The sequence below is a fragment of the Oenanthe melanoleuca genome, chromosome 2, assembly GCF_029582105.1.
Source record: "Oenanthe melanoleuca isolate GR-GAL-2019-014 chromosome 2, OMel1.0, whole genome shotgun sequence".
Taxonomy (NCBI): Eukaryota; Metazoa; Chordata; class Aves; order Passeriformes; family Muscicapidae; genus Oenanthe; species Oenanthe melanoleuca.
This window is the reverse complement of record NC_079335.1, coordinates 15658764-15730852: the sequence shown is the minus strand read 5'-3', so window position 1 is coordinate 15730852 and position 72089 is coordinate 15658764.

Below are 72089 nucleotides of genomic sequence, written 5' to 3'. Positions count from 1 at the left end.
ATGGTTGGCCTCTTTGAGGAGAACACACACAAAGAAGTTGTCTTAAGTGGTGTCATCCTGTGAAGGATAAAAGCTACAGAAGGTGAGGCTCCTGTAAGTTGAGGGTTTATAGATGTACTTTTGAGACTTTAACCAAAGTAACTTATCAATCCTTGTTATGAAAATGATCTTTACTATATGAATAGTTTTAGCACTGACACAACATAAATAAATATAGTACAAAAATATTTATGACCATTTTAAATTTTAAGCCAAAGCAAAATCTTTGCTAACAGGCAGAGTGGATACTATCTGTAAATGCATTCAGAATATTTTTCTGGAATCAGCACTGAATGAGCATTACACAGAAAACTATGTTCATAAATCTCTTTTTTACCCTTTGATTCTGAAAGACTTGCTTCTGCATTTAAAAAAAAGTATAGCTTATGTTTATACAGCACCCTTTGAAGATGAAGTCTTCTCTTGCAGCCATGTAGTTGGAAGTGAACATGATGCAGTGAAAGCTGCAAAGTATTTTCACTATAATGAGCTATTTCTCTTGTTCTTTGTTTACCTCTGCTAAAATTTGGAATTCTAAGCTGTTTTTAATGCTAATTTCCTTATAAAATCTCCTAATTTATACCACATCAATTCTTGTTTTGCCTTCCCAGTCCAGGGGAAATAGAGGGAAAGTATATAGAACTAGAAACTCTGTGAACTCATGAAGCACTAGGACATTAATGCCATTTAGTTGTTTACTTCACTGGCAAATCTGTGACCTCAAATAAATGCATTTAATAAACACATTATAAAATCCCTTTTTCAGAGTGTAGTCCTTTGCATGCAAAGGAAAGCTTCCATTAGGAATTAACATCTTTTTTGAAATGTGCTCTTTGAACACAAGAAGGAAAAGAGCAGATGATAGTGACTATAGCACCAGCATTCAGTTGCACCAATTAGTTATGTGCAACATTTAATTTTTTAAAATAATTTATAAATAATTAAAATCATAAGCAAAACTCAGCTGGTTTTATTATTAAAAGTTGATAGCTTTTATATGAGTATTGCAGTGGAAGGAGCACAGGTAATGATGTGAGAGTTCTTGGCACAGGCAAACTTAGTTCTGGCAAGTCAATCCATGTATCTTGGTTGTGAGACACTGAAATGGTGAATTGCTTAAACGTTGGTAAATTCATGGACTTTTGCCCACTATAGCAAACTGCAAAGAAGCAGCTGTTCATCTGTGACCACTGAAGTCCACCCCTCCTCAAACAAGCCTGTGACAGGAACTTGAGATAAAGCAGGTACTATTGTCCAGTCATCCCAGGTCTGGGGAGGAGAATGTATCCACAGGGGATCCTGGAAGAGAGCTTGGAATGCTGATGGCCTAAATATTCAGGGGACAAGCTGCTGATGTGTAAAGAAACTGCTCAGGTGCAGAGGGTGAGCACAGCCCCACCCCAGGCCACAGCTGGTGCTGACTGAGATACGGAAGGAGGCAAATCCTGTGAGGCTGGTACTGCCTTTTTGTCCTTACACAGGTGAATTCATCTGTGGTAACTCTCCTGCTGGGACACACTGGGATATTCACAGGTAGCTGACAATATTCATCTCTGCTGACAGATCACAGTGGGCCATAATAGACTCAACTGCACTGACCTAATAGGCAGCTGAAAGAACTTAGACCATCAGGGACTCCTAAAAGTATCCTGTGCCTCACAGCATTACATCATCCAGAGTAAAACTCCCTGCCTCCGGGGGGATACTGGGTGTTTCCCCTGAACCTGAGTGCACATAATTCATGAAATTGTTGAATTTTCTACTACTGATGGATCAAGATTGTCACTTTGGCCAATGAAAACTGAAACTGCTACAACCAAGACTTGCCACTGGATGCTAGGGGTGGTGACTGTAAATATCTTTGAATGTTTATCTTCTCTCTGTCTTTCACTCATGTGTTTTCCTAACTGTTATTCATATATTCTCTATTTCTAGATTACTTTAGAAAATAAACCTCAAAATGGCTATGTATCTATTTTCCTTGGCAACCAATTCTAATATAAACCCCATATATATATATATATTTATATACACACACATACATATATATATACATACAGATATATATACATACATATACATATACATACATATTTATATTTATATTTATATTTATATTTATATTTATATTTATATTTATATTTATATTTATATTTATATTTATATTTATATTTATATTTATTTATATTTTTTTTTAACATTTGATCATTCGGTTTTGCTTCACTTTAAGCCACCCCAAGGGATCCATTAAGATGATGTTAAGTTATCCTCACCTTCTGGGAGTGGTTATAATAAGGGTCTGCTTAGTGGAAAAAAAATGCAAACCATCAGAAATGGGTGATAACAAAGAATATTGACTGGAATGCAATTTCTGGCTAAAGCTTGAGCTTATGAATTATTGACTTTCCTGCTGTAACTTAACAAAGGGTTAACACACAAAGTCTCCTGCCTACCTCTACCATTCCAGGTGGGGATGCCATCCCCAAATCATTTCAGCTTTAATCATCTTTCCAAGTAGCAGCACATTCTGTTCAGGCCCCACAAGTTGGCGCGAAGATTTTCCTTTATTTCAGAGGTTGACTTCAGGACTATGCTAGGATGCTTCCTCACCAAACCACATTCTCCAGAGTTTCCTCAGTCCTTGGTAGCTTTCCAAGGCAAGGACATGTCTTCCCCCACTTTTCATGCACCTCTTCAAGAAGTATGAACACATATAAATACCTCAAAGTATAAATACATTTGAGTATAAATACTCAAAGCCTTATCATGGTAATAAGCCAGAGACAAAATATTTCTGCAACAGTTCAGATTGAATTTAATTTTTAATATACTTGTGGTGTTACTGCTGCAGGACTTAATCCTGAGTGTGCAGGTTTATGAAGAGAAAATCTGGCTACTTAGACATATTTGTGTCACAGATCTATAGACTTTTACTTTATGCCTATCATATAAATTTTCCATTATTTCCCTCAGTGTTCATTGGTTTGCATTTCCATTTTGGTTGCTTTGACCGAATAGTGAACTTAAGATAAATCCATCATGGGAAAAAAAAACAATATGAAATTTGCACTGTGAAAGTTCTGGTTCTAAAAATAGGAGTGATGATAGTAACATAAGAAAGATTGTAACTATCATGTAAGTATTACAAGGTTGTTCTGAATCAGAAAACAAATCCTTTAGTATTGTGATAATTTCTCACTTGCTTGGCTTTTTATATATATAATGATCACAGTTTTTTCTCCTTACTTTTAAAAGTGATGTTAAATATTGACAATGGACTATATCCAAAGGCAGTAAAGAGCAGCATCTGATAAATGCAACCTTCAGGTGAGATCCACAGAGACTAATTCAACATTCTCATTGAGTAATGCTCCAAGAAAGGCAGGGTTAGACCTCTGTGCTCCCCACACAATCATTTAGAAGCATCTGTCGCCTCCGAAGTGCAGTCCAAAAAGATGAATATACTGTGAAAGGGCTGACCTAGCATTAATCAATAGGAAAGGCCAAGTGCAGGGCTATCTATATCAATAATGCTGAATGCAATTTTGGAACTTAAAGGCTGGCTTCTTTGAAAGTTTATGCCACTTTCAGGATGAATATGCTCATCCCCTTGGAACATACTGCTGAAGTAATTCTCTGTAAGTGCATACATTGAGTAGGATTTTAAGGTTTCCAGGAGGTATCACTTCTGTTGTACTCAAATGTCATTTAATGAAGACTAGTTATAGGCCTGTCTCCTTTTAAAAGGAACCAAACCATTTTTCTAGAGGGTTCCCTAAATAATAGGTTATCAAGTAACCCTTGAGAGTTCATTTATCATGGAAACAGAAGAGAAATATCCAGGCTGAGGCTGAAAACTGTTTAAAAAAAAACAAGAAAGGACAAACCTAAGTTCTGTTCCCAAGTTTCTTTCTTGATTCTTAGTTTTTTATTTGGTCAGGGTTCTTTTGGAAAAAAAGAGACTGTAAGAAGAAGGAGAAATGCTGGTATAAATCACTTTGGGTTGAAAAGGTCAAGAGACAAGACCTCCCCATTTTCTGGGTGATGACTGTAATTCCCAGACTAATACCAGAGTCAGCTCTTCTTTGTCAGGCTTGTTCTTGCCCCCCATTATGTTGTTGGACGCACCTGAAGGTCTGCTTAATGGTAGGCTCAGTAGTGCTGGTTTAAATTAGGGAGAACTCAGAGTTTCTGCACACAGACAGGGACACTGAATAAGGTGAAAACAATGCAAGTTTTACCACTGTAATGTGGATTATTGCCTTGGATTCAGTGTCCAAAAAATTTACTATCTTCCAAGCTAGGCAAATAGCAATGGCCCAGAGATGTCTCCCTTAAATTCCAGAGATCTAAAACGTGAGATAAGTTGTTTGAATGGTGACATCAGAGAGTTGTGCTGCTATTCACATAAGCCTAGATAGACTTGAAATGGACCAAGAGGAATTCCATGAAATTCAACAAAAGGAAAAAAAAAATCTTGCACCTGTGAAGCAACATCCTTATCACCAATAGACACATTACATTATCCATAAAGCAGATTTATAGAGATAAGACTTGGGGTCCTGGTGGACAACAAGGTGACCTTCAGCCAGAAATGCCCCATGAGGAAAAGAAGGCTGAGGGTTTCCCAGGCTGCTGCCAGCAATCAAGGATAGTCATCCTCCTCCTCTACTCAGCCCTGATGAAACACATCCAGAGTGCTGTGCCATTTCTGGACTTCCCAGCACCAGAAAGATAGACACTTCTATGGATATCACCCGTGGAGTGCCACAGACATGATTTAGGCACTGCAGTGAGCAGGTTGAGAGAGGTGGGGCCCTGAATGGTTATCATCATCAGGGGTATAACCACCTGAGAGGAGGACTGAACATGTGATAGGAAGGCTCCTCTCAGTAATAGACAGTGATAGGAGAGACAATGGCCACAAATTAAAAAACAGACAGATTCAATCTTCATCTATGAAAGCTTTTTTTTTTTTTTTTTTTTTTTTTTTTTTAACTGTGATATTGGTGAAATACTGGCACAGGTTGACTAGAAATGAGGAGACTCCATTATGGATACATTCAAAGGCTTTTGAAACACGCTCTGAGGCAACCTATAATACCTGACCCCTCCTGAGCAGGCTGGCTGTTTGGGTTCTCTCACTTTTAACAAAAATTACACTATAATTTCAATATTATTTTGTAATTCTATTACCTTTTCCATTAACTGAATATTTTACAGCTATCAGTACTTTAGTAAATCAGCACTTATTTCTGCAGATGTAAAAGCTGAGGCATATTAAATAGCTTTCTGAAGAATGTGCACCCACATATATCACAATACAGATTAAATTCAGATGCTGATTCACAGTACAGTTGCATTACCTAGTCTTAGCTGCAGAATGTCCAGTAGGCACAGGTTTACAAAATCTTAATGCATTATCTTAATAAAAATCAGAATAAAAAGCTTTGCATGTGCTTTCTGAACATTACAGTTACCTTTATTTGTCTAGATAAACATTTTCTTATATTTCTCTTGAAATCCCAAAGGAGCAATTCCTTCTGATTTAAAAAGACATTCATTAAATAGGAAGCAGTTCACATTATGGGAATGTTTTATAAAGTTTACATAGGGAAAATGATTACTAAAATTCTTCAAAAATTAAGTTTATTACTGGGATTCCAGTAATATTATTTGGTATTCCAAGAATTGGTGTTAAAAAATCCAATATGTAGTTCTTTAACAAATTCAATGAAAAAAATTATGATCTATGCACAACTGTTTTTATGCTCTCTGATTAATTTCTTATAAGGCTTACTCCTAATAAAATCTTGAAAAAAAATTTTTGGTGGTGTAAGAGACTGAAATGTTATGGTTAATCACCTAAATATTGTTATGAAGGGCAGTTTGCTGTTTAAAGAAGCTACAACCACCAAAGCCCACCCCTCCCTGAATATGCCACCTCACCAGAACTCTGGATGTGAGTTAAACTGCCCGAGGGAACTTGTGGTAAAGTGACTTGAAAAGTGACACTACTGTCCAATTATCTCAGGTCTAGGGAGAGGTAAGCCAGACTGAGGGAGAAAAATATCCACAAGGAAACCAAATCCAGCAGCTGTCCTGAAAATCATCCCCAGCGGGCTTTAGGGTGGGGAGGAAAGAGCCCATGGACTCATCTGCTGAGGCCAGGCTTGCACACACTGTCCTGCAACCGAGGGCGAAGGAGAAGAGTCCTGGGGAGTGTGGCACCACCTCTGGGCAGAGACACTGAACCCCACCCTGCCTCACACCCATCCCAGCCCCGGAGGGCGGACACAGCAGGCGCTCCTGGGGGAAGCAGCTGAGAGGTGCCACAATCCATCCAATCCCCCAAAGCGCTCTCCAGACTGACTCCCGGGGCCTTGCACCAGCACTGCAGAGATGCAGAGATGCACCAGATGCAGAGATGCACCAGATGCAGAGATGCAGAGATGCAGAGGCTGCTGTGAGAGACAGTGTCCAGCTTCCCTCCTGCCAGGGAGGCACCTGGGCATTCCCCCTGGCCCAGGCACATTAATCCTTTGAACTCCGTGTTCTGTGGGACCCTCACCACCAAGATGACCAGAAAAAGAAGATAACAGGATGCTGTTGGGGATCCATGGAGTGATGATATTTTCTACTCAATCTGTCTTTGCTACTGTCTTTCTATCCCCCCTCAGCTCTTTTCTTACATTTTTTTTTTTTTTTTTTCCTGTTGCTGTCTACCTCCCATTTACTGTTAAATAAATTCCATGCCATTGACTTTGGCATGTGGTTTTGTTTATATCTTAATTCAGGCAGAGGCATCACTCTAGTAACTTTAATAACTGGATCATAACAGTATTTCTTGTTATTTAATTCAGTGATTCTTTTAAATTAGTAATTTCTGGTCCCTGCTCTTATTTCTCAGTGTTTTGTCATACATGACTAAGAAACATGTTTTTTTACAAGACCTATTTAGTATTCCTTCAGTTGGTTTTCCATCTCTGTTGAAAACTTAAATAATTGCTGTGGTAGTGTTTCCAATGTACCTGATAATGAAAGAAGCTGGACATGCTGGCATGGTTTCAGGACAGCAACTAACACCTGGGTAAATTTAAATGTGTGAATATTCCCAGCAGAAAGTGATTATATTATCTGTTTAAAAACATCCGCATTTTTTCTACTGATTTCTTTAAAACAAAATGTAAGTTATTTGTTGGCAACTGCAAGCCATGATATAGCACCTGTGTTATGAAAAGTATTTGCTGTGTGCTGCTTTTCCACTCTGTCAGATTAATCTGTAAGGTACCCTGCTGCTAAATGTTTTCAGACTGTTGCACATGCCCTGCTTTACCTGTATGCATGGCTGCCTGCAGAACTGAGAAATAGCTTTGCAGTTTATATGTTAAATGTCTTGAATTTTGACTGGAAGGAATATTTATTCTTTTATTTCGTTGTAAAGCAGAAAACAAAATAGCCTTCCTCAATTATACCCTTCAATTTGTAAACAATATATAAAGTTGTATTCATAATTTTTTCTTACATAAGTAAGTGTGCAGAATGTAGAAAGACGGGAATGGAAACTTGGGGAGAAAAAAATCTCTAAATCTGCATTCTTCCAAACACTTTAGAGAGAGTAAATTACAGACATTGCTAGTTTATATTTGGGAATGGGTACTTTTTTTCTTACTTTTTTTAACTTTATTGGAAACCTGCTGAACATGTATTTATAAATTTATATGATTTTTAGAAATTGAATGATCTAATCAGAGATCACAATAAGCCAAAAGATGTATCTAGGGTGACTGATGTAATGAATGGTGCCTTTCAATCTCTGAGCAGCACCAAAGTACTAGAATAGAAGTTGCTAGATACTGCTGTTCCAGGCTAATAAATAGAGCAGTGACTGCTGGCAGTTTTCTTTAAACAACATCTCTAGGCTGGCTTAACCATATAATATCTTAGGGGATGTTTTTGCACAGTAGGGGATATACAGTGCAGCAAAACAATCTCCATTTTTACAGCTGTGTTTGGAATTCTAGTCCATATCAGTTCCATTAATAAACCTGTTGTCAAGTAAAATAATTGCTGAATTAATTTACTGGGTGCTTTTACCAGTTGAAATTTAGAAACACTCTGACATGAATTATTACTCTTATGAAAATTTTTCTATTGTATTTTTGATAGGAAAAGACTCAGGTAAGGTATGCTGGAAAATGTATAGGATGAGGCAATTTCCCAAAATATATTTGTACTCTGTGTTTGTATTCTCAAACATAGAGAGGATTTAGCAAATAAATTCCACTGAAAACTGGATTTCCAATAGCCAGAATATTCAACCAGACCTATGAACATTTGAAGCTGAACAATTTGCAGAACACTTGTGGAAATTTAGTTTTTAGAATTGAGAATTCACCAGATTGTCCAACTGCCTGATAAGCAAGCTCAATTGGTACTTTGAATATTTATCTTGCTGGATGCACTTGTAGAGAAAATAACTGCAAAGAGATAATACTTTGTTTTGCTTTTTGAAATGTATACATTTACACAATTTTTAGATATTCCTGGAAATGTATGAAGTGGTATTGACACAGGAACCTATTACTTTAGGTATATAAAAAAAAAAAATAGGTCTGCAGAGCATGAATTTGCTATATTTCAAATGTTCAGGGATTCCTGCTTTTCAGGATTTCTGGGAGAAATGTGACTGGGTAGAAATGGGCGTGTGTAGGAGACACTGGCCAAGCAGCTCATCTTGAATATAAAGGAAGCCCTGAGCATGGGAGAAACACTGAAATAGAACAGTTATCCTAGTGCTCCACTTCTGATCTAGGCTATATTAAAACAGGATGCAGCTGAATGTTTACAAGTGCCTTTGAAGAGATCACACAATGAAAACAATAGCTTCTAGAGGGACATAGACTTTGGCTGAATTTTTTGCTTATTATTATGACAGAAACAAAAGAAATGTGTAATGCACAGAATAAATTTTATTTCTGCCATATTGCTGAATAAAAGGTAGTTTGTTCTTTTAGAAGATGTCCCCCCTCTGGCCTCACTCACAATAACAGCAAAGCATTGATTCATAACATTTGATTAAAAATATAACTTGTAAAAAACAGGCCTAGAAATGAGAATATTCATATGAATACCACCCAATAAAAAAATCATGGCTAATCTTCTTTGCATTATTTTCATTTCACTGCTGAATTATTAAGCAGCAAATTTTCTACTGCTTTGAACTCTGAAATGGCATTTTCTGCAATACTTATGCTCTCTGGTACACTGCATCAATCAAACTTGGCTGCTACAGATTTCAAATAGCTTTTTGGGAAAATGTGGTTATTTAGCATGTTGCCTGTACTGAATGCCTTGGCAAAACTGCAAAATAGTAAGAACATTTTCATTTAAAATAATTGTCCACTATTAGCTTCGTAATGGAATTTTGGTTAATTAACAGTTATTTACATGTGAAATATTAAAGCAGTTCAATCAGTCCTTAACCCTCCCCCATTTTTCATTTACTGTAAAGCCAAATGCAAACCTGTAAACGAAGCTGTTACTGAATCACGGATTTTAGCACTTCCTCTGGTCGATAATAAGAGTTTCTTGTAGCAGTGATCAGTACACTAGCATCAGATTGCATACAGAATGCTTCAAGGTACCATCAAGCAAACTCAGATTTATCATGAGGGATTCCCCATCCTTCAGCCAGGATAATACATGTCCTTCTGCATCATATGACACAGCTGAAGGCAAGTGGTTGTGTCTGTGTGTCCCTAATCAATCTCCTCTTTCACAGGAATGGAAAACTTGCAGCTCCAGGTAGGTTACTTGGGATTTTTTTTTTTTCACTGGGAATAATTTTTTCTTCTTAATTCTCTATCATCAGGGAGAAATGATGGAAAACAGTTTAAATGTAATTCCCTTTGAAAAAATTATTTCTCCTGCTATTAAATATGAAGTAGCTTGGATTGGATTAAAAATCCCAATTAAAATAAGAACAAAGAAATCATGGTTAGACATCTAGAAATCAGAAGTCAAGTAAATGCAAAAGCTCTGTGTTCAGAAGCATTACAATCCAAATGGAAAATAACAGACTGGCAAATTGCTAATGACAACCCACTAGGAACTGAAGCTGTTGTATGGCTGATTTCAAAGAATGGAACTTGTGACTGATGTGAACCTGACAACAGGGCTGAGCACCTTGTGCATGCAGTGCTATTTCAGCAGGCACACTCTGGATCAGGTGAACTGGAAGCTGTGGGCAAAACACAGGGCTGGTAAGACAAAAGGGGTGACAGGGCTGCTGCGAGGCTGGCTGGCTGGTACATAACCTGCTGCCTGGGAGCAGAAACTTGGACAATTCACACTCTGCGGCTGCGTGGGGTTGCAGGAGGGGACTGGGGATGGTGGCAAAGGAGGTCAGATGGCTGCAGGCTGAGCAGGTGCCACCGAGGCCCTTGGCAAGCAGGGGCTGCATTGGCTGTTTTGTCAGCAGGACGTGTTACCTCGGCTGGGCAGAGGGATGCATGGCAGAGCTGCCAGATGAATGAGGCTTGGCAAGCCTGAAGGTGGGGATGGAAATCTGGACCCTCCAGCCAAAAGCAGGGAATTTGTCAAGTCCAGTCTGGATACAGAACACTGCAAACAGAATTGCAGTTCGCCCAATTTTCCTAATGAATCTTGTCTTTGCAGCCATTTCATATGTATGCATTGTTGTTTTCTTTTATGTGCTTTAAAATTTTTAGTTAGATAAAACAATAATTTTTGCATAGCTGTTAGGATTAAGTTCATGATTTAAATGTGTAGAAGAAAACGTAACTGTAAAATTCCAAAATATTCTTATTTTGCAAAAGAATCAAACTTTCAATTTCTTTATAAGAAAAGTATGCATTTTTCCTTTATTAACACCCAAACAAAGGAACAAAAGAGAGAGACTCAAATTTTAAAAACAGTACACATTAAATTAAGTTTCTAATTGCCTACTGTGAATGGAGTCAAACAGAAGCTGAAAACATATATCTAACTAAAACCTTAGGCAGCCAGCTTTGGAAATCTTGGCTTTAAGAAGAGCACAACAGAAGCATTCATCCACCATTAGTGATTCTGGCTTACTGAATTGGCTGGACACTGTGACAGGTTCCTGCCTTGTCAGCACTTGGATCTGGAGGATGCATTGCCAGAGATGTGGTTATCCACAGTCAGGAAACAAGAGACACTTAAACAGAACTTCATATCCTGTTTGTACTGTTCCATTCAAAACAGATTTTCATACTTTTAGTTGTTAAATGTTAATCAATCTGCTGGACTGTTTTATTTGACTACTTTGTGCTGATAACCATATAAATCAAGTATTGCAGAATATTAGAGAATTTTGGATTAGATTCCTAAAGTTTGAATTTCATGTCCAGTATTTTCATGAATGTGAGAGCTCTTATGTTCACAATATAGGACATTAGCTACATCATACATATTATGAACTCTCTTCAGCTCATACATTTATATGGAGAGACTTTCAAAAATATATATTAAAAATATCATCATTATGTAGTGTAAATTAAGAGATAGATCAGTTCATAGAATATATTCTGTCCACATTTTGTCATATGGACATAATTCAGCCCAGCAACCTGATTAGAAGTGTTGTAAGAAAAAGTTCTGAAAAGAAATCTTGAATCTGTACAAGTTTCAGGAGCTGATTTCTTATTACACATCAATTTCTGTAGCCAAACATACAGTCCATCTGTCTGCAAGCAGCATAAACAATAGCATATGTTCACAGAGCAGCAAAACAAGTTGGAATTATATTTAAATAGAGGTCAAAACCCAGAAATCCTGCACTGCAGGTAGCCTAATAGGTTTACTTATAAAATTTCATTGTGTCATCTTCCTTTATCTTTCAGGGAAAAGTTTTAGAGGAAGTTTGCATATTGATGTGATCTAGTCATTATTTTACTGGTTTAGAAACTTAATTTTGCAAAAATTATGATTGCCTACCTGGCATGAGGAAAAGTACAGAGAGAAAAGTAATTTATTAAAGGCATAAAGAAGAAGAAAGAATGGCAAGTATCACTTTATTTCTTTCTTGTTTCCACCAATTACACATTTGGGAGATGACTGGTATATAATTTTCTCTCAAATGGGAAACTACCTCAACTTGATTTTGCTAACATAATATATTCTTTTGAATACTCCTCTGAAAACTCCCTCTTTCTTTCTCTGATTGGAAAGTTTAGTATCCCCCCAGTCCATTTTTTATATGAGAAAGGATGAAAAAATCACAGATTTTGTTTTAATTTTGCTCTCAGATGGGTGATAAGTACAGCCAGGAAGTTATTATTTGTTCATCAATAGTTATTAGTGTATCCAGCAGGACTAAGGTAGTGATCACTCCCCTGTACTCAGCACTGCTGAGGCTACAACTTGAATTTTATGCTCAGTTTTGGGCCCCTCACTACAAGGGGCTGGAGGGGTTGGAGTGTCCAGAGAAGGGCAACAGAACTGGAGGAGGGTCTGGAGCACAAGTCTGATGAGGAGCAGCTCTGATGAGGGAGCTGGGGCTGTTTATCCTGGAGAAAAGGAAGCTCAGGGGAGACCCTGTCACTCTACAGCTCCCTGGAAGGAGGCTGCAGCCAGGTGGGGTTGGGCTCTTCTGCCGTGCACGTAGTGACAGGATGAGAGGAAACAGTCCCAGATTGTGCCAGGGGAGGCTTAAATTGTATATTAGGAAAAAAAATCCCCCTTGAAAGGGTTGTCAAGCATTGTAACAGGCAGTCCAGGGAAGTCTTGGAGTTGGAATCTCTGGAGGAATTTAAAAGTTGTGTAGATGTGTCAGTTATGGGCATGGTTTAGTAGTGGACTTGGCAGTGCTGGGTCAACAGTTAGACTCAACGATCTTAAAGGTCTTTTCCAACCTAAGTTAGTGATTCTATGATTTTTTCCCACAAATAGAAGAAAAAAAATACTTGAAGATTCCTGCAGCTCTTGTGCATATATGATCCTTGTTGAGATCCAACTTCATGACATTTATCTCTGGCCATGGGAGGAGGGATTGATATTAGGTGATCTTTAAGGTCCTTCCAAACCATGATTCTATGGTGCTATAGTGCAATCTTTTCAAGTAGTCTTCACATTGCTGTGAGCAGCAATCCTTATGGAGTTTACCTTGATGTCAGTTCCTTCAAAAGCACACCTGTTTTTTTTGCCTTCATCACTGTAGCTCCTGATCAAGAACCATATCAGGAAATGAAGATATGAAAAAGAAATGCCATTCATATCCACCTGCTTAAAATAGGAAGGTTCATTTTCTAGTGACTTTAAAGAGATTCTGAAACAATTCTGAAATGTTCAAATCTCTTTTCTCTGATGTCTGTTGGGTTAAATCTGCTCCTGCTTTGAGACCCAGGCTTAAGATCTCTCACATTTTGTCTCCAGATTCTTTCTCTGCTGCTGTCTTCTTCCCTTCCTTTAGGAAAATGCTTCATGTTTTAAAGTTTCCACAGGTTCAAATCAGTCCTGTGTAGATGGAACTTAATATCTGTGATCATGGCTAACTGATTAGTTAAAGTAACTGCCTAACCATAAATTAGGTGTAAACAGGCTTGCTAGATGTTATACCACACATCTCAAATCCACACATTAGACAATAGCCTGTATCATGTTGCTACCTATTTCCTTTTTCTCTTCTGTAACTTATGTAAAAGTCCTACTCCTTTATTTTTCATTCCTCTTTCCATCTCTCCTTCTTGCTTTTTTTTTCCCTTCTCACCTTCCTTTTGTTTCTTCCTCCTCCCTTTCTCTTCCCCTTTTTCTCACCACCTCTTTTTCCTTACATTTTTTTTCCTGGTGCACAAATAGGTACAGGTCTTACCTTGGTAGGCTGTTCTTTCAAGAGGCCTTCAGTAAGGAATCCTCCCAGGCTTTGTGTGGTGCAGCTTGTGGCAGACCCTGTTCAGCTGATTGGTTTACTACAGCTCTTTGGAGGGGTTTAAGTCACTTGATCAGAATGTGGTCACTGGAATTCCACTGGAGCCTTGCTGGAAATTCTGCAGTGATAAATTCACCAAGTAAGGATCAAGGATACATAAGAGGAAAAGAAGCACTATGAACTCATGAACTTGTCAGTGGTAGCTGCACCAAGTTGCTTGTCTTCTTTTTCTTCTGCCTTCACTCAGGATACAATTCTCAAGAGACGAATTTTCTCATTCAGGCTTGGTTGTTTATTAAATCTTATCAAAAGTACAGAGAGTTCTTCAGCACTTTTAGCTATCAAGCCAAAAGTGAGAAAGTGGAGGTGAATCTAGCTAGTTACAAGGTCTTTTAAAACCTAACTATCCAATTTAGAGCTAACATCTATACTATTTATACTTTTGACCCAAAAACCAAACACCTGTGACAGCAGTGCAGCACTAACTGTCCAACCAGAAACTACTACCTGAAATCATGAAGAAGAAGAAGGAAGAAAGAGACAAGTCCCAAGAACCTCCATCTTGTCCCATACCTATTACTACATTCTACAACCCCAAATTCAAAACCCTTCACCGTGTGAAATTACACACTTCTATTCAAACTACACACCAGTGATTCTAACTCTATCACTCAAGTTTGGAAGCCTTCTCCAAGGTCTCAAGTCAAAAAAGCAATGTTCTTCTGAGGGTCAGTGTCAGAAAGCACAGAAAGTTTAACTCTCAGAATTCAGGGTTCCAACATGAACTGTGATTGGAGTTGGAAATGAAACAACCACAGAAGTGACAAAGACTGTTAGGGAATGTATGAAGTCAGTGTTAATCTGGGGAACTGAAGAATATAGCAGCAACAGCAGGAGGTCTAGTCACAACTGTTTGTTCAGTTTCTCACACAGGCTTTGCCAGCCCATAGCTTGGTTACATTGTTCTTGGTAATCAAATTCTAGTTTAAGGACACGATAGGTGTGTTGACAAAAGACAACACATTCGGGTAACATCTTTCTGGTATAGTCCTTGAAATGGAATGACTGGACTTTTATTTCACACATGGTAGCATAGAATATGTGCAAGTGTTATCTGTCTTGACTTTCTGAGCTCTTCTGTTTTGTAATGGTAGTATCTTTTACAGTTTCTATATTAAACGATTATGAGATAAATTTCTCCTCTAACAGTAAAAATATGTTTTTTATTAATATTTTCTAATTTTTATTTTTGCAGTTATTTAAATCAGAGCTGAAAGCTGTTATTTTAAAATTGCTGTTGTTAAAAATTATTTATAATACACTAAATCACTTTTCTTCACTTTCTCCGACCCCCCCTTTTAAAATTGAAGAGTACCCTAGGACTCACACGTACAACAACATCTTCCCTGTTCTAAAAGTTATATCTGTATTCATGTATTTATCTCCCTTCTCACTATCTCTTCTAGTGGGAACTCTGCATTGCCCACTGGATGGAAATAAAAGATAAGAAAATTACAAAATCTCTTGCTCTGGAAATAAAAACAGTTATTTAGGGCTCAATATTTCAAAGGAATTGCTTGTGGCTCCACAGGAGCTTGTGTTTGACAAGTTTGAATTTTGCATTACAAAACATTTGCCAAAGAAATAATGTTTTTCTGCTCTGTACAAGAGGATAGAGAAATGCAAAGGACCTTTCAAACTCTGTCATAGCTCATTCTCACACTCATACAGACACACCACAAATTTAATCTCACTCACACTCCTGGTGCTTCAACTGCAGGAATCCAGGCTTTTTCAAATGTCTTTTGTGAGCCAGTCTGTGAATTTGGCTGACTGAATCTCATATCTGTGTAGTTGTAATGACAGTTACATAAGAGATCTAAGACACTTGCTGAGGCATCAATAAATTTAAACCCAGAGTGTAAAGAATTAAGAACAGGTATGTGATTGCAGTAGGAAAGGTACTGATGGATATTTCTGGAGCAGGCTCTGGGCATAATTTCCCTCCACTCTCCCTATATGGATTCCCTAATTCAATGTCCTCTTGTTTGCCTCAATAAGAATGCACCAATACATCTAAGGCAAATTAACAGATGTGTTGTTAGTGAGCAAAGATAAATGGGAGCTTTGATACAGTATGTAGAGGTATGTGGGCAAAGAGAGATGAGTTATTTTCAATAGAACTAGAATACATGGGAGCCCAATGTACAGATGGGTGACAAATTTAGGAAATGTGTTGAGGAGGCAATTAATGTTTTTTGCTTCCTCCATGTGTGCAGGAGGCTACTGCTGGTTGTGGTACATGTGGATATCAAGGATTATGCCCTTTCTCATACTTGAAGGTGTATTGTAGGACAACCATGCCTGACTGATCCTCAGGAAGATGTGATAGTTAAAATATGCTCGTGGGACATCCAATTTTTGTATGACAGGAATGGATTTACCTGGATTGTCAGGAGGTCTCTCAGTTAGCAACAGCTTCCAGTGCTTCCACTTGCTTGGATCAATGATATTGTCCTTGTATAGTCTCTATGTGGTTACTCTAACTGCATCTGGCCTTGCCTTGATTATGTGTGTGACAAGACTCATGAATCAAACCACAGTCTCTCAGTTGGTTTATATCTATAATTATGTTCCGTGTGTTTGTTTTAATTTACATGGCTGTCAGCTGGGAAGAAGAACACTTTATAGAATTATTGTAGTTGTGTATTATCAGTTGTGGCAAATGATCTAATCTCTAATGCGTGTCACTATCTGTGAAATTGATTCTCTACATTTCTTATTTTCTGTTTTTTTAAAAAATTCAATCTAACTAAAGAGTGCATCTCTATATTCTTAGAAATGAAATAAAAATTTCATGATAACTCAAAATGTGGGGTCCTACCTGCTTAATCATAAAAAAATAAGCCTTACATTACTTTGTAAACAAATCACGATACTGATGAATCTTAAAAATGCATCACTATGTTGAAACTGATTTATATGCCAGTCATTACATCATTTTACCATGAAAACATAGTAAGATATAGTAAATCCAAAAATGAAAGATGAAATTTTCATAACCAGCTTTTTTCATCAGCATTTGCAGTTTTAAAAATTTGTTTACCTTTTTTTGCATTATTTTGATTTATATTTCTACAGCAAACCTTATTAAGCTTCTCCAAAGAAAATGATGAGGTTACTTATGTGCAAAATAACTTCTATCCTGTGTTATGTTTATTGATACATCTAAATGGGTGAAGAGTTTTAAGATTTCTTATAAATGCCTTCTCTTAGAGTCTAAAATCAAATACAACCTTACATGATCAGAGTTAAACACACATAATAAATAACTGTGCCATGAACTTCAGCTTCAGTGAACTGAAATAGGACACAGTATGTGACAAACTTTTGAGGCAAAATTTTAATACACAGTTTACAAGAGTAAATAATTTACTTGTGGTCATTCTCTGTTCTGAAGATGCCTTTTTGCAGCTAAATGGGACTTAGGATTTTACCAAAATGCCTGTGAATCTGTAAGGCACTGTTTCCAAATTATGTCATCTCTCTAAGAAACCTCCCTTTAAAAACTAAAATCAGTTTCTAGTAATTATGATTCAAAAACATGATGCAATATACAAAAAAAACAGAAACAGAAAAATCACAACTCAGGAAATAGTATATAATGACATGTAAACATTTGGTGGGTTCTAGAGACTTGATTTATAATTTTTGAAGTCTTGTATTTGGTGTTACAATAATTATAAGTTCCCTCCAAACCTTCTGCTACTGAATGTCTAGTGATGCCAGAATTGACTGACAAATCAATGTCATTCTGAAGCAAGTTTTTAGGCTTTGAAATATACTGATTTTTTTTTCACAGTAGAATAATGAGAAAAGTTTCCTTAAAACAGTACTCTCAGAAAAATGAAATTTTGTGAAAAATATTGATTGAACCATAAGCTGTTGGATTTGAATGGGTGGCCTGGTGTTTAGCTTCAGGCCAGGTGACACTCTTTCTGGTCCAGAATTGTAAACTGTATACTCCTATTTCAGCATCTTTCCTGACTTATTTAGGGCAAACCTTCTCATCCCAGATCAGTCTGAATAGGGCAAATAAAAGTCTTTGACACAGTGATTTGCCATAGTGGCATTCCATCTACAGGGACAGCTAATTTTTATGTGCTCTCTAAAAACCCTTCCTAAGAAAGCATTTTTATACCTTTTGTATTTTATAGAAGGTGTTAAACTTATAAGAAGAAAAAAAAAAAAAAAAAAAGAGGAAACTTTAGCAGCTACATCTACATGGAAGTGCTGATTGTGGGTCTGCTGTCAAATTAAACTCTTCTCATTAATATTCACGTGAATATATCTCTTTGTGTCTTGGGGTGAATCATGACAAAACAACAAGGTTAGAAGTATTTACAGTATCAGCTGAAAGTAAGCTTCAGACCATAAATAAGCCCAGCAACAAACATCTTGGTAAAATAGTGCCATAACTAGCAACTATACAATAATTATGAATGTTCTGCAACTACTACAGGAATGTGAAGGAGTTGCATTTTATTATAGGCTTTGTTTCCTGTAACTTATGTCCACTGCTCATTCCATCTACATATAAGAAACACCTTCTTAGACTGTTACAGTCAATGAGACAATTAAATGCTAGGACAAAGAAAAATGAGAATCATTGTTCTAGGCATAAAATTCTTCACTGGATAATAGAAAAAAATGTTTTCAGAGTTTGAAGGCTATGAGATAGTATTTTTATTTCTTGTGGCTATTAATACAAAGATATCAAAGAACATTTTTGAGATAAGAGAGAAAAATATATCTGTAAACACAATTCTACTCACTGCTTATCCTTTTTTTTTCATTAGTCCACAGTGAAGAATATGCCAGTATGAGAGATGTCCAAAGTAGAAAGTTACTTGCAGAATGTGCCTAACCTCCTAAGTCAATTATATGATACGAGTACTTCTTCAGGTCTCATTTATTTGGCAAGAACGTAGAAAAATTAAGAAGAAATTACTAAGAAAAATATGGAAAATAATAAATAACTAAATTAACTTTCAAATTAAGTCAAACTCCCCAAACTAGTGTAGAAAGATCACTATAACTTGAAAAAGGAGAAAGTGGGAAAAAGGAGAGATGGCAATGAAATCTGTCAATATAAGTACCGACATCCCTATGGCAAAGGACACTTTTCTCATAGCAGAACTCAATGCTTTATGTTTGAAACTCTTCTGTTTAGTTTATTTTGTATGTCCCACTTCAATATAGAATTCTTATGGATTTCCATCAGCTGCAGAGCAAAAAAAAACAACTCAACTTCAGGACCCTATCCTTAGTGTTATTCTTTATAAGTTTACCAAAAGTATGCAGGAATAAAGAGGCAGACAGACAAAATCAGAATGTACTTTAAAAAAAACCAAAACCAAAAAAAAAAAAAAAAAAAAAAAAAAAAAAAAAAAAAAAAAAAAAAAAAAAAAGTTTATCTGTCTGGGAAACAAAGCATGAGCATATAATTTACACTTAAGACCTTACACTAGTCTGTAGATATAGAATCGCAGAATCATAGAATACTATCAAGGTTTGAAGAGACCTTTAAAATCATCCACTCCAACTGCCAGCCCTGCACTACCACTGTAAACCCTAAACTACTAAACCAGATCATCCAGCACTAGACTCAGGCACCTCATTAACACCTCCAGGGATAGTGACACCAGCACCTCCCTGGGCAATCTATACCAGTGCCTTTTCTCTTTCCCCTAGTATCTAATCTGAATCTTCCCTGTCTCAGCCTAAAACAAGTTCCTCTGGTCTGTCACTGCAGACATGGCAGAAGAGACTGGCCCTCACTTGACTACAACCTCCTTTCAGATACTGTAGAAAACAATGAGGTCCTTCCTGAGCCTCCTCTTCTTGACACTAATCAATCCCAGCTCCCTCAGCCGTTTCTCATGTTTTCTAATCCATTTGTGAGCCACTCTTCTCTGGAATGCTCTAGTACCTCAATGTCCCTTTTAAGTTGAGGGGCCCAGAACTGAAGGCAGCACTCCAGGTGTGTCCTCACCAGTGGTGAGTACAGGGGCAATCACTTCCCTGGTCCTGCAGGCTGCACTACTCCTGATGGAGGCCAAGATGCCATTGGCCTTCTCGACCATCTGAGCACAGTGCTGGCTCTTTCTAAGCCAGCTGTCAAACAGCACCACCAAATCCCTTTCTGCCCAGCAGGTCTCAAACCACTCCTCCCCAGCCGGTAGTGCTTCATGGGATTGTTGTAACCCAAGTGCAGGACCCAGCACTTTGCCTTACTGAACCTCCTGCAGTTGTCCTCAGCTCACTTATCAAGTCTTTCCAGGTCTCTGTAGATCCTTCCTCCCCTCAAGCAGATCAACACTCCCACCCAGCTTGGTGTCATCTGCAAATTTACTGAGGGTGGTCCCCACATCCAGATAATCAGTAAAGATTTTATACTGGCCCCAAAACCAGCCCTGAGGAACACTTCTAGTGACCTGACACCAACTGGATTTGGCTCCATTAACAACAACTCTCTGGACCTGAGCAGCCAGACGGTTTTTCACCCAGCAAAGAGTCCATCCACCCAAGTTGTAAGCAACCAATTTTTCTAGGAAGATGCTGTAGGAGATGACGTCAAATGCTTTACTGGAGTCTACATGGGCCACATCCACAGCCTTTCCCTTACCCACTAAACAGGTCACTTCGTCATAGAAGACCAGATTGGTCAAGTAGAACCTGCCTTTCATAAAGCCATGTTGTCTGGGTTTGATTCCCTGGTTGTTCTGCACATGCTGTTTAATCACACTCAATATGATCTTTTTCATAACCTTGCCCAGAACTGAGGTCAGGCCTGTATTTCCCTGGATCACCCTTCCAATCCTTCTTGTAGATGGATGTTACTATTGCTAATCTCCAGTCGCCTAGAACTTCTCCAGTGTCTTGGTTTGATTTGGGTTTGCCAATTTTAATATATTCAATTTCTCTTTGAGATGGGACTTAGGAGAAAAGACAGGGCAGGCCTAAAACTTAAAAGGGAATAAAGAAAATATATTTATTTATAACACAAAGAAAATAAGGAATTTGGAATAAGATTTTTCAGATCACTCCCTCCTTCCCCACCACCACCTTCCACATTTCTTAACAACAACATACAGAGAACAGTCAGTTTTCCATTTAAATAATCATTTCAGTTCACTCTAGAGATAAAAGTTCTTTTTTGATTTAGCCATAGGGTGTGTCTTCACTTTCACATTTGCATCCGCCCAGGGAAATCTTCAAATCGTGGAACTTCTCCCATCTTCACAGTCTTTACAGAGCTGTGTTATGGGCTATGTCAAAACTTCTGGGGTATTACTTTTAAGGACAAGCTGTTTAAAGACAAAAATTCCCTCTATCTCTTGTTCATCTTTCCAGTCTCCAGAACAGAGAGCTCCAATTCCCTCGGGGCAAAGGATCTTTTTTCTCAAGCACTTCAACCCCCCAAGTAGTTCTCCACAATTTAAAGGAATTTCAAGGTAGTCCAGTCCCCCACAGCTGACAAAAACGGTTCTTTTCAGCCAATCTTTTCATGCCATCTCCTCAATCTCTTCCCATCTGGAAACTTAGCTCCCACTTCACTAACTTCAGTATACTTCCTCTTTTATTTCCTCTCATTCAAGGGAGGTCAGGAGATCTGCAGTCTTATCCGAGCATTAGAAGGGTTAAAAATGCACACAGAAGGTGAAGGGAGCTGGGCCAAGGGTTTTCAAGCTGCGCTGGGAAGGCTCACCTGCCACAGCTGCTTTGAGCCGGTGGCAGAGGTTTCTCTGTCTCTCTGTCTGTCTCTCTGTCTCTGTCTCTGTCTAACACTCTGTCTCTGTCTCTGTCTCTGACTCTGTCTCTGTCTCTGTCTCTGTCTCTGTCTGTCTCTGTCTCTGTCTCTGTCTCTGTCTCTGTCTCTGTCTCTGTCTCTGTCTCTCTCTCCCCCCGGCCATCAGGGCCCCTGGCTGAAAACAGGGGAGGCCTTGGTGGTTCCCACACCCCTGTCCAGCCAGGCCGCATGGGGAGGGGGGCCAGGCCAGGCTAGGCCGGCTGGCTTTACCTCCAGCAAGCCAAAGCCAAAAGAGCGAGATTAACTTTACCAAAGTGAATCATGAAAGCGAAATAACTTTTTAATTGGTTATCCAGGTTGTCAATTATTAAATCAGCTTTCCGATTGGTCCCTGCAGCTCACAGAGGAAGTTCTCATAGAGAAAACAGGCCCTGTGTGTTTCTGTGCTTTGTGCTCCTCCTCTCAGGTGATTTTTCATGCAAAACCAGCACATCCAGTTAACCAGGACTGCTGGTAGTTGATTGAGAGTGGTTTGGCAAGTTCTTTTGGCGCTTCCCTCATTACTCTGGGGTGGCTTCTGTGAGGACCTGTGGGGGTTTTATCTGGTGGACGGTCGTCAGGACAGACTCAGGAGCTCTCTATATTCTGGTTTTAAAGTTTGTAGATTATTATAAGGGCATGGGTGTAAGAGAGGGTGTAAGAGAGAGAGTAGAGCATGGAGAGTAAAGAGGATAAGAGAGAATAGAGGATAAGAGGCGTAAGAGAGAATATAAGAAGGGTAAGAGAGTGATTTCCCGTTTAAAATACAATAAGTATTCTTCTATGATGAATATTCTAATTTCCATTAACCAATCTAATACAATATACTAATTTCCTGATATTTGCATGCAACTTATAGAAATCACTAAATTACCATGTTTTATGGCTTTCTTATTTATAACCCTTATCTTCAGACCTTTCCTGCCATGCTTGGAACAGGTTGTCTGTTGTTTCTTTGGTATTTGTGGCATTTGGCATCATCTAAACAAAGGAAGAGGCCCTAAACCTTCACATGGCTATTTTCAGCCTCAAAGTCGAAAACTGCTAACACTTCTATTTCATCTATTGTTTCAGAACTTGCTAGGCACTCATATTCATAAGATTTCTCTATTTCCTTCCCAACAAGGACCTGTAACTTAGGGGTGTCTGGTCGGCATAGCAGGTCACTAACCATCCCCTGTGGGATTACGGGGGCTTCACTAAGCTCCCTGTCCCTAAATTCCAGCTCTGAGGTCTGGATATCCTGGGGACAGTCTTGAAATTGAAGACTGAGGCAAAGGAAATTCCTCAGTCTATGAAATATCGCATAGGCTAATTCATTCTAGTTTAAAGAAATACTTTTACAGGAAGATGTTTCACAAATGGACAAAGTTTTTCAATTATTTGTGCTTTAGTTGCAGTATGAGTTTATCATTTTAGTAGTATAAATGTTAGTCTGGAATCCAGAAAATACGAATTAGTATCCTTATTTGCCTGTGTGTTGCTGCAAAATCCTGTGAAGTTTCTTTCCCTCCTCTGTGCCTCAATTGCTTACAGAAAGCATTTCTGAAGAAAAGTTTTTCTTTAAAACAATAAAGGGTGAGCATTTTATTGTATTAAATGCTGCTCTTTTGCCATATGCAAAACAATTTGTACAAGTATTTTCTGACTAGTGCTTGGAAATAACAAAATATTTAAGATTGCTCTATTTATCTCCGTTATAGAAATTACATTTTTTAAACATTCTACTGTACTTCACAAGACTTTCCTTTACTGACAAAACATGTTAGTAAAGAAAATCAGTAAATATTTCATCATTATTTCTTCAGTAAATATTTGCTGAATTCAATCATTTAGCTAAGCCAATTTATGCCACTCTTTGTTCTTGATATTTTAGCTATTAGATTTCACTTGCCCTGCAGCAGTTTTGATGACTAATGGGCAGAACAAATTATTTTTATGGCATATCTTTCTGGTTCATACTTTTATATTCTACATTATTAAAACTCCTACTTCAAGTGGGAAATGCTGACACAGTGAAGCATATGTACATATACTTTCACATACATGAATATTTTTTATTATTAGAGTACTCAGTCATGCATTAAATATTTTTTAATATTCTTTCAGTGGTTAAGAAATACATTTTACATTTGTCTTTTGCAGTCTTTTCCCTCTGAAGCCTCAAATAAAACATTTATATTAACATTTCTAGTATACCTGGAGAGTAAAATTTCTAAACGTTATATTAGAGATGTAAGATCATTTTTGATGGTTTTAAACATTTTTCTTCAGTATTATATAAGAAACATTTGTGCAGTAGAATGTTTTGCTTAATAATGCGTGTAACAGAACATGTGTTTTGGTTTGATATTAATATTCTCTGCAATTTGATAATATTTTTGTAACACAAAGGACAAGAAATAGCAGAATTTCTTTTGGAGTCTTGTTTCTGTTTTAACTCATATTATTTGACAGCACTCAGAAACATCTGAGTACATATGTCTTAAACACAGAAGGAACTGATTGAGCCTAAATTAACTCTGTGCTGAGGTAATGTCATCTTTAGGATGATTTATGCCAATATGAGAGATGCCCAAAGTAGAATGTTACTTGCAGAATGTGCCTAACCTGTTGTATTAGGGCAATTAGGTGATAAAATGTAATCTTTCTTCAATTACTCCTTTATTTGACAAAGAAGTAGGAAAGTTACCAATACACTGCTAAAAAAAAGATGGAAAATAAGTAGATTACTGACTAAATTAACTGTCAAAGCAATAATCATTGACTCCCCTAAAATCATATTCCTTTAAATAAATATTTGGTTTGGGTTTTTGTTTGGGGTTGTTAATGGACTTGGAGGTTTTGATTTGTTTTTCTTTTGACTTATTTGCTCGTGCTCTTAAGGTATTTATATTTCTAAGGAACCTTCAATCTTGTCTTGATTTTGGTGTGATTTCTACTGATGTGAAAATAGTAAATCATAATTCTGCACTTCTTTTCATCAGTTTTAATATGAGGGATCAATACCTCAAAGTCATAAATACACATGAGAGCACTCACTTTCTCTATGAACTTATTCATGCAAAACTGTCTTTAATCAAATCTAAATAAAGAGAAGAAGAGAAACAATAGATCTGTTTGAAAGGCCAAGAACACAATGTGATTTATCATTTGGAAGGTAATGAGAACTTTAAAATTCAAATGAATAATGTGTGAAGAGAATCATGGTAGCAAATATGTAACACTGCAAAAAGTTTGGTTTAGGACATAAGCAACTTCACTAGTTCAGATATTTGTATAATATTTGTATAAGTCTGAAGAGATATTTGAACCTGTTAGCTGATAAATAATTTGAAACTGAAAATTTAACTATGAAAAATTTCCTTAGCATACTTGCACTTGAATTGGGAGCTTATAATTTACATGAAGCATAATTACATTTTTAATATGCTAAAGGCACATTAATCATTCAAGTGCTAGGGCATTCTTAGAAGAGTCACATTGCTATGTGTCAAAGTAAGAACTATTTATAGGAACATAGATTGTTTTAATTTGTGAGTAAACACATTTTTTTTTCCAATTTAACCAAGTATTTAACAGTTTAGACAATCACATCCTAGTAAAAAGTAATGGTTTTATTTCCCTAAAAAATAGGCTGACCTTTAAAATGAGAAGGAATCTCTCTCATTAATTGCCACTAGATGAGCAGATTTTATCATTTGATTGTGTCTCAAGCATTTTAATTTAATTATTTTCTTGTGTTCTTGCAGAACCCTGCTGTGTTCCTGCTAGTCTACATTTGACAAAGCCAACAAATTCTAAGTCAACTCATACACTTCTTAAAATTAGGTAGATAGCAATCTTAAGGTAATCATTATATGTTTAAAGTTACATATTAGCTTATCATTATTATCACAAGCCTGAATTTAACAGCAAGTGGGACAGTTTCACTAAAGAAAGCTGTGTACATTCTCTTGTACCATCAAGAGGTGCCAAATTGTGTGCATATAGAATCCCCCTTCTGCAATTTCTTCAGAAACTTTGTTTTGATTTGTTGACTGAATGGTGTAAATAACTCATACTTTTGTGTTTCCAGTTTAGGAGTCAGGAAATCTCAAAAACAGAAGCACACTCTAATGATTAACAAAAAAGCTCCTCAAAATTTTCTTTCTGAATAGGATAGATATAGTAAGTGAGTTTTGATTTCTGGTCTATATATGTGTCACACAGTCATGCTCACTATGCAGAGCAAACTCTCATCAGCTGAGGCTTCTGGTCCAGCAGTGGCCAGTACTGTGAATTCAAGGCAGTAAGACACTTGCTGTAGCTGGCAAGGTACCTAAGGGTACATAGAATCAAATAATGGCTTGGATTGGAAAACCTCAAAGATCTTCTAGTTCCAGACTCCCTGCCACGGGCAGGGACATCTTCCACTAGACCAGAATGCTCAGAGTGCTATCCAACGTGGCCTTGAACACATCCAGGGATGGGGCATCCACAGCTTCTCTGTGCAACCTGTGCAGTGCCTCACCACCCTCACAGTGAAAAACTTCTTCCTAATATCTGATCTAAGACATTGTCTTACCACAACATGCTCTTGTAAACACTCTCTCTCCAGCTGTCTTCTAGCTCTCTTCTAGGGACTGAAGGTGCCTCAAGGTCTTTGTGTATAGTGGTTCTGCACTGGACTCAGTTTTTAGCATGGCTTTGAAGGTGTCCCTCTAATGTAGAAGAGAACAAAACAAGCTAATTTTTTCATTCTTTCATTTAGTTTGGTAGTTATAAAACTTGTCAGTGGCCTTGCTGTTCACATTACCCTCAGGCCAACTAGTTGTTACCTGGATTATAATTAGTTTCTGGCTTCCTGCTATAAATGTGTTATACATATGTAAAGTTTTTTAGAGTGCCTCTTTGGTTCCTCCTCAAGAAAGCTAAAGCACTGATAGAAAGGAGATGTACCATTCAGAACTTTTGATAAGACTTTCCCATAATTATTTTCTGTGCTTTATTTTTTCCAGCAAATGCTTAAACATATGAATGAGTTGGGGCTGGAAAGATAAAGCCAAAATGTTGCCAATCAGAGCACTGATTTGGGGTGTTATTTACTCAGTAATGAGTGTTTTAAGCTTGGAACTATTCAAAGCATGACAATGGCCAAGAGGAACTGATTAAAAAATGTTCACGTGTTTTTTAAAGTTGTCTATTGTAACAAAAACTCAAAAATATTTTTCATTTCAAAGCCAAAAATCAACATGCAAAAGTATAATGTCATCAAGCTCACAGAATAGTTAGGGTTGGAAGGGAAGTGCTTTCAGTAACTTAAAAAACAGAACAAAATAATTTCCTGAAAAGGGAAGAAAAAAAGGAAATATGTGTAAGCTGCATACATTGGGACAGATCCTTACTATATATTTTAGAAATAACTTTACTGTAATGGTATCCAGTCTACAGCCTTTGAAAGCCATCTGGTTTCTCTCTTGAAACTGGGAAGACATAAGGTGCTTACTGTTAGAAGTTTAGATATTAGCAGGAAGTAAGTGGTGGAACGAAGATGCAATTTTGCAGTAGAATCCAGAATAGGTATGTTATACTGTATGTTATGGTGTACCCTTCCTTTCTGCCATAGAGACATAAAGGCAGAACCTTCCAGAGCCCCAGCCAGGGTGTGCAGGAGAAAGGGTTTAGGTGCTCTTACTAAATCATATTCAAGGGAAAGGACCTAAAACTGTTTAAATTAAAAACTGAGTTTTTGAGACTTTCTCTGAAAACTCCAAACACAGAGTTAATATATAGAAATAATTTATTGGGTAGTAGGTAATAATTACATCTTTAGTCATTGTTTATGTCAAGCCTCATTACCATGAAAATTGAAATTCATTTAAGATGTGTGAAAGCTGTGGGTTTAAATTGCTTTTATTATGTGAATAAAATTGGAAGTTCTGTGGTATTTTCAGTTGTTGTGGCTTCCATTTATTACTTTAGAAATGTATGTTTGAGAGCATCACTGTTACAAATGCTATGTGATTGATGTGTAGATTACAAAAATTAGATTATCTCAGCTAAATTTAAATTGAAACAGTGGCATTTAAAAAGAAATTAAGAATGGTTACTTTATAAAAATTTAATTTTCCTTTTTTTCATTTAAGCAGTTCAAACCTAGAAGAAATACTGCTGAATAAAATGTCTGATATTTTTACTATCTACGTTCTAGGAATAGTAGTGTAGGTCTTACTTTTAAGATGAGACTTCTGCTTATAGAGCAAGGAGCTACACACATCTGAATATTTTTTCTGATATGAATTTGACAGGCTGCATAATTCTTGGTTTAATATCAGATTGAGATGGATTCAAATTTTTTTTTAAATATGTATTTTTAAACATTTCAATAAAAAAAAACAGAGGACAAAAAATCTTTTAAAGAACAGAAAAATAATTTTCTGGACATACCTCATTACCACTCTCTATAGTTTCCTGGAATTATGTCTGGTCATGCCCATATTTGGTTTATGCCTGACTGCTGTTCTTCATTTGCAGGGATAATCACAAAATTTCTTTATTTCTCTGTGCAGCAAGTTCAAGCTGATGTGTCCAGCCCACACCTCCAGATAGGCCATGTATTCTTCTTAGTCACCTCTGCCCTTAGAAATATTAAGTACATAACCCTTCTAGCTAACAACCTCAGAACTGTAGAGACTTGGATTTGAAGGATGGGTTTTGTACTCAAGGGATAAGCAATTGGCTAGATGGACATAGCCAGAGACCTGTGATCAATGGTTCTATGTCCAGGTGGAAGCTGGTGGTGAGTGATGTCCCCCAGGGCTCTGTCTGGGGATGGGTACTGGTCAATACCTTCATCAGTGACAAAGAGAGTGAGATAGAGTGCTCTCTCTGCAAGTCTGCTGATGACACAAAGCTGAGCAGTTCAGCTGACAGAAGAAAGGGATGATATGCACCAGCATGCATATCAACATGAATCAACAGAGTGAGCTTGCAGCTCAGAAAACCAACCACATTCTGGCCTGCATCAAAAGTGGAGTGGCCAGTAGGTCAGCAGGTGAGTCTGCCCCTCTCCTGTGTCCTCATGAGACCCCATCTGCAGTTCTGCACCCTAAGGTCGTCAGCACAAAGATGTTGAGATGATGAGAAAGATGAGTCCAGCAGGGGGACACAAAGATGCTCAGAGAGCTGGAGCATCTCTTCTGTGAAGATGTTTTCTCAGTATGTGTTAGAGAAGTCTGTTTTTTCATAGAAAGGCAATTTCCAGGTGGTATCTAAGCAATCAATATTTTTGCATTAGGAGTTCAAGTTTTGCAAAAAGATTAGTCTTAAGGGGAAGGATTACTAACAGCTTTTGTCTTTTTTAAGTAAATAAAAACTACGAAAATAATTACACAGTTCAGACACACAGTTTTAGTTTATTAACTGAGGGGAATCCACTGATCTGTTACATAGTATTTTTATTTACTGATTATATGATACAATTTCATATCACAGAAGCACTAGGTTGGAAGAGACCTTTAAGATCAAAGACCAACCCATGGCCTAATATCTCAACAAGTCCATGGCACCAAGTGCCACATCCAGGCTTTTTTTAAACACATCCAGAGACGATGACTCCACCACCTCCCCAGGCAGACCATTCCAGTACTTTATAATTCTTTCTGTGAAAAACTTTCTCCTAATATCCAACCTATATTTCCTTCGGTACAGCTTAAGTCTGTGCCCTCTGATTCTCTCATTTGCTGCCTGGTGAAAGACACCAACGCCCACCTGACTGCATCCACCTTTCAGGGAGCTGTAGAGAGTGATAAGGTCACCCCTGAGTCTCCTTTTCTCCAGGCTGAACAATCCCAGCTCCCTCAGCCATTCCTCACAGGGTTTGTGTTCCAGCCCCTCTCCAGCCTCGTTCCCTCCTCTGGACGCGCTCGAGCGTCTCAACGTCCTTCCCAAACTGAGGGGCCAGAACTGGACACTGCACTCAAGGTGTGACCTCACCAGTGCTGAGTACAGGGGCAGAATGACCTCCCTGCTCCTGCTGGCCACACCATTCCTGATCCAGGCCAGGGGCCATTGGCCTCCTTGGCCACCAGGGCACACTGCTGGCTCATGTTCACTCAGCTGCACCAGCACCCCCAGGTCCTTTTCTGCCTGGGCACTGGCCAGCCACACCATTCCCAGCCTGTAATGCTTCAGGGGCTTATGGTGGCCAAAATGCAGGACTCAGTGCTTGGATTTATTAAACTTCATCCTGTTGGACTCTGCCCATCCATCCAGCTGTTCCAGGTCTCTCTGCAGAGCCCTCCTGCCTTCCAACAGATTGACACACACTCCCAGCTTAGTGTCCTCTGCAAATTCACTGATGAAAGACTCCATACCCTCATCCATGTCATCAATAAAAATATTGAACAGAACAGGCCCCAGCACAGACCCCTGAGGGACACCACTGGGGACTGATCCCCACTGGATGCAGCACCACTCACCACTCTCTGGGCCCGGCCATCCAGGCAGTTCTTAACCCAGCACAGAGTGCTCCTGTCCAAGCCACAGGCTGCAGCTTTTCCAGGAGTTTGCTGTGGGAGACAGTACCAAAGGCCTTGATGAAATCCAGGTACACAACACCCACAGCCTTTCCTGCATCCACCAGGTGGGTCCCTTGGTCATAAAAGGAGACCAGGCTGGTCAAACACAATCTACCCCCTCCGAAATCCTGCTGGCTGGGTCTGACACCCTGGCCATCCTGTAAGAGCTGTGTGATGGCACTCAATATAACCTGTTCCATTACCTTACCTATTACTAAGGTTAGGCTGACTGGCCAGGACCCTCTTTCATACCCTTTTTGTGAATGGGTGTCACATTGGCCAGTTAATATGCTAACATGCTAATGAAGAGACAAGGAAGGAAATGTTTACTTATCATAACCATATACTATTTCAGTGGTACAAAAAAGGATAAATGAGGGATAAATTATATTCTAACTTTGTGATTGTTAGAATAAGAAATATGATTCTTTTTACTCCAAATTGGTAGACTAGTTCTTAATTAAAAATGTTCTATCTTTGCTGCTGTAGCCAACGAGATGTTCTCCACCTGCTATTTCAGATGAATCCATGAATATAGTCATGAGTACATACATATAATTCAAACAAACCATAAAAGTTGTTTTTTTAAGTAAAAGTTGTTTTTTGAGTAAGTATAACAACAATAGGATAAGCGAGTAGAAATGGGAAACTAATTCAGTTGAGAAACACTATATTCTTTAACAAAGAGTATAATTAACCTTTGGGAAGTGTATCTAGAGAGCTAGAGGACTTTACATTGAGTGAAATTTTAAAAATTAAATTGGTTGAAGATTAGTTGTGTTCTTAAGTACCATATTGTGTCAGAAATTAGGGTCACAGTGCAAGAATTAATGAAAGTTATTATTTTGTCTGTTTTATGCTGTAGGTCAGAATGCAAAACATACTTCTACCTGTCTCTGACTAAACATTAAGGTAGCTGATGATTTTTTTGCAAGTATCTGCAATTCCATTTTTCTGAACCATCTTTGAAGTTTTTTCACTAGTATCTGAAATATTCAAGTTCTATAGAAAGTTGTCATTATCCTGTAGCATCAAATATACCATGGTTTCAGTTTGGCTTGTTATATAACATTCTTTTAATGAAGTAGATGTAAATTTTGATGTAAACTCAGTCTAAGAAATCTGTCAGTCTTTCAATGCATAACATATTTGTCTAGGATTTGCACTTTGTTGGTAAAACGGTCCTTGATTCAAAGCTGAGATTTTCTTCTGTGGCTTTTTTGAGCCTTAAGAACTCTTCAGGGCTTTGACTACTACATTGAAAGCACTGCATAAACAAAAAGAACATGTAGGAGACCATCAGTTTCTGCTCAGTTGTTTGAAAACTAAACCTTGGAGTAGCTAATGTTTCACCATTGCCTCAGATCCTTTTCCAAAATATCATCTTTGATACATTAATTTTTTCTAGAATAAAAGAGAAATTTCAGATGCCAAATTGAATTTTACTTTTCAAAATGCTCATCAAACCACAAACTAAAGATGCATTTGCCTATGTCAAGGGAATACTTGGTTTAATAGCTGGTTATACAAAACTAAATACTATTAAATAGGAAGGAAGGAATTTCAATCAGAACTACTGGAGAATGTTAATTGCAAGGATGATATATTACAAGGACCAATAGTAGCAAAATACAAGAAGAATAACAATGGAAAATATCAGTATAGAAATATTAGATCCTTTTTAAAGTCCCTTAGGAGAAATTATTCTACTTGATGTTAGACAAGTACTTTTGGCTGTCTTAATTTTTTTGTGGGGAGGAAAAGGGTAAGGGATGAAAACTAGTGTGCCTTAAACATTATCTTCATTGTAAAGCTACACCCTGCTTCTGTTAGTGTAATAATTTATTTGCTTGTTAATTATTGCAAATAAGTTGTCCTAGAGCACATAAAAAAACATCACATTTCAAATATCTTATTAAGCAAATTATATTAAGCAGAAAACAGATAAATAACATGTAGTAAGATTATATGTGTGATATTATTAGCTGAAAAGGACAAGGAATTTTTTTTTGTTATTATGTATAGAGTAGCAAATTATAATTAGTTATTATAATTAATAATTAGCACTGGATTCTTAAGACTAGTTTAGTGACTTGTACATTGATGGTACTTATATGCTGGCCAGGACTGTTACAGGTCCATAATTGCAGTATTATCAGGTAAACCATCTTGTTCTCAATTAGTTGGAGCTCTCTGAAACACTTGTATTAGATTCTTAGGCCTAGTCTTAAAAGAATAGCTGTTGACAAAGACAAAAAGGAAAAGCTATTTTACAACAAAAAACAGATTCTTCCTAAGTGTTTTTGGAGAATGGATGGAAATCCCTTACAAGTGCTGTGACAACATACAATAGCAATTGTGCTAATTGCAAAAGGGAAGTAATATTGCTAATGTGCTCCTTACAAGATCAGGGTGCCAGCTTTTCAGCTACTCTCTTTAATTATGTCTCAGGTTAATAAACCAAAAGAAATAATTAAAAATAGACAATATTATTTACTTATGATTCCTAAGCATTTAACTAGAGGGTTTAATTTCTTTTCCACTGGCGAAAGAAAAAATATTTACATCACTTTTGCTTTAGAATGTAGTTTGAATATATACTCAATTTGTTTTTATTTTCAAACCTTACTTTTGTTTCATGGATAGAAATATCTCGGAATTTATATTATATATTTTCTATTTATTTCCCTAAGAACCAGACTAAAGGTAGAGAGATGAAAAAATGAACAAAATTCTTGTATTTTCAATGAATCTCCTAGATACTTTGTCATGTGGTGCGGAAGGACTTAGAAGAAACTTTTACTGCCATTCCAGATAGAACTTTGAAAATCTTGACTTTCCAGTGTATCTAATTAAAATCACAGTCTGATCACTTTTCAAGATCTATAAAACAATAGAAAATACACAAAGTTCTAGATGCTTATTAATGATTTTCCACAATCAAGTGGCCAGAATCCTAGTTGTGACAACCTCCTAATTTTTAAATCACAAGACATAATTTGGTTTTGTTTCAGTGTTTTGTGTGTGTGTGTGTGTGGGTGTGTGTGTGTGTTTTGATTTTCTTGGGGTTTTCTTCAAATTTCCTCTAAGTACCCCTAGGACCTCTATATATTCAGAGAAGAAAATAGATATTCTACACTGTTTACAAAGGAAACTGCTAATAGTGTTTATTAAATGTGTCTATTGATTTCAAATATTTTCTATAACTATGCTGTGAAATGTGATTCAACAGCTGACCAAAACTTAATGCTTTTCTGAACCAGGGCTTTGTTTTTCCAAGAAACTGTATCATAACTCAATAATAGCACATACATCAAGCTCTTCTGAAAAACAGATAATTTTTCCCAGTCTATTATTTTTAATAGTCTATTTTAAAACCTCGCCCATTCATACATCTGCTTGTAGCTTTGCCAGTCTGTAACCATTTGGCTGATGATTTACATGGAGTATGCTTCCCTCAGGCTAATTATTGCTGTAGATATTTCAGATAAAATAGTTCAGCTGTTTCCAGGAAGGGCTAGCAAAACTTATTTTGCTTTGCCCATATATATTCATAAGAGACAATTTGCACAAACCAGATCATTCCATCCAGAATTAATTAATATTATTTAACTTAGGAATTTTATTTTAAATTAAATACCAAGGAAACAGATTTATGATGCAAAGTGATATGATCACTCCATAAAAACCAATAAACCCCAAAAAACCTCCCTTCCCTTCCCTTCCCTTCCCTTCCCTTCCCTTCCCTTCCCTTCCCTTCCCTTCCCTTCCCTTCCCTTCCCTTCCCTTCCCTTCCCTTCCCTTCCCTTCCCTTCCCTTCCCTTCCCTTCCCTTCCCTTCCCTTCCCTTCCCTTCCCTTCCCTTCCCTTCCCTTCCCTTCCCTTCCCTTCCCTGAAACTTCCCTGAAACTTCCCTGAAACTTCCCTGAAACTTCCCTGAAACTTCCCTGAAACTTCCCTGAAACTTCCCTGAAACTTCCCTGAAACTTCCCTTCCCTGAAACTTCCCTTCCCTGAAACTTCCCTGAAACTTCCCTGAAACTTCCCTGAAACTTCCCTGAAACTTCCCTGAAACTTCCCTGAAACTTCCCTGAAACTTCCCTTCCCTTCCCTGAAACTTCCCTGAAACTTCCCTGAAACTTCCCTTCTCTGAAACTTCCCTTCCCTGAAACTTCCCTTCCCTGAAACTTCCCTGAAACTTCCCTGAAACTTCCCTGAAACTTCCCTGAAACTTCCCTTCCCTGAAACTTCCCTTCCCTGAAACTTCCCTGAAACTTCCCTTCCCTTCCCTTCCCTTCCCTTCCCTTCCCTTCCCTTCCCTTCCCTTCCCTTCCCTTCCCTTCCCTTCCCTTCCCTTCCCTTCCCTTCCCTTCCCTTCCCTTCCCTTCCCTTCCCTTCCCTTCCCTTCCCTTCCCTTCCCTTCCCTTCCCTTCCCTTCCCTTCCCTTCCCTTCCCTTCCCTTCCCTTCCCTTCCCTTCCCTTCCCTTCCCTTCCCTTCCCTGAAACTTCCCTTCCCTGAAACTTCCCTTCCCTTCCCTGAAACTTCCCTTCCCTGAAACTTCCCTTCCCTGAAACTTCCCTTCCCTTCCCTTCCCTGAAACTTCCCTGAAACTTCCCTGAAACTTCCCTGAAACTTCCCTGAAACTTCCCTGAAACTTCCCTGAAACTTCCCTTCCCTTCCCTGAAACTTCCCTTCCCTGAAACTTCCCTTCCCTTCCCTGAAACTTCCCTGAAACTTCCCTGAAACTTCCCTGAAACTTCCCTTCCCTTCCCTGAAACTTCCCTTCCCTGAAACTTCCCTTCCCTTCCCTTCCCTGAAACTTCCCTGAAACTTCCCTGAAACTTCCCTGAAACTTCCCTTCCACTTCCCTTCCCTTCCCTGAAACTTCCCTTCCCTGAAACTTCCCTGAAACTTCCCTTCCCTGAAACTTCCCTTCCCTTCTCATTTCCATATCTGTGAGTAGAATCTATTTCTCAGGTACCTTTAAATACACAAAAATTAAATACACAAAACACAATAAATATCGGAAGAACAATATTTCTGATTATATATTTTTCCTCTATGGTACATTTATGAAAAATACTTATATTTACTATACTCTCCCATTGCCACAAGGGTTACTGTCTACTCATGCTCAATATCTTGTATACCAGGACCCTCAGGCCTGTTTTATGCAAAAGTCCTTCCTAACCTGTTGTTTCTCAGCAGGTATTGTCACATGGGATTGTTTTGTCCCAGATCTTAGCATTTGTCTCTGCAAAAATTCATTAATAGTTTGCCAGAAACTTTTCCAATCTGTTAAGATCACAGCTTTACCCTCCAGCACATCAAATGTTTCCCAGTTTGGCATCAGCTGGGAGCTTTTAAAAGGTCCCTTCTGTCACATCACCCTGGTCACTGTTTAACAGCACCAGTGGTGACTGCACATCAGCTCATCTTCCTGCTGCTGGTCACAGTCCTATTGGTACAGTGAGATTCCCACATGCCATTCTTTGTTTTACTATTAAAATCATAGTTTTAAAATCTGTTTGCAAGGATATCCTGATATTACATGGAAAGCCTTTCTGACATCAGGATAAATAATATCCACAGTACCTTCCTCTTCCATTGAGGCAGTTGTCTCATTAGAGAATCAAAAACACTTTATCACTCCTGGGGATGTAATTTGCTAGAAGGGCAGCAAAATTGATGTACATTACATATATAAAACCTAATTACACATTATGGTAGCTTCCATTGAATAACCATAAAATACTCGTCTAATATTCCTTTATAATCTCTATTATAGTCAGTAATCTCATATAGGGAAATTTACTTACCTAGAAAATATGAGTTCAAGATGGTATAAAGAATCTGATTTAAAAAAAAAGAAAAAGGAATCCATTCCATACAAAAAAAGTTTTATTTTATAGAACTTTTCAGAATAATTTTAAAAATAAAAGCATAGCTATTACCTGAAAGGAATATCTAACTAGCATTTTTCATATTCAATTGAAATAAAAGATTCTTAGTCCTCATGTGTCGGTACACTTTAGAATGCTAACAAAAGAGATTTTTCTTAGTTCATATTTCAAATTTAAGTATCACCTATATTGATAATTAATTTTAGTCATACCCCACTAGAGAATGGACTGCAAATTTAGACACCATGGGTTCAAAAGAAAATGCATTCTCTAGATCCAAATGTTTATGTGGATTAATATTAATTTTTAGTATTAGTTACTGTAAATATTATGTATTATAAATATTATTGCTGTTTAATTTTAACTTTATTAATATTGCTTTATTAATATTAGAATACAGGTGTTTCTGTTTATTAATATCAATATTCCTATAAACTGGTATTGACACTGAGAAAGATTTACAGGTATTTTAAGAAGCCTCTGAGCTTTGTGAGATTTAGGTAGTGTAAGTCTTTTAGTCAGTTAGGAAAAAAGAGAAATATCAAAAGAAACAGAGAAAATTTGCATTGGTAAGAGTCTGCAGAAGCAATAAATTCCTTGTAGTGATAAATTCTTCATGCTGAAAATTAATGAACTCATCAAATGTACATACAATGCCCATTACATAGTCAAATGCTTTGCTGAGAGGGTAGCTGGAAGTTCAGGTAGTTGCCTTGTCCCAAATCAGTTTGATGTCCCATCTGTTCAGAGACAGGATGAGGAGTTCCTAAAACAGGGAATGAAATGCACTGTGTGCACGCAGTCTGATATCCATGATGCTCTAACACTAAAAGACACCATAATTACAGGAAAGGCTTTTGGTTACTGATAAGATGGCTCAGAAAACCCTTAGGTTTTTCAGTAGATTGCAGTAAAAGACACTGTCAGGGAACTGCTCCCCTTCAAACCTTATTATGTATTTACTGTGCAAATAGACCTTTATTCCTTGTATAATGACATTTTATATGTTGCTGATTTCTTCTTTATCCATGAACTGTTGTTTCTATGAGTGAGATGTTTTGAGCTTTTAACCTGCATTCAGTCAAGAATCTCAATTTTTAGCTATATTGGATAAAAGCCTCAGGAATCTTTTGAATGAAAAGTAAATGTGAGCTCCTTCATATGCTTTTCTAAGCATATTAGAAACGATAAAAAATAGTAATTTCCTCTCTGCATTTCATTATTATTTTACTTAGGTGACCATACCCTTTTAAAAATTAATTCCTGACTATTCATGTGAAATTAATATTAAAACCAAGGCTGCTAGTACTTTGCTTTGTTATATGATGTCCTTCTGATCTTCCCTTCTTGTTGAATTTATGAAAATTTACAGTTCTTTTTCTAATTTAAAAATATTGTTCCACAAAATAATGATTTCCTACTAAAATTCCAGACGAACTTTCTCATATTTCATAAAAGAGCCAATGTTGTTTTTATGCCTTATTTACTCAGGGATCAGTCTTAAACGTTTTTGATAACAGCTTGAATTAACTCAACTGGAACTGTTGCTCACAACAGTTGACCTCAACACTTCTCAGAGGATTTTTTTGTTTTGTTTCTGACTGTGTTCCTAGGTTGGTAGAAAATGGAGAAATTTCCATATCAAAAAGTGCATGATTCTAAATGGCTTCTGAAAGCCAGTGGCAGGAACAAAATGATTTGCACACTACAATTATCAAATAGTACTGTGATCAAAAATCTTGAACTGTTGTCTTTTCAAGGGCAAGCCCTCTGAAGACAAGTATTTTGAGTTGAAATTGGTTGTAATGCATCTGGCCTTTTACCTGGTGTAGCAAATTCAAATATAAAGATATTATTTCCCTGTGTTCATCAATTATTTCATGAACACACAATTTTTATACCTATAGTCATTGCCTGGCAGCTAAACATTCATTCAATAGAGGTTTTTTACATTCTTAGAACAGATTTGCAACTGCTGGTGATTCTCCTGATAGTAAAGGTATTTAGAATGGAAGATGTTTATCTTGCTTAGCATCTCTCACATAGGAGTAGACTCAATCATCTGGATAACTCAGATAAGGTTCTTATATAAAGCTCTTTAAAAGTGATTAATTATCTCGGATGAACCCATGGTAAATCCACACATACTCTGTTTTTGTTTTTTAAATTTTTTTTGCTATCTTATTTTTTAGCAATTGCTGAGCAATCTTTCTCTGAAGGTCAAGAGAGAGCTTCAGAGCTTCAGATTAGAGCCTGTAAATTTGGTAATAAATTCTCAGGATGCTAGTTAAGAAGAGTTAGAATTAATTTTAGTGTGAAAAGAACAAGTGAGAAAAAGAAGTCTTAAGATTATGTGGGGAAATCAACAGTTTAACACATAAAATAAAAAAGTAAAAGGAGGTCAAGACGAAAAGTATGCTAAAAGTAGAAAAAATATAATGCAAATTGGATGGTAAATTAATGTTCAAAACACATATTTAGTCTCACTGCATAGAGAGCTTTACCACTGCCATTTCTATTCAGCAGTGTTTTAATGTATTGTCCAAGCTTAAGCCACATGACATGGGGAGAATAAAGATCTGAAAGGAGAGATTAGTTTACAGAAGTACCAGTTTTTTCCTCCTAAGTACTTTGGGAAGCTGTAGATGAAAAGGCAAAATAAATTATGTTGTTACTTTTGGTTAAAAATCTCGTAAAAATTCAGCAGGAAAAAAAAAAAATCAATGCAAAATTATGTCTGCAGTTGCAAAATTTAGTAATTTTCTTCTAGATCTGGGATCGTGGTGTTCCCAGAAACTGTTTTCAGCCTAAGAGTTGAGGTGCTAGACAATACAGATAGAAATAATCTGTTATTTAAAGAGTGATTCAAAATGCAAAACTGATGTAGGGACTTTGAGTTTTTCTCTGAGGGAATCTCTCTCTAAGAGTATAGAAAACTTTGGAAGACTTATCTCCTTAAAACAAATTTAGTTTGTGATTTCTTTATGCTGGGAATGTTCTTAATATCAACAAAAGTATGAATTATTGATTAAACTTCCATCATTATCAGTATATTCCAATACCTGTCTTCCAACCTTTGACACTTGAAGAAATAATTTACTGCGAACATTCTCTTTTGAAGCACCAGAGATTCAGTTTAATGCAGCAAATCACATAAACCTTATTTTATATCTTTCAGTCAGCATTACCTATATGTAAGGATTAGTACAATATTGAATTTTTCATCACACACTTTTTTGGATTAAAGGGGAAAGCATTTGCAACCTCCTAGGAAAGAGTCTTATAAAATGATAACAGAGGAATATGCATATTTAAATGTTTACTTGAGAAATATATTCTTGTTGCAGCAAGGAACTCAGTTTTGGACTGAATTTTCATACTATTCAATAAAGCTTTGAAATTTTTTTATGAATTTGCAACGTATAAATGTAAGAAGCAAGTACCATTTCACATCTTATAGAAATATTATCCAGTTGACGTACAAGAAAACCCAGATATGTGACACAAGTGTTTGAAATAATGTGCATGTTTGCAATAATCACTTTTAATCCAGCTTCATAAAGACAAGTCTTGATGCTATATATTTTGGCTAGATAACAACTTTTTAACTGGGGGGAAGACTTTTTTATGTGTATGACTTTATTATGAAAGATTCTTTGTAAATATTTGAAGGCAGAGATCAGTGACAGTAGCTTCTGATCTACAGTAGCAATTTAATCACAAGCAGATTGAGAGCATCTTATTAATAACCTTATGGTAGATGAGATTTTACTGAATAGAATTCTATTGTTAATTTTTCATAAAATGCATGTTCAGTGCAGCTACAACTGATACCTCATTATCCTGGTTTTGGGAAGGGGGGGTGGGTGAGGGCGTGTGGTCAGGGCTGTATCTGACATGACCTCAGGTGCCAGGACTGGGGCAAATGCACTTTCCCTTCCAATGGAGATGGTGGGAAATTCAGTAAGTTTGTTTATGTTCAAGGGTTTTTCTGTGTAAATCATTTCTTTGTCTTACACTTTTTGTTTTACTATTGTTGTCATTACTGTTCATTTTCTCATCTCATTGCTGTTTGTGTAAATTTTTTGTTTCTCAACCAGTCATCTTCAGTTTTTCTGGCTCTCATTGGAGCAGGGAGGGGAATGTCATGTGGTCTTTTTAGCTGGAGTACTTAATTAGAGAATGTCATTCCTAAACCATGACACTCAAAAAATCTAATTCAAGGATCTTCCAGCTTTCCTGAGATTCTACTCAAAACAGACAGAATAAGATTATTTGTTCAAAAACTAATGTGTGTGGGTTTTGCTTTTTGGGTGTGTTTTGTTTTCATTTCTTTGTTTGTTTTTTTTCAGTATGTTAAACAGTATTTCAGATAGAAAACAAAAGAGAAGGCAAAATTTGAAGCTTGGGTAGTGGAAGGAGCAGTACTTGTAGAAGGCATTGGAAAGCAGTACCAAGAAGATAAAGCACACAACTAAAACCCACACAGACACAAATCCCAACCATCCAACTCATCTAATAAAGTACAGTGTTTCTGAATAGACTTCAAATTACTCAGTAGTGAAAACAATGTTCAAAAGTATTTTTTTTCCACATAATTACCTTGGCAGCAGGGAAGCTATTTAGTTAGAGCTTTGAGAGAAGTTTAACATAGAACTTTAAACTGCTTGAATTGTTCTATGTTTTGATGTGATGAGAATTTTGAATCAGTAGTTTATTAATATGTGGAGTCATTGCCCTGATATGCTTCTAGAGATTAATATTAGAGTTAATGTGTGTCACTTTATTTTCATTCCTGCAATTAGGATGTGTGATCTTTGAGGAATGTAAATTTTTGGTTTTTTCTGTTTCAAATTTGATACCATTCTTACTGTGTTGAGTGAAATAAATAAGATTTTTTTTTCCATTGGCTTCAATTACAGAAGTCTGAACCTTGGAAGTTAATCTTTCCTGAAATTTCATCCAAAAGCTTTTCTTGTGCAGAAAAGATTCCATTCCATACACAAAATTATTTATTTACATATTATGTGTGTCTGAACAACTGTTAATGTTAGCAAGTGGGATAAGGTACATCTAAAAATAAAGCAGAAAAGCCTATATATGTTGTTATATAATGAAAAACCCCATTGAGTAAACCCATTTACAGCACTAAAGAAACTTTTGACATGTGGAGAAGTTAATGTGAGGAATACTTCAAAACCTCTGGAGATTTTGAACTCTTTCCTGTCCTTCATACGCATGAAGCTAAGCCTTATTCTGGAGAGCTGGGGGAAAAAAATAAAAGTGGGAAATAAAATGAATATCACCAAGAACAAAAATAAATAATAAGTCACACAGATGAGGGAATATTCCCAAAGTATCACTCCTAAGTCCTTTCTAATATTTTTTTGCTCCTTTCCCAGAAGAGAATCAGTCTTTCCAAAATAACTAGCTCTTGATGATATGAAGAGTTCCTTTAAGTCTGTTGAACAAGCATAAGCAACTGGATTTTCTCTGGAGCTGGGAGTTATATCCATTCCCTGAACACCTGGTCACCTAATAAGGTTCCCTTACTCTTTCCACCTTTACATGTTTAGGAAGTGCAGCCAGACCCAGACATTCATATTAGCACAACACATGACCATAATTTCCAGTAGCTCAGTGAAAGCTAAATGTAACATACTCAAATGAATTAAAGAAGGAACTTTCTCATTCACAAATGAGCAGTTCAGTCTTACACTACAGTTTTATGTTAGTACTTTTCTGTCCCTATAAAGATCTATCAAGCTAGCAACAAGGTACGTGCACTATAGCAAAGAACACCATCCTTTGAAACCATCAGAATATTACATTAATGTGCAGTTCTTTTCCAATTTCAGCACCATTTGTACTTAAACTGAAGGATTAGGATAACTTCTTGAGTTTCAGTGTCACTCAAGACATCAAAAAGTCTTTGCCTCCAGCAGAGAAAAGGATCAAATATGTCTCTGCTGTTTCTGACTAATGTTTGTTTAATGATTTCTTAAAGATTTCCCGTAATGAGTACTCTCAACTTCTCAGGCAATCCCTTTCTAAGTCTCACCAGCATTAGCAATAGAAAGCTTTTTCTCCTAATGTTTTATTTATAGGTATCTTTTCTGTAATTTAAATCTATATTTTTTGTGTTTTCCACTATAAATATGAAAAAAATGAACCATTTACAGGAGCCTTTTACATGCTTCAGAGCAGTTATCATATCCTTCCTCAATCTTCTTTAGGATAAAAGTTTTCAGACAGAATGTTTTGATCATTTTTATCAATCTCTTGTGCAATTTTCTTAGTAAATTCCCATCTTTCTATATTACTTTGTGTCTTACCAATGTTGAACAAAACACAAAGATTACTTTATGTCCCTGCATACTGTACTGTTGCTTGCAAAGCCCAGCATAGCTTTTCAACAGCATCATTTCATTTGTCAGCTTGTTTACAGATTTGATCTGCTCTAAACATTGGATTCTACTTAGCTAATTTTTCACCATCTTGTGTTTGTTCAGGGACTTCCTTTCTACATGTGGTAACTTGCATTTTTCTTTCTATTGGATAACATAATCTAGTACATGCATCCTTGTGTTTGGTTTTATTTATTTCTTCTCTTCTATATGCCTCCTCCTATCAAATGCTGTTACTTTCTTATGTAAAATAATTAGGATTTGTCCAGCCTTGTTCATAATTGTTCTTATTCTTTATTTTCTTTTTCTTGGTTTATTGTCCCATTTGAAATATTTAAATGTGGGGTGAATTTTTTTGTTGTTGTTTATTTTGTTTCTAATTTAAAATGCTACCTAGTGTTTCTTTCAAAATTGAAAGTAATATCAAGAGTAAGTATCTTTTTTAAAAGATGCTCTTTTTTAAAAGACATAATTGATGGCTTTTTTCCAAGTCTCTGAAAATTCACCTCTCCTTCAAAACTTTTTAAAGAAAAACACTGGAAAACTGAGACCACAAGACCATAGAATCAAAGAATTGTAGCATTACCGAACAGACCAAGTTGGAAGAAACCTCAAAATATTGTCTGGTGAAACCTTCCATGGGAGTGGAAGCCCAAATGAGATTATCCAACATCCTGTTCAATCACATCTTGGAAACCTGCAGTGACAAGGACTTTGTACCCTTTCACCAAATGATTGTTTTTATTCTATAAAATAAGTTTTTTTATGTAGGGATGAAGCTGCTCCCATGGCAAATGTCCACCTATTGTCCTCCATGTGCCTCCTGGGGAAGTGGGAGTGCTCTTTAAGAACTGGAATGCTCTAAGTAGGTCTGTCCTGAGGCTTCCTTTTTCCAGGAAGAAAAGACCTAACACTTTCAGTTATTCCTCAGTGAGCATGTTCTCCAGATGTTCAGCTATCTTTGTGCTCTTCCTTTGGACCTCCTTTAGTCTGGCCTTGCCTTTCTCTAAATTTCATCAGCCAGATGCCCAAATGTCCTACAATGAAATGCTAGTCAACTTGCATACATTGAATTTATCTAATTAACTGAGTCCAGTAAATTGAATAAAAAATAATGGGAAAAAATAGTTCATATATTTGGTATTAACTATCAGTAGCTTTCCTTCTCCACTGAGTGGCACATGAGCCCACTTCTAGCTTTCCCTCCTGCAACTGGCTTCTGGTTACTGTTGCATCTTTTTGCCTCATTTGACTTTTACTCTTGAGCTCACAATAAATTTGCAATCATATTTTTAATCTTTGTGAGTTGTATACTGAACACATCTTTTGTTTGAATGCTCTTTTATTATGCTTTCAAAATTTATTCCAGATTTGTTTTCTTAGACTGTTCCATTATAAAAATTTTCAAATAAATGCATTAAGTTTTTTGAAATATATAACCAGACTTTAAAAAATATTTTAATACAATTCTATGTGTATTAAATCCCATTAAAGTACTCACTTTGTTGTCACCATCATCCAAGTAAACCTTTTCACTTCTGAAATTCTTAAGTGTGTCCTCCCAGTTGGTACATCTACTCTGTAGAAAACATCACCTAGTTGTCTTAACCATAGTGAAGACTGAAAGTCTTTAAAGAGTTCATTTCCAAAACTGGCTGGACAATCCATTCTCTACTCAATACATACTTAGGTAAACTTCTTTCTCTCTTCACCACTCTCTGCCTCCAATGACTTCTGCCTTCAATTTTTGGAACTCACAAAGCTGGACATTGTACAGCAGTTTGGCTGACTGCCTGTTTACAGATATTTGATATATGACATACTAGATGTTTGGAATAAGATGTATGTTATATTTCCATCAAAGTTGTCAGAACTCATCTCTGAGATGTATGGATCTGTAATATACAGGGCATGACAACTAAAGATTGAAATGTCAAGACAGTCACGCAGGAAAACTGAAAAGTTTTATATTTTGGGATAGCTTATCTTTGGTCTTTCTCCAGTATAATCACGTTCATAAGTGCTAAAGATGCTGACAATTTTGTAAATGTTTTAAAAATGAAAGGTCTTTTCTGCTTTAAATTTTGTGTGTTTTACCTATGTCAGCTGGTCTGACAAATGATATTAATTTTTATATATATTACCTGTTAAGGAAGAGTGTTTAAAATTATTATTATTATTATTATTATTAGTAGTAGTAGTAGTAGTAGTAGTAGTAGTAGTAATAATAATAATAATAATAATAATAATAATAATAATAAATCATTAATCATTAATCATTAATCATTAATCATTAATCATTAATCATGTGATATGTATGAGTGAAAAACGTGTATCCATTTCATGTCAACACCATTTTGGTTAGCTCACACTTCTGCAGTGCACATTTTTCTGGACCAGCAATGAACAGTCATAGTACCAGTAAATCCTTAGGAGTGGAAAGGCGAAGGAATGTGAGAGGACAATCACTTGTGTAGCAGCATCCTAAAAGATTGTAAAATTTCAGGCTGTTATTCACTATAGCTGCTAGGACTCCACAGATATTATGTGTCATAGCATGTTAACCAACAAGAACAATAATGTGTTCCATATAATGTGTTCCTTAAGATTTGACTAAAATTGTGAACAGCAAGTTCATGCCAAGGGAATAGAAAAAAACTGCCAGCAAAGCTGGGACAAATAAATTTCCTATGGAGAGAAAAGCTAGTTTCTCAGTGCTGGCTAATCTACGTGCCAGACAAACAGTTTACAAAAATAGGTTTAGTTTTTTCATGCTTCTGAACTTCCTGGCTTAGAGATGGGTACTGGGTTCCTGGTGTACTGTCCTGTGTCTAAGTGTTCCCAAACCAAATGGCTCTTCTGGCAGTGGGGTGAGAACTCATTTGACAGTGTGTTTGCCATGCATTTTTATCTGTTTTCATGCATCCTGTATCTTGGCAGAAGAAACTGTTAAAGCAGCTAAAACCAAAGCAGACCCAGTGTCTCTTTTTATATAGCTGAAGGAGACAAATCAATTATATTAGGAAACTGAACCTAGCACAGAGATTGCAGCTTTATTCCCCTTCTGCAGGGAGAGACAGAGGTAGATTATGGCAATGCTTCCATTCCTCAATATTCCTTCTTACAAAAGGCCAACAAAAAGCACTTCTCTGAGAGGTGAGAGATACAAATTCCAATCTCTACCACACTTCAATTCATAAATCAAAATGTAGTTGCAGAAACAACTGGACTTCTTGGTATATCAGTTTGAGGTTTGCTCTGCTGTTGTGTGCTCTTTGGTCCATATTTTTGTTTCTTTCTTCCTGGTAAAAAAAAAGTAAATGTCTTTGCTTTATTCCATTGCAAAAACACATTGCAGTGCTTCAGAATTGTTTATGAAATAGGATTCTTATCCTCAGATCAACTGGATAGGTTTCTCAAGTTGATTGTTGTGTTTGATCTTGCTCTGTCATCATATTTTGGAAAGGTTTATTTTCTTCATTATTTTCTTAGGATGAAAATAATAGGAAATTTAAACAAAGAAAATGAAGAAAAGGGTTTCTCTCTGGCAAATTTCTCTCTGGCAAATTGTTCTGGCACTACATTTTTTCAAGAAATCTTGACAAGAGGCATTCTTTACCACAGTCACCAGTGCCAAGTCCTATCTATTCTCAGGTCTGTGGCTGCAAGAAGATGCTGATGCTGATCAGAGAATATTCTGAGTTGGAAGGGACCCACAAGGATCATTGAGTCCAACTCTTAAGTGACTGGCCTGTACAGGGATCAAACCCACAACCTTGGCACTATTAGCACCATGCTCTAACCAAGAGGTAAGCCTTGGCAGACTGACAAATAAAAATTAAAGTAGTAGCAGAGCAAATTCCCTTCTTAAAGACTTGTCACTTCCAGCTGGCAAGGAGTTGTAGTCCTAATGAGAAAACAGGATTTAAATGTAATGAAGCTCCCTGGTTTCAGTTGTTTACTTGAAAAGGTCTCATTCTGCAGAGTGCTTGTTTTCAGTTCCAAGTTTTAACAAGAACTGCATGTGTCACTGTAAGGCCAGTATTATTATTGAAAAAGATAAACTTTATAGAGGAAGATTATCTCCGTTCCTAAATTATCTCTCTTCATAAATCTTTATAATAAGATAGATACCAGTAAGAAGGGAAGTAAGCATGCTTCAAAACCATCATTTTCTATCTTTAAAGGAAAATAATTATTTACTTCTGTGGAAATTTTAACATTTTGTCACTAATGGGAGCTATCATGTAATTAACAGACTAAAACTAATAAATAAATTTATATAAAAACTCAACATTATTTGTTTTGATTTGAGCTGCTATATTTAAAGACATTTTTTCTACCTTAATATGTAAATGAGCTAAAATTTCAAAATCAAAAAAGCACACATTCTTGTTTTCCCCTCATTTGCTTCTGTCTTTAACCAACCAATCTTTTGTAAACCTTAGGGTTTCAGTGACAGCATACAGAAAAACAAACATGAGCAGGATTGTGATCAGCAGCATAAAGTGTAGCTGGAAGCTGGACACTGGTGGGGTACACCAGAGATAAATACTTGCCAATACTGCTCAACATCACTATTAATGACACTGATGATATGACCAAGCAGATCCTCAGAAAGTTTGCAGATAAGACAAAACTGAGAGGAGTAACTTGTGCATTTAGGGTTTAGGCTTGTGCTGCCATTCAGGGGAGCCTAGAAGGGCTGTAACAGTGAGCCAACGAGAACCTCATAAAACTGGGAAGAATAACCCCATGCTGTCATACACATTGTGTCTGGAAAGCAACTTGGTAGAGCTGGGGTATGGATGGACAAGGAGTTCAGCATTAACCACTCACCATTCACCAGCCAGCAGCATTCTGGGCTGCATCAGGCAGAGCACTGCAGCAGGTTGGCTGAGGTGATGCTTCCCCTCTGCTCAGCCCTCCTTGCACACAATCTGGGTGCTGTGTCAGGGGTTTGTCAGATGTGTGCAACCAGGGCTGAGCTGCCCAACATGAGGGACAATGGACACACAGTAGTGCATCGAGAGAAGGTCTACTAAAATGATTAAGGGACTGGAGCTTGTGTCCTGTAAGGGGAGGTCGAGAGCACTGGGATTGTTCAGTCTAGGGAAGAGGAAGTTCAGGAAGGATCTTGTCCAATACATAATAATTGTGTTTTGCAGCTCCTCTCCTCTCCTCTCCTCTCCTCTCCTCTCCTCTCCTCTCCTCTCCTCTCCTCTCCTCTCCTCTCCTCTCCTCTCCTCTCCTCTCCTCTCCTCTCCTCTCCTCTCCTCTCCTCTCCTCTCCTCTCCTCTCCTCTCCTCTCCTCTCCTCTCCTCTCCTCTCCTCTCCTCTCCTCTCCTCTCCTCTCCTCTCCTCTCCTCTCCTCTCCTCTCCTCTCCTCTCCTCTCCTCTCCTCTCCTCTCCTCTCCTCTCCTCTCCTCTCCTCTCCTCTCCTCTCCTCTCCTCTCCTCTCCTCTCCTCTCCTCTCCTCTCCTCTCCTCTCCTCTCCTCTCTCCCTCTCCTCTCCTCTCCCTCTCCTCTCTTTTCTTTCCTTTTTTTCTTGATAGCTATATTTCTCTTTTTAATTGAAGCTCATAATTTACTTATATACATTTAAGCAAACAATAGCATGTACACCAAATATTTCAGTCACCAACTATTCATAAAAGATATTCATTCTTTCTGCCATAATCCAATAAATATTAAGAAAGATGTTTCTCAGGAAAAAGTTCTTTCCAGCTTACCTAACACCATAAGTAAATATATAGCATATGTGTGTAGAGCTGGCCTTGTCTGATGCTGCTGTAGAGCCATAGAGTCTTCTGGCTGCTCAGACATCACCAGATGGGTTTAAGGAGACTGCAGAGAGCTGTGCAGAAACTCTTGCTGTGTCTATGTATTTGAAACAGGGACTGCAAATTGGTGGAGATTTCTTGAGTGATAGTTGAGGGAAAAAATTACTGTGGCTATGTTTAGATATTGCTTGATATTTATTTTTATTGCAGAGCATGGGAATATATGTGGCTAATTATCACATTCTTTTTGTTTTATTCCCATTTTCCTAAAATATTTCTAGGTCTTTTTTTCCTAAATCTTTTCAAATGCAAGAAAGAACAAAGCAAATTAAGTTCAACTCGAGTTATATTTTATTCTTATGATTAAAATACAAGTATTGACTGTCAGACTTCTACCTTATGCTCTAGAGTGTAACTTTTACTGCTGTCATTAGCAGGTAGTTGCATGTGTATCAAATAGGTAGAAGAAAACTTGTTATTTTCTGTGTGTATATTTCATAGTGGAAAAGAGAGAAGAAGGAAAGATTAACAATAAAATTGCTTTTATTCCCCAAATGTTGTGTTTATGATAGACTTTTATATCAGTCTTATCCCTTTGAGGTACGTACATACACAAGTGAAAGACAAAATGGTTTTTTTTGTTTTTGTTTTTGTTTTTTTTTTAAGTGTTGCAGAGGCTTACTAATTAAAATGTTAATTGTCTGTCACTAAAATAAGTTAGTTACAGAAATTTGTTTATGTAGACTGATGAGCAAGCTAAAAAAGTCACTTTTTAGAAACTAACTACTGCCAACATTCGCTTGGTAGGTTGAAAGTAACTGAGGATGGAAAGCTCACCAAAAAAGCTGTTCTCTGAATTTCTTTGGTCAGAATCCAAAACACATCATACTTAATTCCTAAGCCAAAGAACTAGAAAAAAAAAAGATAATTTTTAATACTACCTTTTAAAATATGCTTACAGATTTAACTTAAGGTTTTTAATTGTGCATAATAATAGATTAGCACCTCCTGACATCTTTAAAAATATGCTACCTCCTACTAAAATCATTAGAATTAGGTATTATGCTAATAGACAATATGTCAGATTGCAACAAGGAAAGAAACTCATGTATGTATCATATTGCTGCCTAAATATCCTGCTGTTTAAATATCTTGCCATCAGAAGGGGGTTTATTTCCTTATGTGTTCAATAATTGTTTTCTCAAATTAACATACATATCCTTTGGTTCTGAATCAAGATCCAGTTGATTAGAAGTTCATGTAGGCATTATAAAGCAAATAAATGTTTTATTGACTTAGTTGATTGTAATTATTTATTGGATGAAATGATGATGAATTAAAGCAAATAGATAGTGAAAATCTTCAGTATCTGAGCTCCTGGAGTGAATCCAGTGGAGAGAGAGAAAGATGGTTAAGGGAGTGGATGCAGCATCTCTTACAAGGAAGGTTGAGGGAGCTGGGCCTGTCCAGTCTTGAGAAAAGCTGGGTGAGAGAGGATCTCATCAAAGTGTGTCAGTATCTGAAGGGAGGTGCCAGAGGACGGAGCCAGGCTCTTCTGGGTGGCACCAAGCAACAGAATAAGAGGCCAAAACTGATGCTCATGAACCTGAAGAAGATCTTTACTGTGCAGGTGGCTGAGCACTGGAACAGATGGCCCAGAGAGGGTGTGGAGTCTCCCTCACTGGAGATAGTCAGGAACTGCCTGGATGCAATCCCATGCAGGGAATTTGGATGAGATGACCCTCTGTGGTCCCTTCTAACCTTACCTATTTGGTGATTCTGTGATCTGAGTGCAATTGTATATTGCTAGAATTAACCACACATATGAAATCAAGTTTATTACTCATACTGTTTACTTAATTTAATCAGCCACATAGATAGTGGATTTAGATAGCCAGATTACTGAATATCCTTTGTTGAATGAATATCTATTTATTTTAACTGAATGATGAACTGTCTTTTTGCTTATGTCAGAAATGTTGTGAAATACACAGTAAGTTAACAGATTTAACAAGCCAATATATACAAACTTACCTTTAACAGTAGCTAATTAAAATAAATAAAGAAAATCATAGATATTTTTAGATCTATATAGTTTATGAATGAGATTTCTGAATTCCATGTAAATACAAAAGTTCAAATTCTGAGCCAATGCTTCCCTACTTGTTCCAATTATGTGCAGTCCCCAGGAGGATGTTTTTATTGGAAAGAGGAAAAAAGCCTTGGGGATTTCATTTAATCTGTCTTGGGAACATGAGAGATTTTGCTGAAGTATTTTGATTCCTAATTAATTCCTAATAGAAAACTGAGTTGAAAATACATCAAATTATTTTTCAAGGCCACATACATTTTGTGTTCCATAGTTGCAGGCAAGAGATGAAATAGAAAAACCTGTCATGCACCAAGAGCACTATTGAGAAATCATTCCTATGATTAATTGAGTGTTTGTCACATGATCTAATTTGGAATAAGAATATAAAGTTTGTGTACATTTTCCTGGGCTCCCAGGAGAGGTTATTTTTCAGTAAATTTATTCTCTTCTTCCATAGCATATTTCTTCCAGGTCTTTTGGTCTTCTTACCTAAAATATGCTCAGCTACTGCAAAGACACTGGAGCTATAAATGTGCATTCTAGACTGTTCCTCTAGTATTTTGTGTTTCTTAATATTTTTGTTTTAAGTTTAAAATCTGTGACAGTTTCTGGGAAACAGTATCAAAGTGTGACTATGGAGATTAAAAATAATGGGATACTTCTGGAAACAATATGTACAGAACAGCAAGATTTATGCAAAACTTGACAGCCTGAGCAACCTCTTCTTTCATTCTACAGAAAAAAAAATAGGAAAAAATATTTTAAAAATCATCAAAGCTTGAAATATTTAGTCCTATAGGAAGCGAAGTTAATTCAGGTTTTAACTTTCTTTTTTTTAATTGAAATGTAAAACTCTTTTTCAGGAAAAGGAAAGTGCTTACAGCATTATGTATTTTTACTAAGTGTTCTGTTGAATGGATGCATATTTACATGTATTTAGATGAAAATGTTTTAAGTGGATTTAGAGCACTTATATTGAAATTTATATTGAACCTTTAATACCTGTCTGTGTAAAAGATAAGAATCTTTGTGCTAAGTTCCAACACATTTTAAGATGGAGTTATGTCAGTGAGACCACTATATTATACAGAAGATTTCAATTATCTAATAGATAAGTGAACATGTTTTACCATAATTCTGGTACGTACTAAATGGGGAGAGGTCTGACCAAGGTGGCAAACAAATTACTAAACTCTTACAAAGCATAAAAATTATATTATGAAGTATGTATCCATTTTCTTCTGTACATGAAATGATGGTTGCTCCTTTTTCAGGGCTGGGTTCTCCTTCCTGCAGAAGGAACAAAGAATAAGCTCCACTTTAGCATGCAGACACCTGCCCTGTATGTGTTTGTAAATTTGTAGTGGCATAACACAATCCACTATTATTTCATATAAAGTTTAGTTCACTGAAAAGTAAATATTTTAAACATTTATGTTTTTGGCCTCCTCTTTGAAATGTATAGCAGGTCTCTAGGCACCATAGAAGATAAATTTGGAAAAAAATTGCAACAGCTGTATCTTTTTAATCATTATATTTATATCTGAATGAGGATCAGATGACAGGGAATGATGGCAAGAGTGACTTAAGTATGTGTCCCAAACTGGTGACACCTTGCTCATTCAAACCACAGAATTTTTGGAGTCCTTGGTAGTCCAGGTTTGCAAAATTTATAAAATCCCTCACACTCTTTCAATGCCCTTAAGACTCTTGGACCCTTAACACCTCAGTCCTTCCACTACTTTCTGCAGGTCTTCTATCACTCCATCAGCTGTTAGCCTCCTTCTATCTGCTTTCCACCTTTGCCATATCTGGTTCCATACCTCAATCTTACATGTGTTCCCTGCAAACCACATAACTGCTTTATATAATAAGGATAAAATTATAAATTAAAATTATAAAATAAAAAATCTTAAAACAGATCACAGTCATTCAAATAGCAATTTCTAACTGGGTTAGCCTCTGGGATAGAGGAATATGACTGTGGTTCTACAGAAACACATGAATTAGTGACCTTCTTAATTCACTAAATACTCTAAGAGCCACCTCTTAGAACATGTTGAGAGTAACAGGAGAGCTTCTCTAAAGCAAGACCTTTCAAGAAACCACTTCTGCCCATTCAGATGTAATTTTGGAGTGACCAACTAAATTAGTTGTCCATATCATTAGCAAAAATTCGTGCTTTTATAGTTTTACAGAACTTTTTAAGCTATCTGTTCATATTTCCTCTTTTCAATTCCCAATACATCTTTTTGCAGATATACTTTCAGAGCAAAAGTATAAAGCACTGCTTAGAAAAGTTACCAAGCAATTTTAGTTAGAAATGAAAAAAAATCACATCATAAAGATTACAATAATCTAAATGTGGCATCATGCAGACACTATGAAAACTTTTCCCAAAATATATCACCAATTAAGTTTTCAGAAGCACTTCACAAATTTAGTCAGGCTATCTGAAGAAATAAGGAAGTCCAGAATGAAACTAGAAAAGAAAGCTGGAAGAAGAGAGGTCCAGGAATTCAAACAGGAGCTTATCCATTAAAGACAATATACAATAACTGTATCCTTCAGCTGCAAAAACATGCTTTGCACAAAGGGATTAAGGGTGACATTAAAATTGGTTACCACAACAGAGCTATGGGTGTGGTAACAAACAGTGGGGATGAGGTTACCTCTTAAACCAATAAACTGCTTTTCAAAGTGATGACAGAAATTCACCTAAACACTGTGAGAAAAAAACGCCATGCACAGTAAAGAGTGGTTTCAAAAGAACTTGTAAGCTGTAGAAATCCTTTTATGAAATTCAGTTCTGCTAAAAAAAAAAAAAAAAAAAAAAGACTGATGCTGACATGTAAATATTTCTAAACATTCAGATGCAGACTTCTAGAGCAATTGCTGTTTCTTGTATTGGCTGGCAGATACAGATCACTGCAGAAATATTATATACAGACAAACTGGTGAGCAATCCACTGAAACCTGGAAGTCTGACTGACAGCCTATCTCAGGACTGGGCAGAGGAAACTGGGTTGTGGAAGGGGACATTGCAGAGGATTTATGAGTGAGTCAACACAGTCATGTGGCCAGAACAGCCACAAAACCATGGCTGAAATGCAGAGTAAATTTATTTCATTGCCTTGCTAACTGGAGGATCCTGAAGCAACACCCAAGTGGGAGCTCTGGCTGTGTTCAGCTCAGTCAGAGCAAGGCAGGGCTGCTGTTTGCACCAATTTAGCAAGAGCCTGAGCATGCAGTGCTTCCTCCCATAGTGTGATCTCCTCTGTGCATTTGTGATCTCAATGCTTTGATCTCTCTCCCAAGACAGGGAGTTCAAGCATGTCCATAAAAGTGCCTCCAAGTCTCTGTAATCAGCTATTATCTATACACAGAGATTTTACATCTCAAAACACAGAGATGATAAATAGCTGTAGGCATAATATAATGAGGTTTCTCCCACTATTACTTTCCAGACCTCAGCAATCCCACCTGCAAGGACATTTAAGTGAATCTACCATCCCCCTGGCCTTTCTTCCACTTCTAACACTCTCCTCCCAGCAACATGGTCACCTGCTTATATAGGAATGTTTGCTCATAAATTCATACATTATTTAATCTTCTAAGAAATATGCATTTTTCCTTGTATTTTCTATTTATGAATCAAACAGTATTATTTCACTACTGTTTTATCCTATCAGGCTATTTTCGTTTCCAAGGGAGACAGACTTGTTAAAAAATCAGATGTGGGGGAGACAGATTTTCTTCTCTGCTGATTAAAAATCTAATCCAAAATCTATTTTGCATGGGGTATTGGATCACTGAATTGAGTGTCGTTTAGATCTGACCTTTTTTGTTGTTGTTTTTTTTCCTTCATCATCTACTAATTTTGCATTTGCCTTCTTTTAAAAAATATCTGCCTTATTCACTTCGACATCTAACTGTTTAGAGATCTTGTTAGTAAGGCATATAGTCTTGTTCTGTGTCTGTATAGTGTCTAAAACAACAAATGGAGAACTCTAACAGCTGTTACAAGAGACAATTTAAAAAAGTTACTTTGTCTGGCTGAAGGGTTCAGGTGATAATGACATAAATAAATCAGAAGTTCAGAAGTTCAGTGCAGTGACATAAATCAGCAGCTCTTGTCACAGGACATGATTCTGTTGTACTACATCTACCTGATGGCCTGAGTCTGTGCAAATCTTGTAAAATATCTGAGACTGTGACATTGCTATTATTTTCTAATTTCACTACAGCATTATTTAGATGTTCCAAACATAGAAGCTCTATTATACTAGCAACTAAACAAACAAGAATGCAGTGTTACTGCTCAGAGCAGTGTATAGCTGTCTAAGATGAACAAAAGGTGAAAAATCAAGCACATACAGAAAGCAAGACAATTTACACATCAGGATAATGTGAAAGCCAGGAATAAAGCCCTGTCCACCAGAACAGTCTCCATCTCATTTGCTGTTTTTGTTTACAGGTCAAGTACTATTGATATTAAGTGTGCTATTATAAACTATTATCCTCAAACTAGTGATGGAAAAAATTGAATTTATTTTTGTAAAGTTTCAGCATAATAATAATAATAATAATTCTTAAGTTACTCTGATACAAAAACCACATTTGTTTTGCTTTAGAAAATTACATTCAAATAACTAAAAATTATTGCAGCGAGAAACTTGAACATGGCTAATTTTGTCCTTAAGAAAATAGTAGTCAGATTCAAAAGATTAATACAGATATTTTCAAGTCATCATGAGAAACATTTAATAGAGCCAATTTCCCAAAGGAGAGGTAAGGTCTTTAATCATGATTTCTAGTTTGAGGAACAATTAAGGACTTCAGAGTTTAGCCCTGGAAAATTTCGAACTCTATCAGGTTTCTCCTCACTTTTGGGTGTCATTAAATGAGGAAATACTGTTGTAGAAGATACTGAACATTTCTTTTGAAAAACCCTTATCTCAGTTCTATTTTCTATTCTAGAAAAAGACAGGTTGAATGGGATGTCTGAAAATCACCTAATCCACACCTCTGCCCACATCAGGCTGCACATGGCCTTGGGCAGTCAATTTTGAGTATTTCAGAGAAGGGACTCCACAGTCTCACTGGACAACTTGCCCCAGACTTTGACAAACTTCACAGTGAAAATTTTTCCCTAACTGAATATATGTAAGACTGGTGGGACACTGGAACAGGTTGCCCAGAGAAGTTATGGATGCCCTTTAATCATTGGAAGTATTCAAAGTAAGTTTGGATGAAGCCTTGAGCAACATAAGAAAGTTGGACTTGCCCACAACATGGGGAATTGGATTAGTTGATATTTAAAGGTTCACTGTACCCAAATCATTCCATGACTGTATAATATGTCCAGTACAACCAGCATTAGATAGCTGTCTGCAATAATATTCCACCTTAGCTGCCTTCTTAAGGTTAAGAGCAAAGCCTGTTTTCTCCAGTCTTCTTAAATATTTTGAGTTTCCAGTGTATTTCACACTGTCCTATCAAACTGTGCATTTTTATTTTGTCAGTCCCCATAGTCTGTTTTATTTTCTTGATATTTAATCTGAAGAATCATTTTTTCTGTTTCCTTGCTCAGTTACTATTTCACTGTATATTACCACTTTGAGGCATATTTACTTCCTTTCAGTTAATTTTTCTCTGCCAGTTTCCTCCTTTCTGCCATTTGATGAGAAAATAAAGGTCTGCATTATCGAAAATACAATGATTCTAGATTTGCATAGCATGAGAGAGCAGAATCTGTCATCCTTTATCATAATAATCACAGCTGCATACTAATTATCATCTTATCTTAAAGCTTGTTTTCAGCCTGGTTCATCTTGACTTCTTCCTAATTAGTAACATCTGATCCAATAGTACTTCCCATTACAGATTCAACTAATATAAACATTCACCTTTGAAAATGCCAGTAATAGCTGAAAATGTTGCACATCACATGACACATTTGAAAATTTGCAACCTTCCTAGTATTTGATATATATAATTTAACAGTCCTTGAATTTTAGCTTTAATGTATTACACTTACTTATAGACTTTTAGATAGAACCCAATTATACCCTGTTACACTTTGAATAAATTGTCTGAGTGGATATTAACCACTTGGAAAGATAAGAGAGAAAGGAAAGGAAACAAGACACCATTTGTTGCAGATTTGAGGGCAATAACCTGTTAACATCAACAGGCAGCAACTGCTCACTCTGCATTTTTAGTGAAAAGATGTGTTAAAGTTGGCCTAGATGCAGATTTAAGACTTTAGAAGGGTGAAGTCAGGGGCAGAATGAAGGATAATTTGCTGCTGGTACCATAGTTAGCAAAGGTGACATGGCTAATGCATCTCAAACAGGGTGTGGGACCTCACCTTGGCAGCTCTGGCAGAGACAAAAGAAGAAAGCAGCAACAGAATTCTCTCATTTGTCTTTGTGGGTTGATTCAGTACTGTGTAGTTGATACACATAAATCTAACTGGAACTGAGTGCTTCTCAAGTGCACTTTGCAAACTGAATCATCATGAACATTGACAGCATCATAGAAATGAAAATGCAGAGAGAAAAAGTTTAAACTTTGTAAATCACCTTTTCCAGACTTTTTTTGCAGTGGAACATCATGTTGCAGCAATTGATTAGAAATCCCCTTCTTGCACAGACCACTTGCAGTTGTTAAGGAAACCGAGAGAATTTGAACATACACTTGCTCCTGGTGTACAAAGATTGATGTACTGCAAGTCTTTTATTATACCAAAATAGAAAGTGTCAGTGAGAAAAATCTACAGAGAGAAATCATTACCTAGAGGTTAAAAAAAATATATATATATGAAGAAGTTTAAAATTCTGTAATATTTTAAATAAAATTTTAAAAAATAAATAATTTTCACAGGATCATCTGTAAAGGTTCCTTTACTTTTGTGCCCTGTGCCCTCCAGATTCTAGTTTTATTCTATGACACAGATTGGAGTCATCAGAAACCCCTTGCTAATTCATACAGGCCTTTCCAGGTGCCATATGAAGTGCAAGGAAGATTAAAAAATGTAATATATATGTTGCAAAAAGACTGTTTCTTCTAAACTTTACTCCTGGTGGGGCCTTGAGATCAGCAGAGTGATATTCCACAGGTTCCACCTGAACTTGCAATTATGTGTTTTTTTTTCTGGGAGGTATGATGTGACAGGGGGCTTTTAAGGTTAAAAAAAAAAAAAAAGAAAAATTGAACTTCAGCATAAGGGGAGTGGAATGTGTGCTGATTGTGTGACTTCAGCTGATTCTCTCTCAAGTTTCTCACCACAAATACATCAGGAAAAATTTTCTTGCAAAACACTGACCAATTCTACTTAGGACCAATTACATAACAATCCTTTGCCTGAAATACTGATTATTTCCTATTCCTTATGCACTGGAATTGCATCTTTGTCTCTTAAAGAATTTGGTTTTTTTTTCCTCCTAAATTCAGTTACTCTTACCAAATATGGCAACATATAATGATGTTGCTATATGTTTTTAAGGCTTATAAAATTATACATATAGTAATGTGCAAATATAACGACAACTAGAAAATACTCATACTGAAAAATAGAAATGAGAGGGGGGAAAGTGTGATATATCAGTAATAGTTAAGGTAATGGAACAGTTTATATTGAGTGCCATCACACAGCTCTTACAGGATGGCCAGGGTGTCAGACCCAGCCAGCAGGGGTTTAGGAGGGGGTAGATTGTGTTTGACCAACCTGGTCTCCTTTTATGACCAAGGGACCCACCTGGTGGATGCAGGAAAGGCTGTGGGTGTTGTGTACCTGGATTTCAGCAAGGCCTTTAGTACTGTCTCCCACAGCAAACTCCTGGAAAAGCTGCAGCCTGTGGCTTGGACAGGAGCACTCTGTGCTGGGTTAAGAACTGCCTGGATGGCCGGGCCCAGAGAGTGGTGAGTGGTGCTGCATCCAGTGGGGATCAGTCCCCAGTGGTGTCCCTCAGGGGTCTGTGCTGGGGCCTGTTCTGTTCAATATTTTTATTGATGACATGGATGAGGGTATGGAGTCTTTCATCAGTGAATTTGCAGAGGACACTAATCTGGGAGTGTGTGTCAATCTGTTGGAAGGCAGGAGGGCTCTGCAGAGAGACCTGGAACAGCTGGATGGATGGGCAGAGTCCAACAGGATGAAGTTTAATAAATCCAAGCACTGAGTCCTGCATTTTGGCCACAATAAGCCCCTGAAGCATTACAGGCTGGGAATGGTGTGGCTGGCCAGTGCCCAGGCAGAAAAGGACCTGGGGGTGCTGGTGCAGCTGAGTGAACATGAGCCAGCAGTGTGCCCTGGTGGCCAAGGAGGCCAATGGCCCCTGGCCTGGATCAGGAATAGTGTGGCCAGCAGGAGCAGGGAGGTCATTCTGCCCCTGTACTCAGCACTGGTGAGGTCACACCCTGAGTGCTGTGTCCAGTTCTGGCCCCTCAGTTTGGGAAGGACGTTGAGACGCTCGAGCGCGTCCAGAGGAGGGAACGAGGCTGGAGAGGGGCTGGAACACAAACCCTGTGAGGAATGGCTGAGGGAGCTGGGATTGTTCAGCCTGGAGAAAAGGAGACTCAGGGGTGACCTTGTCACTCTCTACAGCTCCCTGAAAGGTGGTTGCAGTCAGGTGGGCGTTGGTGTCTTTCACCAGGCAGCAAATGAGAGAATGAGAGGGCACAGTTTTAAACTACATCAAGGGGAAATTAGGTTGGATAGCAGAAAAAAGATTTTCACAGAAAGAGTGATGAAATAATGGAATGGTCTGCCCAGGGAGGTGGTGGAGTCACCATCCCTGGATGTGTTTTAAAAAAGCCTGGATGTGGCACTTGGTGCCATGGCTTAGTTGAGGTGTTAGGGAGTGTGTTGGACTCAATGATTTTGAAGGTCTCTTCTAACTTAGCCATTCTGTGAATTCTATGAATATTTCATAATCTCATTTATAATTTAATTTCCACTTTTTCTTTGCTTTGTCAATAACATTATTTTCACTGCCACAGAAATATAAACAGAAAAATATGCAAACAGAGTAGCAAAACCCATATCATAATCTGTATGATATGTTGCTCTCTGTTCTTCTTTCATTGGAGTAATTGTTGTAAGGATTGTATACTCCTGTCGAGTTGTAAAAACAAAGCCTTGGGTATTGGATATGTGTTTCTTTCAGCTTACTTCTGGCTTGATGAAAGCAAAACTGTTTGGGGAATATTTCTCATTCAATATTCAAAAACCACCTTCTCAAAACACCAATATTGTACCTACCTGTGAAAAGCAATGTGAAAATTGTAATCTGTGATGACTGTAATTGCTTACAGCAAATGCATCCTCAGAAGTGGCAGGGCAACTTGAAACCTCCAGTGTAAATGCTGCCTTACTCAATTATTGACCTACTTTGGAATTGAAGAAGACCTCCTTTGCTAAAGAAAAACATTGCAGGAATTTCAGTCCCTACAATGAAGCATAAGCAGGGTTGGAGGATGTTACATACATTAAATAAATAATTCTATAAAAGAAAACCTCCAAAGGAAATTTAACATGTCATCCATCACCCAGCTTTAACTTGGAAGTTACAGTATTGTGTTATATTGGTATTGGTTATTAGCATTTGGCTAAAAACAGAATTTAAACACTAATTTAAAGCAGGAGGGGAGGAGGGTTCTGGTAACTGTAAAGATCTGGATATTTTGTACAAAGGCACAGGAAAAGTAACAATTCTTCTGAGTAATATAGTATCATGGGTCACCTTTTATTTCACCTTGTAGTTTATGTTTTGCAATATCAGGAAAAATGTCTGTAGAGGTGCCACTATTAAAGAATAATTTTCTTCTATTTTGTAGCAACCTCTAACAGAGTACAGTCAAATTCTATTAAATAACTGCTGGGAGTATGTTGACTTTTCTGATTTTTGAGAATATATTGAACAAAACCATAAAAACTGGAACAAAGGGGCCTTTTGATAATTCAGTATTTCCTTATGCAGATTGGTAAATCTATATATTAAAAGTTGTCAGGCTTTTTTCAGTCCTTTTATTTTGAAAGGTTATTTCAAAATGCTGCTGGTTAGAAATATCTTTTGCATATTTTCTGCCTAAAGATACATTTGCTGGTTTATGTGAATTTTTGTCTGTGCAACACAGTCCTTATTACCTGCCCTGTGATGAAATTCACTTATTTAATAAAAAGTTTATTATATAGCAAGGAGAGTGGTCAGGTGACCCAACTGACATTATTAGCATAGCACTAAAAATTCAAAGATTTCTGTAGAAAAATCAGAATATTTTAAAATATAAGGTATAATTTCCATAATCCCATTTTCTCACCAATCTTCTTGATTTATGATGTCACTGGACAGAGTTCAGCAGATCTGTCTCTTACCAAATTAAAAAGGAATTTTTAAAGTAATTTTATTTAATTTTATTTATTTAGTAATTTTATTACTGCCTCACTGAACTTTTTTGGTTTGTTTTTTTTTTTTTCCCCAAGAGGATGAGAGTACAGTTTTGCTTTTCTGCTTTTTTATTTGGACTCCTTTGAACAAATATTTACTAGTCTGGACACAGCTGAAGATAATAGATCCAGTAGTTCTATCAAGGCTAGCATTTCAAAGCCCTGTGCAATTATCTTAATCAAAGTTCAAACAAATTTCATTAGACTCTGGCACTCTTGTTCCTGCATCAAGAACAGAGCAACAGATATACTTGGGAAAAGTCTGATCAAGAGGTCTAACTTTAAATATATCAGTATGCCTCAAGCAACTTTATTAAATTTGATATGCTAAAAAAAATCTTACTTTAAAAATGAGATAGCCATGGTCTGTTATCAGTAAGTGAATATTTGATTTCTTTTACAAATGAACATCCACAATGTACTTTCTTAACTCTGTACCTCTGCCTCTTCTCTGTCACAGAGAAGTCAGAGAAATATGACACAGGTGATTAAAACTGTTAAATTTTTTGGTATGCAAATTAAGGAGATTAATTATTTCAAAAGGACTAAGTGAACTATTCCCAGCAAAAGCTGTCCATCAAATTTTCTATTTCCTTGGGAACTGGTTTCAGCTCCTGAAGTTAGCTTGTAGGTCTGATCAGCTTTACCTGTATTCCCTTAAAAATATTTTCTTTATGTGAACAAAACAGATGTGGGAAATTATCTATCATCCCTGGAGTTTTCCTTCATGCTTGGAAACCTTCAATTTTTATGGAAGCTGAGTGAGGGAGAAAACTCTCTGTGATTTTGACCAACTTGATCTGAGCAAACTCTTTCAAACCAGGATAATGAGAGAAAGCTATATCAAGATTGGAAGAATTCAAGTTATATATCTGAATTTGAGTTCCTTCTTACAAAAATCTGTGGATATAAGTGAGGGCATATTCACACAAATCTTTATAAAATATATTTAATGGGTAGTATTGTAAAGGATTGTTTACACAGAGATTTGGAAATACAGATTTTGATCTTTAAATATAAAATTGCAGAGATGTAGTAAGGGATTGAAGAAATTGGCAATAAACTCAGATATATGTTCTCTGACTCCATAATTCACAGTTCTGATAGACTAATAGATATTATTACTAATAGATATTACAAAGCTTTAGAAAATTGTATGAAGCTAAAGAAGACACTGAATTTCAGACTTGATTCTGGTTTAGCTTATGCTTTCTATTACATATTTCTTATTTCCATTAAGTTTGTTCCTACTAGTGGTTACTTAATCACAACCAGGTTATGCTGATTTAAGTGGGATCTGTGTCTGCATATGAAAATGAGATATGCTTTGGTATTCAGTCTAAAATATTTCCCCAACTGTTTCAATTGCATTTCATCATTTCTGTCCAGATGTTAATTAGTCACAACATTTTTGTGTGACATTATAATATTTTTTGGTAAATATTTTCAAGTCAAATTCATAAGGCATTTTTTTTTTCAATTAAAAATGCTTAGAATATATTGAAAATGGAGAATATTTGTGGCTTCATGAGAATATTCACAATCATCATATGTTTCTTATTGTAGTGGAGTATTTTTAAGTGACCTTACTGACCCTTCAAAAACAAAAACTTATTTGATGTCAATAAAAGATTTAAAAAGAATTTTTTCCCCCTGATGTGACAGTATAAAGAACTTTCAGATGAAAATTCAATAGAAATGAGACTAGAAGTATTACTCTCCAGTGTCTAAAAGTTAATCTCTGACATGGCTCCTTGCAGCTTTATTTTTTTTTAACTCTTTTTTTTTAAAAAAAACCCAACTCTTATATTGGAGTTAAAAGATTTTCTTATCAATTGAACTATAATAAAATACATTTTTATAGTGATTTATTTATAACATCTGAATTAGTGAGCCTCTTTTATTGTCTGTAAAATATTTAAAGAAGAAGAACCTGATCTCCATTTCTTCTTTCACTGATTTATAGTGCTGTGGAGTTAGACAGTTTGGTGGCACTTGGTGGGGAAAAGGCTGGTCCAATAATCACCACATCAAATAAGAAAATTTTCAGCTAGGTGATTCTTTGGCACAAACTTCCACTGTAAAAACTTTCTCAAATATCTGCATAGAAAAGGATTCAAATCCTTGTTCATCTGACCTTCCTCTTCAATAATGTTCAAATACAGATCAGTATCTTGCCAAAAATCCAATGACTGAAGCAAAAATAGAGTTCTTGCTTGATGACTTCTCATTTTTCATATTTATCAGCACTTCATATGCCTCCCATTTTCCTGTTTATTCAACATTTCCATTGCAGTCAACACTGATAGAACTGACCTATACATTATTATTATTATGGACTATTAATCAGCACTTCATATGCCTCCCATTTTCCTGTTTATTAAACATTTCCATTACAGTCAGCAGTGATAGAACTGATGTACATATATTATTATTTGCTACTCTGACTGCTTAAAGTCTGTGGTTATTGAGAGTTCCAGATTTTTAAAAAAAAAGGCTAACTGTGCAAGGAATAACATTAATATCCCTGCTTTAACACAAGAAGGCAATCTATAATACTTCTAGCTTCAAAGGATACCAGCTGGTTTATAATAGATGTTCCATGGGTTTTATGTCATCCTGCCCAATGCGTTTCTCATCACTCCATCATCATAATTAGCTTTTCAATTAGCAGGTTTGTGTTTATACAAGATTAGCAGCAGCTGAATCAAATTCACTTTGCTCATGACAGCAACCTTTGCAGTGACTACTGCTATTAAATAACAAAATATAAACAAGAGACAAACAAGCCTTTGAAAACAAGATTTCTGCTTTCTCTACTCCTACTCAAGTTCAAGGTAATTTTGTTCACACTAAATCTATGTATGTTGAACAAAAATTACCTTGGGAAAAATCCTCATGCATTCCTACCAAATTATTTTTTATGCTAATTAAAATTAGCACACAAATAAAAATTTAAGAACTTAAATTTTTAAAAAGTACAATATAAAATAGTCTGGCTAAAAGTAAATAAATTATTTAATATAGAGATTTCTAGTCTTATTAATAATATAGGCATTGTGTCTTAAATGAAAATCTTTGCCAAATAGAACTGAAGAAACACTTAACAATATAAGTAGTAAACTTATTTATAAAAGTAATTTTAATTAAATTTTACTTTACTTGGTTATCTACCAGATAGAAGCAGACATCTTATATCAGTCTTAGTTGTTGCTACCTAACAATTATGAATGAGGTAATACAGGCTTCTGGTAATGAAAACCTTACTGTACATGCAAGTTTTTCCTTGATGAATGTATTGGGAGTTCTGAAGTTATCTTCAAGAACTGACTCATGGCCTTTGGTTGCTTAAATCTAAAAATAAGAGCTTAGAAAATAGTCCATGCAGAACCATAGACTATTCTGAGTTGGAAGGGACCCTTCAGGATCATCAATTCCAACTCCTGGCCCTGAACAGGATGCCCTGAGAATCACATAATGTGCCAGAGACTATTGTCCAAATGCTTCTTGAACTCAGACAGTCTTGGTGCTGTGACCACTTCTCTGGGGAGCTTGTTCCACCCTCTGGGCTAAAAACATTTTCGTGATATGCAGCCTAAACCTTCCGTGATACAGCATCATGGCACTTCCTTGAGTCCTGTCACTGGTCTCAAGAGTGGAGAGATCTGTCCCTGCCCCTCCTTGTGAGGAAGTTGTAACTGCAGTGAGGGCTTCCCTCAGTCCTCTCCAGGCTGAACAGACCAAGTGATGTCAGCTGTTCCTCATAGGGCTTCCCCTCCTTCACCATCCTTGTTGCCCTCCTTTGGAAATCTCTAATAGTTCAATGTCTTTTATATTGTGTCACCCAAAGCTGCCCCCAGCACTCACCCAGCCAGGTGAGGCTGCCCCAGCTCAGAGCAGAGCAGGACAATCCCTCCCTTGTCTGGCTGGTGATGCTGTGCCTGATGTCCCCAGGACAGGGCTGGCCCTCCTGGCTCCAGGGCACTGCTGGCTCATGGTCAACTTTTCATCACCCAGGACACTCAGGTCCCTTTCCACGGCTCTGCCTTCCAGCCTTTCATTCCCCAAGCCTTCCAGGCTTTCATTCCCCAATCAGGGTTTCCTCATTCCAGGTGCAGAATCCAGTGTATCACCACCCTCTGGATCTTTTATTTCCCAAATACCATCTAATACACAAAACTCAAAACAATTTTTTAGTGCCTTTTAATGTTTATTCGAGTTACTCTGGATATTGAATGAAAGTTGATTTATAACACTGTGCATGAAAAGGGAAGCTGTCATAACTCTGTGTGTGAGTATTGTACTGTTCATGAAAACTATTAGGGAAAATGAAACTATTCAAATAAATTTTAGCACGACTTATCTCTGTGTGACTACCTAGAAAAGATTATTCCTTATTGTTTCACTGGAATTTTAAGTTCCTTTAAAAACTGAAACTTAAGAAACTTAAGTCTTACCTACAATTTATGTGTATTGTTAATTTTGTATAACCAGTACTGAAAGTGGGTACTACCAGATACTGCCAGATGTATACCAATAGTTAGATCTTGTCTGTGAGTGATCTTGGACATCTTTGCAATAAAAAAGGGTTTGTGTCTCTGGGTCCAGGACCTCAGTGTTACATTCATTTGGAATCTGCAGTGTAATATAGAGATCCCATGATTAAATAAAAAACAAACAACTTATAGTTAAAAAAAAAAAAGTCCTATTTGGTTGTGCTACTCTTCTCAATTTCCACCTATTGCACTGATACATCCAGGGTAATTCTTCTACCAAGTTAATTTGTTTACAGCTATTTCAAGTATATTTAACTTTACATGCATAATTTTGCTTTTACTAATCTCATTAAGTTAACATTCTTAATGAGTGTGTAGAGCTGGTGCTGGAGACTGAAACTCAGAGGGCAATTTAGGAGCTCACATCTGCCTGAAAAAATTTGAAGAGGAAATTTGAGGTATGGCTTTCAAAGATCTTCACATACAATCCGTCTGCAACCTCAGCACAGTACCCTCTGTTTACCCTTTATATTCTCTATTCTGCTTAATTCACTCCTGAAAATGTTATCAGCTATATATGTTTCTTTTGGCAAAACTCCAGCTTCCATTCTGATGGGGTAAAAAAGCAGATCACTGTGGTTACAATAAAAGAGTTATCTTTCTTTTTTGAATATAGTATTCTGCACTGCAAATACCTGTAAGCTATTGTCTGTGACACATTTTGCTTATATGTGTCTTGGGTAGAGAACTGCATTTTTTAAACTGAAATATTGAATAGAGAATGTAAATGTTTTCAGGCTAGAAATACAACACTCTCCTTGACTCATTTTTCCCCACACCCTTTTAGATTATTTCCATTCCCTTCTCAGGAACTTTGTCAAGTTCCTGAGAAAAATTCCTTATTTGATTATTCACTATCTTTGCAAGAAGACTTTCCTAAGCATTGGATGGGATGGATTAATCAGAATGGTTTGCACAGTATTTTGAAAATGTATTTCTCAATTAAACTTTCAAGATAATTTTAATACCAAAATTTAATACATTTAAAAAACCAGATTGCAATTTGGTCAACTTATGTGCTCTTTTAATGATTTTTTTGTTTTGTTTTTTTTGGAAAAGATCATTTTGCGACATGGAGCTAATTCAAACTTTTGATATATTGCATTTGTTAAGCTTCAACTCTTGGGTGGTGCTTTGGTGACTGCTGATTTTGTACAACTCAACCTTTCAATTCCAAAAGGCATAATGTAACTAACAGAGTAATAATATACTTGAATATGATCTATCTGCTTCTCTCTTCTTAGTCTGCTCACAGGGAAGTCACTACTTTGCACATATTCCTCTCCTATTAACATGTGAATAATGATGTCTTTTTGTTGTACAGTAAAATGCTCATGGGAGTATATTCTCTGTTAGTGGTCATCTTCATCCTATTAAATCAAAAATATTTTTTGAACATTGAAAAATATCACATTGCTTATGTTAAAATCTCTTTGCCAACCAACTTTAAACAGCTTTCAATATTGTTTAGTTAAAATTTCAGAAGCTTCACTTTTTCAGTGAAGTTTTTTTTTTCATAACAAACATTTGAGAAGCATTCACTGTTCATCTTCTAATTCTCTGGGGTTGGTAGTGAATCCTGTGCTTGCGAACTTAAAGATCCTCTTGGAGCTTTCTATCATTCCTCTTGCAAAATATTGCAAGGAGTTACAGTCCCACAGCAATGGCCTCTGGCACTCATGTCAGGGGCAATTCAGTGAGAGTTTCAAACATGTTGACATAAATTCTGTTAATTAGATAAAATAAAGTTGGTTGCAAATTCTCACCACAATCACTTGCTTAGTTCTGAACTATTAAAATATTTCAAGAAATTTGAGGTTGAACACTCTTCATATAATTTCAGATAATGTGAACAAGCTGACCACGTTTTGTGAATTTTAGACCTGGTCAGCATAAGTTACTCTGTCTGGGTGGAAACGAACACACTAAAAAATGCAGGAAGTTTAGAGGACATGGATAAATCCTTCACATTTCTCCATGCATCATGAGGAAACAATTGATGATGATGCTCAAGGAACATTTCAGCCACTCTTTCACAACCTGGATCTTTGAAGCAAGAAATAGTGTTATCACTTACAGAGTTCTTAGTCATTGGATGAAAAATCAATTACTAAGCTAATTCTTAATGAATTTACCTAGAATTAAAATACTTCCAGTCACTGCTAATATCTAAATACTCATTGACAGTTGGTGCACTGTTTATATACAGCTTACAAACACTGAACAAAACCCAGAGAAATGAAGAAGTAATTCCTAGTGCCTAGAGGTGTGTCTACAATTTGTTTAGATTAAGAGTGAAAAATAAATGTATTTCTTGTTCTCAGCCATTGGATTTCTGATTGCAGCACAGTGCAGGTTTGGAGCTCACAAACTAGATTCCTCTAGATGAAACTAAACAAGATAATGCATCCCAGTAGAACACCTAAAGCATCCTTGGCATTAATGAACATTTATGTTTTAGAACCAGACAACAGCACTGAAAAGGATATGTTGAATATTGGTTCATCAACATCATCTGTTTCATTGTATAGATCTTTTACAGAAGGGCCAAACTAAACTCTAATATAGACATATCATAAGGTTTTTGTTTTCTTCTCCTTCTCTTCCTTTTGCCCAGTCCTTTGTCATCTCTTTCCATCATTTCACCTATTATATGAGGAACAGCCTCTGTTGTTACATAACAATACATATGCATGGGTACAGCTTGCTAGTTATTTCTGGGCCCACCAATTGCTAAGAGATTGCATGTGCTGTTCAGCTTTTTAGCAGCTTGGATGCAGCTCAGACCTCTAAGCTAGTCTATCCACCCATGTATTCCTATGGCTAACCAAACATCATCAATATTCTTCCCAGTTGGTTGGATAATCAGCATATTGAAACTATTTTGAGAAGAGGTAGCAGCAGTACAAAGCAGCGTATATGTACTTTTTATATACGTATACATTTATATATTTATAAATATATTTATATTTATTTTTATTTATATAAATTTATTTTATGTATTTATATCTATGAATATATTTATTTATTTATTTATTTATTTATTTATTTATATACTCATACTTTTTCCCAAGTATAAAATCATGTCACTATTGCCATCTCAACAATGTTTTCCCTGTTTGTGGCAATGTAGAAAATGTAGAAATGTAGAAAAAAGAAAGGGACAATGTGCATTGAAGGAATTAGATAAGAAGCTGTCTCACACAGTAAGCAACACCAGTAGTAGTTCAGCTGCTTGTTTGGCTATGTAATAATTCCTTAGTCTTTTTTGCTATTTTGGACTCTCTTTGCATTTCTCTCATGTTTGTTTTCTGTAGAGAGTTTTTTGTTTGGCTGATTTTAATTTGTGGTGGCTTTGTTGCTGTTGTTTGCATATGGGCTTTTTTACTTCCTGATGAAAAATGAAAATGAATTTCAAAACTTAAGTTTTTGTATGAAATAAAGTTCTTGCTTTTGAGGAAGTGTCATCATAAGTACTACAGAAATACTAAATAAAAATACCAGTGGCTATGTAGTAGTAGTAATAATAATAATAATAATAATAATAATAATAATAATAATAATAATAATAATAATAATAATAAATATTTAATAATAATGTTCATGATTTTGCCATCTACCTAAGTGGTGGTAAATGGTGGTGGATAGTAAATGTCCATCAAGACTTGACAATTGACTTATAGTTTCATTGAGATTATGAGAAAGACAATGAAATATATTTATTTTAACAATTCACTGTAAAAAAGCTACTGTATTTGAATTCCTGTGCAGTGTAGGTGTAAAGATTGGTGACAACCCCAGAGAATTTGTCAGTTTGCCATTCATTACATATGATTAGACACAATGAAATGTTGTCCCTTTTTTTGAAGATACCAGAGGGTATTATTTAGCATATTGATTACTTCCTTTAATATCTCTATCAGCCTGGAGAAAATAAAAATAAAAATAAAAAGGAGTAAATATGTTTGAACTAGACAGAGGAAAAAAAAGCAGAATTTTATATTTTTAAGCATTGCTCAAGAGTTAGAAATGAATATACTGCAAACTACACATCTGTACATTGTGAAATATGGACAAATTCCATCCTGAACACAAAGACAGGATGCCATCAGGTTCCTGCTGGCCATTTTAAACTCTGCTTGATCCAGGGTTAGCTAGTATCTCTGCATTTTTATTTATGCAAAGTAATAAAAGCTTCTAATTGGCCTTTGTATGAATATGTGTGTAGAGTTGTGTGGGTTTTGTAAAAAAGCGTTTCTGATTTGCTGCTCTGCTCCGTGGGTTGCTGGAGATGATGTAGATGGCTGAGGGTACTAGAAAACTTTTTGTTACACGTCTTCCAGTCTTCCTGCTTAGCCTTGTTGGTCTGCTGTGAGTGAAAGGACAAGGATAGGGCAAAGATATGAACATAAAGACACAACAGTATTATTTGGTTGACAGAGGGATCTGCAGTTGTACATGATGGATAAAAGAGATAGGCCAGATAAAAGATTTTTGGGGAATTTCGGAGTTATGGAGATTTTTGTCTGACACCTTAATGATAACCTCATAGAACATTCTGTGAAAGTCAGTGTTGTTTTCTGTTATGTTTTCATGTACATGTGAGGTGTAGTTGTCTTCCTACTGATCACTTTCTTCTAGAATCTTTAGCAGACATTTGGTTCATAGTTCTAGCTTTCTGTGTTCCCATACAATAATTTGGGTTGGAAGAGACATTAAAAATCCTCTAGTTCCAACTTCCTGCCATGGTTTCCATAATGCCAAGCAACACTCCTCCCTAGCTGTCATTCCTAAAGAGCCTGTATCCTTCCATTCTGATACTCCAGGCACAGTCAGACCACCACATCTCCATTAGTGGAATGAGATCATAGCCCTGCAGATGTGTGTGGGTCACTAGCTCCTCCTGTTTATTCTTCATGCTGTGTTTATTTACATAGAGATATTTTAAGTTGGACCCCCATAGAAGATGCCTTATTGTCTGGAGTGGCTGGAATTCCTTTGTGATTCTCTTTGGGCTCTCTTCTGATGATCTATAACCCTGCTCTAGGCTCTGGGCATCTTGTTCTGTCACTGGCATAAAACTGACAGGAGTGGGATGGATTGAAATTCTCTTTATCGACCAATTATTGCATAAAGCCCTCTTGACCAGCTTGTCAAGTCTGTGACCAAAGATGTTTAAACCCTTCTCTGACAGATGGGCCCCATCTGGTCTCAGCAGAACAGGTTTTTCAGAGCAAGCCCCATGGTGTAAGGACTTGGGTGCCTCCATCCTTCTCAGAAGAGTCCCCTGCTGCTGTCACCTTGGCTTTTCTCAGTTACCATGGTTGTTATACAGGGAGCAGATGAGGCTGCCCTAGCTCCAGCATCTTTCCTGGTGTGGTGAGCCTTTCCTCTTTAGTCTGCAGAGTGGCAAAGTGATTATCCCTCTAGGTGAACTGCAGCAGAAAATAACTGCGTATTTTCTATCTCAAACTAGGCATGGCATGATATTTTGTGTCCTAATACATAGATAAAAAACTCTCTGCTCCATTTTCTCTATACCCTTTTGTATTCACATCTCTCCTGCACTACAAAAAGAGGACTTGGAAATAAACCAACTAACCAAACAAGAAAAATCTGTTGTGCTGCTGTTTTTTATTTTATCTTCCAAAAATGCTGATATTCCACAAGGTTAAAGTTTTTCATCCAAATAGCATAGAAGGATTTACACTGGTAATAGCTATATTACTTCTTTCATGAATTGATGGAATCCTAAAGCATCAAGAAAATAACTGTATGTATTTGCAGTTTCCATTGTAAAGGGAGCTATGAAAATTCATATACAAATTTAAATCAAAATATCTTCATGGATCCAGTTGCTGAAATATCTGCTGAATTGACTAAATATGTCTAGCTTAATTGACTGGTTGTATAAAAAAATGAAAAATAAATATATAACTGGAGAAATACTACAGAAATACTACCTCTAAGCAAACATTTCCAAGAATAGTCAAGGGCAAGGAAAGAAGAGTTCCACAGAAAAGACATCAAAGGGACTATTGCAAAGGAAGAAGAAAGAATGAGTTTCTGAAAAGTTATATTTTACTAGACTATAAAGTGTAGAAAACAATTCTGTGTGGTGAATGAAAACTCTCCAATTTTAAAAGCTTTCCTCTTCAACAATTTTTTCCCTTTTTGTAGTTTAAATTCCGTGCTACCTAACTTTCTTAATAGTGACTTGCAAAGTGCATAACAACACTGTCAGAGCTCAGCTGGATCATCTGGGAATGACTGAAGACTTAGATCTAGCCTACAGTGCCCTGGTGGTGCCAGAATTCTGAAATTTACCCCTGTAGAGGTAACTGAGTGGAACTTAATTTGTGAAGGCTGCACACAGAAAGAAAGGCAGCTTCACACCTGTGTCTGAATGCCAAATAAGACCATCATTGCTGGAGAATGGATTTCTTGTGGAAATGAACTAGTGGATGGGAAGGAGAGGAATTTAGTGTTCACAAAAACTAGGGATAGAAAGAAGGTATAAAATGCAGGGATC